The 72089-nt window shown below is 38.7% G+C and overlaps 1 long non-coding RNA gene across 1 annotated transcript; it reads right to left on the bottom strand.

The window, feature by feature from the left end:
* Window positions 1–47015: 47015 nt before the first annotated feature.
* LOC140650216 (uncharacterized) lies at window positions 47016–70902 on the bottom strand. Its single transcript, XR_012041891.1, has 3 exons — window positions 70829–70902; window positions 47217–47276; window positions 47016–47075 (listed from the first exon to the last, which is right to left on the bottom strand). It is a non-coding gene; the product is annotated as an uncharacterized lncRNA (long non-coding RNA).
* Between the last annotated feature and the right edge of the window lie 1187 nt (window positions 70903–72089).

Genomic DNA, 72089 nt, shown 5'->3' with positions numbered 1-72089 from the left:
TTTTGGTTTGTTTCCCGGTAAGTAGGGATTTGCAATTTCAGTCTAGCCCCTATGAAATGGCCTAATGCCTCCTCTGCTCCTTATTTTTCCGTGAAGCTTAACTGCTATTTATAAGGCTGCAGTCTCAGGAATGCCCATTGCTGTTGCACTGAGAACATCACTGGTTACTTCACCAAGCTCATGGGCATGTTAGTTCCTGAATCTTTTTTACTTTCTCTAAAGGTAGACCTGAACTGCGTGCTCTGAAGGCTGGCTGCAGTCTCAAAAGACATATCTAAGCTAGTTTTAAATGGATTGTCCTGTTTTAAATGGATTGTGTTGTTAGTTTTAAATGGATTGTGTTGGATTAAATGCCGACACCCCTCTGGGTGTTGGCACTCAGGTGGCAGCAGTGTAGTGCAGCAGCGTGATGTGGTGTGTGTGGGTTGACTTCTAAACTATTTATTTGGCTTTCCTGGTGGATTTTGCAGCCTCACTTGGGTACGTCGGGACCATCTGCAGTCACAGCAAAACCAGCAGTGTAAATATATCCCTAACCTGAAATTATCTCCCACAGCCACTAATGTCAGGGAGACAACAGGGTAACAATTCAAATACAAACAACAGGAGCTTTAACTCAGGTAACACTGCAAAAAATAAAGAAATATTCCTAGAGAGAAAAATTGTGTTTTCATCTATTTAGCATGTGGATAACACTGATATAAGACCCTCTCAGGAGCTGGGACAAAATGGAGATTCGTGGTGGTAGAGAGATGAGTCAGTCACTAATTGCAATAAAAAATTATTAAAAGAGAAAGAAAGGAAATGTTTGGGGTCATGGGCCTTTAACAATGAAAAATGAAGAAATTCAGATAAGCTTTACACATTATCTTTTGGTGAGCAGATCACTTCAGTTAAAAATGTCCGTCAACCAATTAAACACTAACAATTTCATAGCAAGGGCTTCCAGGACATATTTTTTATGAGTTTTTATGAGACATTGTGTAAGATAGTGTGCTCAGGAAAAGAAATTCAACTTAAAACAAATAGACATGTTAAAGTATTTTAGAGCAGCCGTATAGTCAAATATAGACAGTAATAAAGATTTAAAATGCCTTAATTGATGCTTTGAAGACGTCACTGCCTCCAGAAACAGGGAAATCTGCTTTGTCTTAAAATGTACAAAATTTTTGGAGGAAAATGAAATACACTGATAATAGATTTAAGCTGAAAATTACTGTGTTGAAATTATCATGTTGACTTACTTAGATGTAGTGTCATCTATTTTAATACTTTTTCAAACAGTAAGTTGTCAAATACCTACAGTTATAACAATTGCTCTGGGTTTGAAAGAGGAGGAGACATGAGATTCTCTTACATTGTTAAAATAGCACCCAGGTTAAATAGAAATTGCATATACCAAGTGAACGTATGTTATCTGTCAAGTTCTCTTTTAGTTTAAATCCTCTGTATGTACAATTTCTCCCCTGCCAATTGTATTATACAGTCCTGCTTAATATACCTATAACTGTCCTTAAAAAGTAAAAGCCATAAAAAGATGCTTTCTTCAGTAAAGTTCGGCTGGCAATAACCTTAAGAAGTGCAGAACTGTATGGTAGTTCAAAAAAAATAAACTAGACCTAGACTCAGTCATACCAATAAGTCTTATTGAACTTTTGTTTCATAAACAAAGGTACACAGAAAGTAAAAATTACTGAATTCCAACAGTAGGTGACCTCCACCGAAATTGTGGATTTCATGATGTTGGCACATAAACAAGAATATTTTAACAGCATGTAAAAGTGAACATTGTTTAGCTATGGACAATGTAATTTTATTTATTAGTCTTTTCTGCAGCTTTTAATCCACATGCTAATCCAGATACTAACCCAGCAACATGATACTACTTGAGCAAGATGATGCAATATTAGCCAAATCTTCTGACAGAGCACAGAGAAGCAATCGGTAATAGACAGACAAAACACTACTTAAGGAGACCTATAAACTTACCTCCTTGAGCATTTACATGAAACCTGTTGGACATGCAGGATGACAGTGCAAGCTGCAGTGCCAATGATTTTCAGATATATTTGTCATTTTTAGCGGTGTAACCACTACCACTAAAAAGATACCACAAAGCCTTAAAAAAATTATTTCCTCAAAGAGGAGCAGCTGTCTGAATCTTAAATTGTCCAGACTCACTTTTGAACTTATAATAAGGAAATTTTTATGCATGTTATGTTAGAAGCACTCACTTCCTACCTTCTAATACCACGCTCTTCACTGTGGTCAGTCATTAGACCAATTTTGTTATTTCTGGAACAGACATCTCATGGTTCTGCATCTCTGACTTGCTTGGAGATAACCTTAATCTGCCGCGTATTTCTTTCTGATCTCCAAATAGATATTCTGGACATATTCAAAACTTCCAAACAAGCAGTGAGGCTGTCCATGGGAGCCAATATCTGACACAGACTAAAATAAGAGCCCTTTTGCTCCTGCAGTCATCCCTCCTAATGCATACTGCTGCAGTTCTTACTCAGGCCTGTTAAACAGAACTTACCCACCATCACTTCTAAGCATGCCATACTGCTTGTAAAAATCTGGGATGTGGTGACAGGAGAGAGAACAAGTGTGCGATGTTATCTCCTTTGCCGCTGCTGTTGGGGTAACAGAGTCGACGCACGTAATGAAGGGAAGTGGCAAACTTGACAGCGCCTGTAATCAAAGTGATAGGCCCCTCACTATAGTTGCTAGAAAAGCCTAAAGCTGGGGAAGACATAGCAACAGTACATAACACTGACACCTTTAACGTGCTTGTTTTCAGTGCATGAAAGACATACACCAGATTGACGACATTTTAAGAGTCCGGAAAGGAACCAAAGGTCAGTAAGGCTGGAAAGGACTAACCATCTACCCTCACCTGCTCTGTGCAGAGGAGGACTGCAGCCCTCAGGAGCACCTGCCTGCAAGGCATTCCTGATGTAACCCTCTTCCCAGCACTGCTTTTTCTCCTTTCCCCCTTCCCCACAGCACAGGCAAGCTGTGCTGCCAGCCATCCTAACCAGGCTGTGGCAAAGGCTTCAGCAAACGTTCAGCAAACCTTCAGGGCTCCAGCAGATGTTCAGCAAACCTTCAGGGCTCCAGCAGATGTTCAGCAAACATTCAGGGCTTCAGCCGACAGGCAGGAGTCGCCATACTGAAAGCGGGAGAGACCGCCCCTGTGTTCTGCTCTTCGCAGTAAGCCTTCTCCTCTTTCTCATCAGCTACAGAGCTGACCCACTGGTGGTCCAAGGGTCAGACTCAATGCAGCAGGGCAATTTTATTTGGTAGTGAGTCAGCAAGCCGGTGACATTGAGGATACTGCTATATTTGTATGGCTAGGAGAGAAGTGCAGACCCAGGTCAAGTGTGACAGGATTTATTAGATTAAACACAGTAGGTATTGATCAGACCCATGAAAAATGAGTGGTCCTGAGAAGCTGACCATCTCTATATTTTATTTTCCTTGTTCTGGGAGCCAGAAAATAGATACTCCAAATGAGACAGGAATCTTTTGGGAGTGATATTACCTCTTCCTACAGCCACTGCGTGGATACAGTAGATCAGGATAAACTTTTTCAGGGCAAGGTCACCCTGCTGCAAACACCACATGCACTAACAGTAAAAATGGAGGCCTCAGAGCTGTAAGCATCTGACAAAATGTTCCTAGGATTAAAACATGTAGGCGCTTGGTTATGGCTATCACTCCCTCTTTTAACTATTACATCTACTTGTATGTTTGTCTCTCTGCTTAGAAGGCTGTGTACACCCACATGAATGTGTGTCTAGGTTAACATTCACCATATTCACTTATATAAGCTTTCAAATCCCTTTTCAGATTTTACTGCACATCCATACAGCCAGAATGATGGGTTCTTGCTTGAGGCATCTTCTTCTAGTAGTTGACTTTCCCCACACTCCAGCTCTGAAACCATTTGTTATGTTACATCTCAAAGATGATCTCAAAGCCCACTGTTGTAATTTCTTTCCCATTGGTATCCTGCCACCAGTTGGCCCTCAGAGCAAGATGGGTTTGACCACCAAACCAAATGAAACAAAAAGAAAACCCAAACATTGATGTCTGCAGCCTTGAGTATACATAAAAACAGTGCCTCCCAAACACTGCTCCCTGACTTCATCACCGTGGTTCTTTCACCACCGGAAGATCTCACATGATGACACTTTCATGTGCTGTGTCACACTGGGTACCATCAGTGTGCTTTTATGTTTTCTAATGGTAGCTGGGTTCTTAGTTATAGGCATAGCACTAGACTGGAAATAAAGTGGGAAGCATACACATAGAGGTCTCAACCTGTAGCTGTTTACATATCAAGCTTCAGGATGCTGTATAGCCCTACTAATAATCAATGTGATGTCCCATGGTAATAAGTTCAGTGTGTATATAAATTGCTGCTCAGCTGAGGGTTGTATCTGATTTAGACTGAAAGTTAATTGGACGTGGATTTTATATGCCTTTATATTTGTGAAATGGAGTGCGTATCTATGGGACTATCAGGTAGCATAAGAGTGATCTGTGCATGAAAAGAAGGTGTGGGTAAGTTTTGTACACACCAGGGTGTGTTTTTAATTTTATAAGTGTCTTTGTAGAATTTTGCATATCTCATCACCTCACCCCTGCTTTTATCTTCCTTCTCTTGTTCTTTTTGTTCTTCCCAATCCTTTCATTTTCCTGCTCCTTTTATCTGCTTTGCTTCCTTCTTTCTGTCCTGCTAGAATACCTTTTCTGCTTTCATCTGTCAGACCCTCTTCTCACTCACTCCGCAGTCTTCTCCCAAACAATATCTCCAAGCTAACTCTCTTTATAATCCGCAGTAATAATCTCACACCCTTACTTGTTTTGGCCTTTAATCCTATGTTTTGACATGCTAGTTTAAGGCTGTAGGTTCTTTGGGACAGGGAAAACACCTTACCTGTTAGTGCAGTACTGTACACAATTCCCTACAAATCCTTTGGAAAAACTACAATAAAGTGTAAACTGATTTTGCACAATTGTTTTTGTTTTAATCTGGTACTTGTCTGCTTTGTTTCATAACATCATCTACCCTGAACTCAGGCAATTATTTTTAAAACCAACTGTTACTCAAGAAACTACTCAGACGCTAGCTGCTGAGGTAGACAGCTTTTTTTAATATTTGACAAAAATACTGTATTTCTGTTAAAAATAATTATGATCTTGCTTCTTTCTTGCTTCTTTCTTCCTGAAATCATCTCCTAATGGCATCATTCATAAAGAAAAAAAGAGTGTGCCCATCACGAGCATAGTGTATCATTCTCACATGTGGGAGGTAATCAGAGACAGTTTATCCAGACTTTTGTGATTAGATTGTTCCTTGTATGGCAAGAGTGACACAAAAAAAATGGTTGGAAAAATATTATCTTTTCTTCATGTTGATTTGGCAGCCTCTGGGCTATAATCATCTTCCAAATGTAATAATAAGTGAACATTCAGAGTTACTTTTGACTTTTTAAATCCTTTTTAATATGCTTGACAAGTAAACCAGTTGACATATTTTAGCAACATTTCAGATAGGTTATGCCTATCAAGTTGCATATTAGTCAGAAATTACTTCAACTAATTTTCTGACTAGTTCTGAAAGCTAGGATCATTTTGCTGAACATGTATGCCTTACTGTCTTAACTTAGATGCTTTATATCCATCTCAGTTTAAAAATAGAGAAATAGAAGTTACAGAACTCCTCCAGAAGTCTAAATCTTTAGTTATATAGCAGAACATACAAAAAGATTTATACATGAAGATATTGCAAGTTGTGATCAATAATAACCCTCTGTCCTCCAAAAAAGAAAATAAAATCCTGACATTTACTGTAGACCTACTTGAAAGACTTGAGTTGAATTTTGAACATTTTTTTTTTCAAAAAAGCAATATTATCTGCAAGAATGTCAATATTTTGATGTTTTACTCAGAACATGAAAATATTTTCAGATCTTAACAGCTGAAATTTGGCTATTCTCACCTCTCCCTCCCCTCCAACTTCGGCTTTTAATCTTTCAGCAGAAGCAAATTCTTGAAACAAAAGTCTAACAAAATGTTTTTCCAATTTTTGCATAATTTTTTTAACATCAAATTTTTTTAAATTTCTGCTCAGCTGTGGTGAACAGAAACAGAGAAGGAAGAATGTTAGGAAAATCATGATACCATACAGACAGGTGACATAGTTGTGGATATAGTTGGTGTCAGCTCAATCTGATCGTGAAGTTTCTTTCCTGAACAGACATCCCTGCTATCTCTGAGACCAGACTCAGCTGGTAAATAACGCTTCCTTATCTCCTGTGCCAATGCAAAAATAAAACCAAATTCTCCTACTTTCTACTATATGATCTCTTTGACAGGTAATGTGTCCTTTCCTGGAAAAGACTGCAGTGGCACTAAACCTATATATCCTTTTAGACTACAAAGGGGTCCTTTTCAGTCGGTAGCCACACGCTGTTTTTGCATATTCTACCCAACTTCACTTACTCAAACAGGAAGAAGTTGCACCATAGGTTAGCCACCTCTCAATTCCCAGGTTTGAATGTGGAATTCATATCTTCTTTCTCACTTCTGGCCTCAAGTAGCAAGTCTCCAGAGACCACAGAAATCCTTAAAATGGCTGGAGAGTCCTCATCATCTGAGGAAAGCCTCAGGCAATTGGTGTATTTGAGGTAGGAATGCAAATGCAGAAGAAACCAAGCATGAGGAAAAAAATTGTTTCAACTTGCCATGTATTATAATGTAGTATGCCACAAAACTTTGGGCAGGCTCTACTACTTAATGAGAACTCATCTTTCATTTGTGCTGTATATACAATATTATTATATTCATTTAAGACAATTTAATGTAAATACTGGTGTTTTCTTAGCATACGTAGGAAGAACATGACATTATCTCTATTTCAGAGAAAGAAAAACAATTGGGAAGAATCTGCATGACACAAACAGATTCATTTGCCACCAGCCATCGGCTGCTGCTGAAAGAACAGACTCCTGCTAAAAACGAGAACTGAAAAATGATCCGCTAGCTCTGACTCCCGTTGGCCATTCATCTGAGGTTGTCTGATTCATACACTCCTACACTGCCCCTTCAAACAGCCATTTGTAGCAGCCTGAGCTTTATTAGGGCAGATTACACCTGTCACTTGCACAGTACCCTTAGGGATGAGAAGTCACCTGAAGATAGTGGAATATAAGGATAGTCAAAGCTATTACTTTCTTTCCCTTCGCCATGTTTTTACCTGATTCTTGAAGCCCCATATGGACCTGGTTCATACAGGATATGGAAATGCATGTGCAGCTGAGTTTCCTAGACATTTACCAACAGCATTAACTTTTTTTTTTTTTTTTACATGACAAATGTCTGGTTTAGATCTAGTGATATGAGCTACCCACTCTTAGCAGCCATTGTAGCTTTTAACAAGAAATGCCTTCTGTCCAGAAAACAAGCAATTGGAAAATCACACACATAACTCCATATTAGCCAATGGGTTATCAGAGGGTCAGGTTGTTCAGTTCTGCTCTTACTTGCAGTCTCAGAATGAGCAATAGATTTTGCTGATGTCCAGAATTGGTGTGAAGTAGCACAGATTAGCACCAAAGAATGTGCAAATGGAAAGAAATTACTAGGTCATCTTGTCACCTTCCACCACTGCTCCTTACAAGTGATTTTATCAGTTAAACCAGCATGGCTGATATTAGACATGCCAAGCAATGTAATTTTTCTGCTCCTCCATAATATTTTTCCATATTTATTTTTGGCTGGATCGTTTTGGCAGAATATCTAAATTTCCTCTTCCACTATTTTTTCCCCATTTTTCTAGGAAAGTTGAATACGTTTCTCCATTTTACTTCTGGATGTGCATGCAGTTCATCTGTGGACAGTGAGGCTGATGATGTCGTCCTTACATGCACCTGGCCTACATCTCCCAGGTGGTTCATGCGGATTGAAACTGGAGCACAGCACTGTGTGGAGGAGGGCAGAGAGACATTTTCACACAGTAACTGTGTAAAGACACAGCTGCTTGGCTAAGGTGCAGCTTCTCTTTGCCCTCAGTGCTGCCAGCATGTCAGCAGGGAAATAGGAAGCAAGAGCTTAGGAGACCTGGTCTCTTGGGAGATCTAACACCATACTGATAAATATGCTCTCTATTTATAACTTCTGAGTATTTTCAGGCTCTTACCTCCTTTACTCTTTCTCTATACCTTGTTTTTTCTCAGTAAAAGTAAGTCCCCTGCCATTTCTCTGAACTGTTTCTCACTAAGGAATCTCTTTCTCAAGAGGATGTGAACATCAGGTGGGCATAACGTTACCTTTGTCACCTCCATTGCAAACACAATTACTAGACTTCACTGATGCAGGCATCATTCTCTGACACTCCCAGTCCCCAGGAAGCTCAGATGGTGCTAACAGGACTATTCACGTGACCAACGCATTTGTGCAGGCTTCAACTGATTTACATGTGCAAATTTTACATGTCATCTGCAGCATAGCTGACTATTTACACAAAATGAAATGCTGGTGATGTTTCAAGGGCCTGTAGAAAGTTCCCATGTAAGTATGCTTCACTGTGGGGTTTTAAGTTTCTTTTGGCAAAAAATATTACTTTTTAGAAATCTAAGGAACCACTGGTAGACTGCTGCTTTGAACAAAGTCACAACAGGTATCTAAATAGCAAAGGAAAAGTATTTTTTTGTTCCTTTTTGTCCCTGTCTCTTCATTCACCTCTGTTTTATCTCTCCAGACTCATTTCCCAAGGGGGTTTCCCATTCTAGCAATGTCTATGGTGAAGGTTGTGTGACGTGTATGACACCAGAAAAGAGAGTTCCTTTGATACACACCTCATGGCTTTGAAGAAGACCTCTAATGAAATATGCATATAGCTATTATTAATACTTAAAAAAAAACCACCTTGACACTCAACTCTCCAAAAATTTGTAGGAACAGACACAAATACTTTATATCGCGATGCATCCAAGGCCAAAATCTGGTTCAAGTCATTAAAAAACATAAGACCTTAAGACTTTGTGTATGCTGATCAAAATAATGGCTTACAGTGGTTTACAATGGTTGGCAATGGCTTCTGAGAATCCCTCTGCACAGTCTTATGTCCATGGATACTTTGCCCACCCTCCCAAGATTACTTCAGTGAACACAAATAAAAAGCTGTAAGTTATCAATGCTCCTTCTGATCTTTAGCTGGCACAGAAATCTCCCCAAGAAGAGTGAAAGTGAAACTTTCCTTTTTGTTTCTCACTTAGGGGGTTTCAGTATCTAAAAATGTGTACCCTGTTCCTTACTATATGGGGCTTGTCTCCCACAGGTTAAAATTACACCATTCCCCTCCATGTGTATTCTGATACACAGCAAGCTGCATCAGGTGTTTAAAAAAGCATGTGTAAAGAGACATGGCCACACAGCTTAGGCATAGATTTGGCCATTTAACACTATTGTATTTTGGTGGTTTGGATTATAGATACCTAAAAAATCTATCCCTTATTAATTAACCAACACTTGTATAGAATATGTTTTATCTCTAATTGTAGAATATTTGGTTACCAGGTGGAGAATGTTAAGCAATACAATTGCAGCTGATTTTATTGCCAGATGCAAAGTTCAATGTGTGTGATTAGGCTGCCAGGACTCCTGGCACATTCCAAAGTTCCCATCAACACTGTTGTGTCCAGGCAGTGCTGGCAGGAAGGCAGGCTGACGTAAAGAGCTAGGTCATCACACCGCAGAGGAACCCAGAAGGGTTTTGATTGTCACGCATGTCTTTATATCAGCACCCCATCACTCCCTGGATAAACACCATGCTCTAAGTTTGAAGGAGCCACAGATAAGAGGGATGACAAGGAACAGAAAGAACAGTAAGGACAGCAACTTAAAGCAAGCACAGATACTTTGACAGCCAGAGCTGATAAAGGTATCAGATGTGAGGCAGGTCTTTCTTGGAGTAAAACATAAAAATATTCTTATGCATCTGACACACTGTGTCACACAGTTTTTTTCAAAGATCCTTTGTTATCTTTCTTCTCTTTTACTGCTCAGGAGAAATCTCTACATTAGAGCACCCTGTGCTTGTCAGTGGTCAGGCAGGGGGGGAGTAGATAAAAACTTATGGCATTTTGGCTTTCAGATGCAGCATTTGGCCCTCTGGATCCAGGAACATGAGCAAGATCTGTCTGCAGAGATGATGTATCCTATGGCACTCTGCCAGTTATTGCTATCAGGGTCTGTATGGAGACTTGTTATCGTGGGGTTCGTCTATGAACTATGGCTGCTGGATGTTTATCTGCATCTTCTGGGATATGGAGACCATGCATTGCATTTCTTCCAGCGCTTCCTCAACTTGGGAGCAGCTTCAGAGAGTCCCAGCACAGGGTGATAGGGTCAGTGTGTTTGCCTTTAGGTACTACATAGAATGTGCCGTGTCCTTGCTTTGAGGTTCAGAGAATCCCCTTGTTTGTAAAGCTTTGTTCACATTTAGATGAATAGGTCATTATGCTAGTTTACACATAAGGAAAGGAGTTAAATTTAGACATATTTCAAGCAAATGTAATAATTTACAAATCTATTTCCATAAATTTGTGTTTGAAATTACATTGGAATTGTTGGGAAGGGGACTGAAAAAGAAGAATGAATTGTTGTGCAAACGTCAGGTTGATTCTGAGGTGAATCACTTGAAATAATAACAATTTTAAGACTTGGCCTCTTCATTTTTAGGTTCCCTGAGTTTGCAATCCCCTCTAACTAATTAAAGGATTTTGGAACCAGGTTAGTTTTAAAGCTATCCTTAGCCAAAATTATATATTCACCACTGATATTCTTGATTTAGCTGACCGAACAGCAACAAAAGCAGATAGACGTTAGCACCAGAGTCAGCTCAGGAGAAGAGATAAAGGTTTAAGCAGTGGAGTATGCAATGGCGTGATACAAGAAGTACATAGGAGCAACAAGTGAAAAGACAGAAGCCCTAGCTTAAAAGCAGCCTTGTATTTCAGTCACTACTGTTGTCAATTAATCCCTCTTTATACCAGTATTAATAGCTTTCTGGAACACCCACAAAAAAAAAAAAAAAAAAAGAGGTAATCACGTGAAGAAGTTTATTTTTTCATTTAAGCTGTTGTGTCTTAGCTTACATATAAATATATTTGGAACCAACAGCTTATTGTCAGTCCTTACCAGAATTGCATAGGATTACACTGTGATCTGATTAGGTTGAAAGTCACGCAGTTATGCTGAGCAGATATGTCAGAAGATACCTGCTAAATTCTAGATTTATTAGTGAGCCACGCTTTTAATCATGGCTTGTAGCAAAGGGTTTCATTGTGTCACTGTATTGGGTTTGCATGGCAAGGTTTTGGTAGCGGGGAGCTGCAGGGGTGGCTTCTGTGAGAAGCTGCTAGAAGCTTCCCCCATGTCCGATAGAGCCAATGCCAACCGACTCCAAGACGGATCCGCTGCTGGCCAAGGCTGAGCCCATCAGCGATGGTGGTAATGCCTCTGGGATAATGTATTTAAGAAGGGGGGAAAAAAAACCTGCGGCAACAAACAGCAGCTGGAGAGAGGAGTGAGAATATGCGAGAGAAACAACTCTGCAGACACCCAGGTCAGTGAAGAAGGAGGGGGAGGAGGTGCTCCAGGTGCCAGAGCAGAGATTCCCCTGCAGCCCATGGTGAAGACCATGGTGAGGCAGGCTGTCCCTCTGCAGCCCATGGAGGTTAATGGTGGAGCAGATATCACCTGCAGCCCATGGAGGACCCCACACCAGAGCAGGTGGATGCCTGAAGGAGGCTGTGACCCCATGGGAAGCCCGTGGCTGGAGCAGGCTCCTGGCAGGACCTGTGAACCCGTGGAGAGAGGAGCCCACGCTGGAGCAGGTTGGCTGGCAGGACTTGTGACCCTGTGGGGGACCCACGCTGGAGCAGTCTGTTCCTGAAGGACTGCACCCCGTGGAAGGGACCCATGCTGGAGCAGTTCGTGAAGAACTGCAGCCCATGGGAAGGACTCACACTGGAGAAGTTCATGGAGGACTGTCTCCTGTGGGAGGGACCCCACGCTGGAGCAGGGGAAGAGTGCGAGGAGTCCTCCCCCTGAGGAGGAAGGAGCGGCAGAGACAACGTGTGATGAACTGACTGCAACCCCCATTCCCCATCCCCCTGCGCCGCTGGGAGGGAGGAGGTAGAGAAATTGGGAGTGAAGCTGAGCCCCAGAAGAAGGGAGGGGTGGAGGCAAGGTGTTTTAAGATTTGGTTTTTATTTCTCATTATCCTACTCTGATTTTGATTGATAATAAATTAATTTCCCTGAGTTGAGTCTGTTTTGCCTGTGACGGTAACTGGTGAATGATCTCTCCCTGTCCTTATCTCAACCCACGAGCCTTTCGTTATATTTTCTCTCCATTGTCCAGCTGAGGAGGGGAGTGATAGAGTGGCTCTGGTGGGCACCTGGTGTCTAGCCAAGGTCAACCCCTCACAGTCACAAAAAAACTGGAAGTGAACAGTTTGTGGATCGGCTGTGTCTGAGTCACCAGCTAGCAGATTTGAACCAGTAGAGTTCACCTTTGCTTATGCATGGCATCATGGGCTCTACCTTTGAAGAGGACTGCAACAGTGGGTTTTTGGAACTAGAAGCCTGAGCAGTAGGAAATTAGTACTAACAGAAATGCATGAATTCAAGCCTTTTTCTGCCAGCTACAGACTTCTGGAGGGATTCTTTCTGATAATGGTCCTCAGTGTTAGAAGCAGCTTTGGACTGCCTGAGAATGAAGCTCATTTCTGTCAAAAAAATTCCATGTTATCCTTGAAGCATCAGTTCAGACTGTCCATGAGGATTTTGCCATCCTTTTTTACATGTTGTATGTGTTGCTTCAATTAAAAAAAAATGACAACAACAAAATTGTTAGAAATGGTGTGTCCTCACAAACAATGCCAACATAGTTGAGCATTTATAGAAATGTATATTACCAACACTGCACCCACAATTATGTGGAGCAATCCCTAGTGTATTTTGTAACTGGATGTTACTGAACTCTGCCAACACAGTCAGTAAGCTTGTTTTTTACTGTGGTTTCAACAAAGAGTGTTGTTTTTCTGAAGCAGAGACCCAACAGCTGTACCAAGTGACATGAGAAGGGTACCCCTAAAATGTCACTAATGGAATGATTTGTTATTGTTTATTAGGAACATTAGGTTAATGTTAATTATGCATTTTTCTAATAGTAACTATTGGAAAACATTCATTTTCTTGAAAAATATTTACAGATACTAATTCATATTTTTAAGCTTATATTTTCACTTCAATTAGTCTGAAAGTGTGAAAACCCGTTCAAGAATACTGTACAAAACATGGATGTTGCATGCTATGAGTGAGTTGACTTCTAGTGTTATTGCCAGTACAAAATGTTCCCATATAAATAGTCACAGTCAGTGTCATAGGATCACAGGATAATTCAGGTGTGAAGGGACCTCAGAAGGTCTCTAGTCAAGCCTCCTGCTTGAACCAGGGTCAGCTGTGGGGTCAGAACAGGTTGCTCAGGGCTTTACCCAGACGGGTCTGAAAACCTCCAAGGAAGGAGACTGCACAGTCTCTGGGCAACCTGCTCTACTGCCGGGCTATCCTTATGGTGACAACGTTTCTCTTTATATCCACTCCAAACCTCCCATTTCAGCTTCCAATTTGCTCTCATCCTCCTGCGATACACCACTGTGAAGATCCTCACACTGTCTCCTCAGTAACCTCCCGTAGGTCTCCCCTGGAGCTGTGTCTTCTCAAGGCTGAACAAGCCCAGCTCCTTCAGCCTCTCCTCACAGGGCAAGTGCTCCAGCCCTGACCATCTTGGTGGCCTCTTCTGAAATCACTCCAGTTTATCAGTGTTTCTCTTTTTTAGGGGGGGGCACCATACTGGATGCCATGTTGTAGATGTGGTCTGATGTAGATGTGGCCATGTTGTGAGTGCTAAACAAAGGGGAATAAACCTTTCCCTGACCCACCGGCCATGCTTCTGTTAACACAGCCCCAGGTGCTGTTGGCCATCCCTTCTGCTAGGGCTTACTGCCGCCCCAGGCTCCTCTCGCTGCCCACCAGGACCCCCAGGACTCTTCAGCAGATCTGCCCCTCCAGCAGCCAGGCCCCAGCTGGATCACTGACACGGGTTGTTTGCCTTTGTCTGTCCTTGTTGAATTTCATCATTTGTCCTCAAGGTGTAAGTTAAAGGAATTATCAGTCATCCTCTGCAGTACTGTTCCAAGCCGTACACATGACTGTGAACCAGAAAAACTCACCCAGGAGACCAGGAACCATTCCCCTTTCTGATTTTGGTCATTTATCTCCCTTGGGCAAATCACGTCACCTCTCTCTGTTTTGATTTTGTCATCTGCAAAGGTATTTATTGGCATATTTATTTCCGTTTGCAGAGCACTCCTGGCCAGGTTTATCAGCAGTATTTGATTTCTTTGAATTTCTTGAAATGAAGAGGGTGAGGACAGTCAGGGATTGAACCCAGGTTTTCACCTGCAGAGTCATTTATGAACAGCTGTTCAACAAATAGATAAACTCAGGATATAAATATAAATATATAAATGTCGGGCAGTGAATAAAATTTAAAAAGAATTTTTCTTTAAACCTATTTCTCAAAATGTCTAAATGTGAACAATAACACAAGCTTAATTTTCGTCAGAAGCATCCCGGCAGATCTCTAAGTGTAGTTCTTACAGGCTAACTCTTGAGTGGCTAAAATAGGATTCTGTGTGACTTGTAATTAATTTTGTCTTTGCCATATTTTATGTTTATTGTTTTATCTTTTAGCTCATTTCTCCATCCTCTGCTGTAGATGGTCAGTCATCTGTTAATACTCTTCCCTTGATAGAGTGCTTAATAGGCACTTCATGATGTTGTGAAGTTTGTCTTGGGACTTACTAATTGGAAGAGTAACATCCCAAAGGCAATGTTTCCTGTTAAGCTGAACAAGAAAATGTCCTCCCTGGGTTGTTCCCAAGTAAAGTTTGCACATAATTTTTTCAACTACTGTGGGATATCTGCACTCTGCAAAAAAACAGGCCAAACTTTCCAACTGTGTTTCCGTCTCTGATTCATGCTGTAAACTCCATGCAACAGGGTGTGACTGTACATGTTGTGAACATGTCCATACAGATCCTCACTGAATACCTTTAAAACACAACACTTATTTCTGACAGAGGAATGAACTTGCTCAGTAAGTAAAAATGCTCCTCAGCTATCACAGTTTTCATGCTAAGGTTTTTGTTTGAAAAGGTCCAGCACTCACAGACGCGCACAGACAATACTTTTGGAGGTGTTCATTAAAGACCAGGTGTTGTTTTTATGAAAAATACAGCAGAAAGTATTGATTCCTTTCACCATTTCATCTGTCAGGCTGCTAGTAGTAAGAAGCTGCTACCCTCTAGAAATTGTTTAAAAGGTTATCTGAAGTAAGATAGTTCTTTGTCGTGATCTCTTGGCACTCTGTTATTCCTCCCACAAAACAGACCATGCCACAAGTAGCTCTACTATAACTTTTTGTCTGTAGACTTAGAAGACACAGTGTGTCTTCTTTATGTGATGTCCCCTTTTGAAATTAGTGGGATCTCATACCAAGACCACATTCCATCCTGAAAGCTGTATCAGCACTAGTGTCTGAGAAAGAGGAGTCAAATGGAGTAGTGAGGCCCAGATACCCGCCCAGGCTTTCCCTGTGGACAATAAAAGGCATCTAGATGCAAGCAGTTCCAACTCTATCTTATCTACAAATACCATAACTTCTTTCATATATATAAATATGTAAAGAAAGAAGGACTTGGAATCCTCCCACAAAATTCCTCTGGAGGAGTTGTACACAGCAGCTGGTTTGTAAATGTCATTAGCATGATAATTCTGATTTGAAAATAAAAGAGCTTTCAAACTCAGTGAAAACATACAGCACACATAAACCCTGGAAAAGAAGAGCTCTTAAAGGAAACATTGCTTGGCTGTATTTTTCTCTCCCACACTAAGATGTGCTGCACTGACATTTTATAAATGCTGTAGGTGTGGTCAGCAGTAAATTATGACTCCTCTGGGAAGTTCACTCCTCTGCACCTTCAGCTGTACTATGCCTCGAGGGTGGCTGTCTCACAGCGTACTCACGCGTAACTCAATACTTAGGTAAAGAATCTTCAAATTCATGTTACAACACGGAAAAAATATTTCTGTAACTGGTACTTTTCCAATTGAATTTTCTCATACCTGATGATCATCCTTATACATAAGGACTCTTGAAAAAAATGTCTTGGCTGTGTACACAACTAGAGCCTATAGGGTTTGGGCATTTCTCAGGAAAATGACATTTACCTTTTTGACAGAGTGACAAGCATTAAAAAACTGCTTCCTGCAGTATTACAGTTAAAGAAGGCAAGTTTAAAGGGAAAAAAAAATAATCAAAGCCAACATGACAACCCCCCTTTATCCATTATCACAGTTTGCAAGCTTGGAAGAAGAAGATATAAGACAGCAAATTGCCAAAATAAAAGCTGACAAGTTACGCATTTTGGTGTTTCAATTGACAGAAAGAAGTATTTGGGTACCTAATCTCAGTGGTATCTGTATGATACTATAGCTGTTCATTCTGACCCAGCAAAACATCTAGTCATTATTGAAGTGCAATTGTATGACTAACACAGCTGAAGTTGATTTCATTCTTTTTAATGTGCCTTGCTTTGTTAAAGATTAGTGTGCTTTTCTGATTGCCTTTTGTTCTTTGACTAGACTAACACATCAGGCAGCATTGAGCTTAGTTTTAGGAATATAGATTTGAAAGCTGGCTATATCGCATTGATACACACAGAAAGTCTCAGGAATTCAGCCAGTAATGAAAATGTAATAGGCCACAATGGCTATTCACCCAGAAACTGTAAAGAATAAAACTACATTAAATACTTGAGTTGAAGATAAAGTGCTTTGGTGCTTTTGACTATTAATCAACAGTTTTTAAAAGCTGGTTAACCCTTTTCCATCTGCTAATAACATTTTCTACTTTTACAATCAAAACCGCAAACCAAATGGAGCAGTATTGTTATACAAGCTTTTTTTGTTGTTGTCATACTATGCATATTGTAGTGTTTTAACAATTGCTTACAATTCTTTTTCACCAGCAAAGTGAGAATGAGTCAATTTTACAATCAAAACAATGTGTCAGTTAGAAGATCCATGATAAACCTCTTGTTTATACTGTTTAATCAAACCAAACCCGTTCCTTCATCCACTGAGTAAAGATTTAAAGATTTTGGTGTCATCAAGTCAATAAAATCTGACTAATTCAGGAGTTAATTTTTAATATTTAGGATGTTTTTAAGATACACAGTACAATGAATTTCCAAATTATTAGAAAAATATGAGATTAAGATATGATTATGATATTATTTTAATGTACAATTACCAGTAATGGAACAGGATATTTGTAATTTCTGTAATTTTTGGTTAAGGTCAGCCTGTATTGCATCAACCTCAAGTACATGGCTGTTTTTTATTATTCTCCTTCTGATCCTTTTTGTTTCAAGAAACAAACCAAAAAGGAGTGAGAACTCCTTGCTATACAAAATCTTGTGCTTGTTCCAGATCTAGGCTGAGGGTTTGGAAGTTGTGCAGGTTTCTGCAGAACTCTCCTGCGTCTGCTCATTTTCTTTTTGGCTTACACACCATGAAAGCTCCAAGAGCTTCACCAGCAGGCTAGTAAATCCTATAACCAAGCTCAAGTGTAATCCTACAGTTCTGTGACAAAAAAAAAAGAGAAAACTTGGAAAACTAACCTGTCAAAGTAATGTTTTCTCCCCTCCACTTTCTGTTTGCAGTGAGGTAGGGGAAAAAAGTGAGAGACATGCAACCTCCCAGGATTTGCCTTGATCTGATGAGAAAGAAAAATTACTTCAAAGTCAACTATGTAATATAAAATTTGAAAGTGCTCAAGACTTTACAAAATGGAAAGTATCCTTAAAAGGACCAGGATACTGACTTTGCAATATTTCTTATAGGCAATCCTTCACATCTGTCTGAATGAATTTGAAAAAAAAAAAAAAAAAGTGTTCTTGTGATGAGGCTGTGAGGAAAAAAGTCCGTTGTAGTAATTCTCCCGTAAAGTTATGCTTTTGCAGATGAGGGAATCTGTTTCTCAAATTTTTGCAGTACCTGGCTCAGTAGTATAATCATAATAGACCTTTTTTAGTACTGTTATGATGGAAATAGTAAATAATAGAATCCAAGAAAAACAGGGTATCCCTTTGTAGGTTTGGGGTTTTTTTTTAATTAATTTAAATTTTTGTGCCAGCAAAATGGGAATCAATATTTTGCATTTAATGTTGCAAATTATATCAATGTCTTAGTTTGCACAAGAATGAGATTTCACCTTAGGTCGGAACATTTTTATTCAGCCAGAGTCGTAGCACCCTGAATGTTCAACAAAGGTTAATACTCTGTCATCATTTTCAAGTTACATATGGATTAGTCCTAATGTGGTGGATACAACACCTAACGTAAATCATATTGACTCTTATTAGGACCCTGATAACTTCAGATTTCATGCACTATTCATAAGGAAACCAAGAATGGACCTCTTTTAGACTTCTAAAAGTTGTCTAAGATAATCACCATAAATTCTCTTTTCCACAGTTAATGGAAGAAAATTTACACTCCCCACAGGCTATACAGCTTATCCTAATGTAAGTGTTTAGGACAGGTGAAATGGACTGTTCTGTAGGAGCTCCCACTGACCAAAAGGAGAGCCAAGGATGACTGTCTTTCACTTAGATGAGTAACTCTTAAATGTATTGTATTGTATTGCATTGCATTACAAGAAATGGTAAACAATTATTTCCAGTCATCCTGTGTAGGCTACTCATGCCGGTTTTCTCAGAAGACATCTGTGCAGTAACCAACCTTATCATCACCGTTGGGAAATCCTGTTGGATCAGATGGACAGACATTTTTGTGTAATGTTTTTTTGACAAGAATACATGGCATCTTTTTTCTTCTCTCTGCATTTTGTGGTACCATCTAAGAATCTCAGTCGAGGTGTATAAAGTTAATATCTTCCTGGAAATGCATGACAAGGCATATGTAGCATTGTTCCAGGAGTTCCTCTGGCTGGTGCAGACCCAGCACATTTTGACATAGAGGGCAGAGGGAGAAAAGAGAGAGCATTGCCTTGCCCCCACTAGCACTACCTGATATGGGGAACTTCCCATTATATAGGTGCGGGAGGTTATGTTATCATGCAGCCCACTCCTTACTTTCATCATCAACCTCATTTCAGCTTCAGCTTCAATCTGCATTGGCAATGAATATTCTGAATCCCACTAAAGTCTCCAGGACCATTTCTCTTGACTGGAGTAAAACTCCAGATGGTTTTACTGGGCTCTGATTTGAATCTTTTGTGTTAGCAGGAGAAAAATTTAATAAATTGTCAGTAGGAGAATTAAGTATTTCAGCAATGGTGGGACTGCTTTGTTTTGTGTCTTGTTTTTTATTTTTTTCTGGAGAACTCTAAGAAAACAACAAAATATAGCTTAAATTTCTTGCATTTCTGTTTAAGCATATACCACTTGGAGCAAAAAGCTAAACTGTAGCACAGCAAAATAAACTGGTCTTACATTGTAGTGCTTCCTGTATTAAAAAGACTGTTCTATTGTTCCTTCAACCTTTAATAAGGGAAAAAACTCATATATTTCTGTTTGCTTTTCACTAGAAACATCAGTCTCTCTTTGATAAAGAGTTACAGGCAAATCACCATGCAATTCACCTGAGATATCATGTTGCAGCTGTCATCCCTCAATAAGATGGGTGTAAGGGAGGACAAAGGTGAAATAATACTGATTCTTATGCTGCAATTCTGGTATCCCAAATGTAAAAAAGAAATGGTAAAAAGGACAATGAATTTTATTGAAGTTTTTGGTTATTTTTTATCATTCACTATGAAGTAATAAACAGCAGGATAAAAAAATTGTTCTTGCTTTGCAGATAATCCTTCCAAATAGCCTTGGTTATTGGACATAGGGAGTGACTGACTGTCACTCCCCATAGAAATAGAAATTTTCCTTATTTTTCATAGAAATTTTCCTTATTTTTCATAGAAATTGAAGAGCAAAAACCAAATTATAAAAAGATACCTGTTTACATGTCTAAAATACCTTCCTCAAAACCCAAGTTCTATACATCCTGAAAGAGTTATACTGAAGACTAAGAGAAAGATAGTGTTGGAGGTAGGTAATAATTTAATTTAGGGAGAAAACACTATTTCAAAAATAGTGAAAGAGTCACTTAGTACTCTTCAGATCCTGATGGAGTGGCACAGTAAGTAACAAACAAGATCTCCATGGCACAGTGCCTTCTCTGGAAGAAGTCAAATAAAAATGAATGCAGTAAACTGAACTTCTGTGTTGTTCTGTACCTAAAGTCATCCTCACTGGAAAAAGAAAGCTGAGTTCTCTCAGTGATCTTCCTCTGTTACAGGTTGTAATCAGCCTGTAGGATCATCTGGGCAAGAGTGTTGTTTTCCTATCTGACCACAGTGTGTCTGGTGTATGCATGTGGCTCAGGCACAGGTCTAGTGAGAGCAAAAGGACTTTAACTTTCCCTGCTTTCAGCCAGCATCAGCCAGAGGGGCACTCTATGGTCACATAGCCCAGCTGTGGGCACGCAACTGCAAAGCCTTCCTGCCACATCCTTTCGCAGACAGACCCAGCAGGTCTGCCTGGGCAGGTATCTTTCTCACAGTGTATTCTGATTAACATTTCTAAAGACACATTTTGGGGTGTACTGTGGACTAAAGGGCTTCTTCCCAAAGCGTAGGAAGCTGTGTATTTCTTTTCTTCAGAAGTCCTATCTCACCTGGTTCATATCAGTCAAATTTTTGCTGGAGGTCTCAACTGAAGCAAGTCATGTCGTTAACTACCGCAGAAATGGATTATAATTTACTCCAATGAAATCTGAAAGCTCTGCAGAAGCTACAGCTTCTTATTGCTGTTCAGTGACCCAGCTGCTACCATGGATGGAAGAAACCAGGCTGTATCATAATTTGCTGTAAAGTGGCTACTTATGCAACACCAAATTCAATGCAATACCCTGAAATGCCTGTTTGCCTATATAGCCTTCCTGTTCAGCTTCTCCAGCTTGCTCCCTTACACTGGTGTCGTCCTGCACATATTGCATTTGATGGTGACACTGGAGTACACGAAAGCTTCGACAGTGATGGCGTGAAGGCAGAGTATTTTCAGCGAAGGGTTTCTCCCTGTGAAGCACGCTGCTGCCAGAGATAAGCTTGTCCTCAAATCTAAAGGAGCATTCAAAACCAGACCACTTTTTGCAGGTGCCTTACTAATGACAGAGTTGCTCCTGGGAGCATGCTGTGGGATACGCTGTGTTGTGGATTATTTCCTCTTGAGGAAGACATGAAAGCAAGCAAGTTCCTCTGTAATGAAGGATTTGCTGTTTGTACTTCATGCGGTGTTGCCTAGATACTGTAATGACTGATGTCTTTAAAACACAAATAATCTTACACACAAAAGAACACTATTAAGGTTGCAGAGTCAAGTACTCAAAAGATAGGAAATACCAGAATGAAGATCGCCCGGGAAACCTTAATTCAGCCCTCTTTTGCTGAATATACTATGACACTGTAATTACATAGGACCCCTGCTTCATTAAGCACAAAGAATAGACAGTACTCCAACAGTGAGCAGTTGTATATTATATTTGCCTCTCACTGTTCACTGTATACCCCATGGCCTTATTTGCCTCACATTATTCAAACACTGCTGTAAGGCAGAAGTATTAATTTCCTCTAGGGTGTTGGAGTGCTTCACAAACATTAATTCATTCAGTCTCACAAAACTCAAATTAACTGATTTTTTTCAGTAAGAAAGAAGTACAGTTGTTTAAAGTCAAAGGTTTCCAGCAGCTTGGGGCGTCAGTCTGGGTGATCTAAACCAGGAGCTTTCAGAGAACTTTGAACTACATGTTCAGGAACAGTATTTGTTGACAATAACTGCAACTTTTACTTTGTATGTAATAAAAGTTTGTCTCTAAATACATAGAGTTTGCATATACACCTAAATATAACATACCTAACTCTTGACATATAATAATGTGTATCTGGTCTATTGTGTTCTGAAAGGTATTTTGAGCTCATATTTTCTGAGGCAGTGCTCATCATGCGTATTTGTCGCTGGAGACCGCAGACTGGCATCATCGATGCCAGAGATGCCTTCAAAATGCCTTGAAGACTGTCTATGATGCAATATTCTGAAGGAGTGCATTTAACATAGGGATTTCTCATAAGATACTATCTTTGGATGCTAAGTTTAATTGTGGTTATCTATCTATTTATTTATTTATTTATAGGAATTAAGGTCTAAAGGTAAAAAGATTTTTTTTAATTGCTAGCCATCTTGACAAAAGTGTATGTTCCTCAAGTTGTCATGAGGAGACAATTCTGATAGTTACACATTTGTTAAATACAGGTTGTGCAAAGGAACCTGTGGAAGGGGCTTCCCTACCAGAAGACATTTTAACCCTTTAAAATTCCTTGAAAATCATGCTGTTGTTTTCCTCTTGCTGAATGCCTTCACCATGACATTTTTCATTATCCAAATGAAGTGGGTTTAACCTTTTCTGGACTCCATTTAAATTAAATGTTTCTTAAATGCATGTACAGCAATTGAATTGTTTCTATGGAAAAATATATTTTTGAGGTCTCTCTCTTATTTTAAGAAAATTGTATCCCCCATCTAAGCTGATAGAACACAAGCTTCTTTATTACCTGAAATCACCTACTTTACATATGAAGTTCTGCTCTAAATGTTAGGATGGGAGGAGTTTCCTGGCACTTATAAAACCCACTATAATATGTATCTGGCTGTTTCCCTGATAATCTTACATTTTGGGAGGTTTGGGCTCTGCTTTTTCCATAATATATTCCAGCATATCTGTGCCCATGTCAGAAATTTTTAAGAAAACAAAAGAGGAGAGTGCAAAGCCACCTTTACACAACTGCACAGGTCACAGTATCCTGCCATAAAAATATATTTGCCTTTCAAATGGCAAAAGGGCTTTAGATGCTTGCTGAGCAATACAACAGTCTAACCATAGTTGTGACAGGCCTACTGTTAAAAACAAAGGTGTTTTGCAACAAAGAGCTCTGAAGTATTCAAGCTAATAACAAAGTTTTATATTTGGATCAGACGCTAAACTGAGAGCTGGACAGTTGAGAAAGGACCCTAACAGGACTTTATTATATGTTGAAACTGTTTTGGGTTTTTTTGTGATGAATGACCTATTGGAATAACTGTGTGGAAATATCTCCAGGATGAAGTTGCTTCTTTAACAAGAAAGGAAAATGTAACTACAGCCCTTGGAGTCACATGAGAACATAAAAGCAAAGCTTAGTTCTTTCTGGTTTGCATATTGGCAATGTTAACTGAAAAAATTTTTACATGAAATACAGGAACCTAATTTGAATTCCTTTTTGATTTTAGTGGAAATTGGATCAGGCACTTTGTTAATAAATTTACCAGTTATGTATAAAGTAGTATAGAGCTTTATTTGCTGCGTATCAGTAAAAACTTTCTCTTGGTTTTTTTTTCCTCAGTTATGAAATCATGAATTTGAATACACCCATTAAGATGTATGTGGCTAGATTCAAAACTCCCTGATACCATCACCTTTTTGACTATGACTTAGCTCTCTGAAATACTTTTCTAATAATTTTTAATTTTATCAGTTACTACAACATCTTTTTCATAACTTCCAGATTTCATTTTGTTCATTTTAGATGGATTGTATCATTCGGAGTTAATTTCCTGCAACTTTTCTAGGCAAGCCACATAATCATGCTTTGTCTGATATAACCTTTGCATAACTACCCTTTGCTTGGTATGTCTATTCTGATTTATGCTCCTTTAACAGCCAGTTTTTGAAGTGGAAAATGTGTTCTTACTTCTACAACTCAGGTCAGTGCCAGGACCTGGCACTGTGAATCCAAGTCAACTGCAACTGTTGTGCACTTGGAGGAGTTTCTGCCTACTTAGAAGCTGCATAACAGTGGCCAACAAGTAATACATACAATGAAATCATCATGTTTTCATTTCCACTAGCAAGACCCCCTAGTCACTTCTGTGCTGATATGACTGCTGGGGTATTAAACTCCTCAGCAGGCGATTAAATAATATTTATTTGCTGTGAAGTCTTTGTGTCTGGAATTTTACTCCCGTACTGGGATGCAAGAGGGTGGCCCAAATTCTTTATGATCCTGATGATCTTCAAATAGCACCATCTTCACACTTGGTATTATTTCTGTTCAGCAGGTAAGAGACCTAGAGCAGCATAAGAGGATCCTAGGAGAACAGTTACAGGTGGTCTGCTAAAGACAAACATTTATCTGTTCTTTAAATCTGATTATTTAAATCTGCACCTAAGAACGAGGCTGTATCTTTCTTATCTTTGCAGGGATTTTGTTAGTGTCAACTGAGAGAGATGATTTAGCCACACTGGAGGTGTGAATTACTCCCATAGCATCGCCAGCACTTGGATTCACTCAGAATCAGAAAACTGTGAATGTCACATAAAGAGACTTGTTCCCTGTTCTCCTGAAGTAGCTACAGATTCAATACCACTTCGGTAATGTGGACATGTGAGGAGGGAAAGACAGAGGAGGTGGGAAGAGAAGAGGTAGTCAATGAAAAATAATGAATTAAGAGATGATTCCAGAATAAATATTTTCACCCTGCAGCTTCAGACTAAAACATTGCAGTTTCGTAGGACTGTCCACTGGTATATTCTCCAGGGCTACATCAAATATGTTTACTGCAAAAATATTTAATTGTCCTTGTACTGTATTTAACAAAAGAAATGAAATGAAATATCAGTCAAGGTCCTAGCTAGAGAAGTCTGAAAGGAAAATTGAAAGGGAGTTTTGCACCTCTGAGATTTAATTCCAAAGAATATTATCATGCTTGAGAAATACTTTTTCCTTGTGCTACTTGTTTTTATCTCTAGACAAAACTATCTTTAATATAAAGTGAAATACTTCATTGCTTAGTACAAGATTGGTTCATTCTTACATTCTGTCTTCATTGTATGCTTGTTTTGAAATAATTGACTATCATTTTACATCACTTTTAAAAGGTGCTGGATATTGTTTCCTTTTGCATATTCAGGTTTTGTTCTTTTTTCCCCCACAGTATTTGTAACCTCTCATCCAATTCTTTAAAAGTTATTTTTGAATACGTTGCCAGTGTTTATTTTTCCGAGTATTATATCCTCCAGTTATGTTTTAAGCTCTCAAGCTATATTGCTGTAAATAGTCTTCTTCTTTTTATCATGGATAATGCATTTTGTCAAAATATGCTTTCAAATAAATCCTACACTGTACAATGCCTAATTCGCTTTGTTAGAATAGGTACCAGATTTCAGTACACATCAGACAACTTGTCCTCACAAACTGGTGCTCAGAGGAGCTTATATTATTTAAATTTAAAGCTTTTAAAGTCCAGTACCCTTCTCTCAGGCTTTAGATTGAGTTGTATTTATAGATTTATAATGTGAGAACTGAACAAAAAAACCCACCAGGCCTTGACACTTGACACATTTCAGACTTGAGAAAATATAGCTATAAAAAGGACAACACCACCATCTAAGAAGAGGTCCACACAGCTGTCAGGTCTAAAATGAGCTGTGGAAAATCCACTTGAATTTAGTAATTTCTAAGGCAGGAGTTTTCAGCTAAGCTGAGAATATCTGCAGATATTTGATTGTGCTTTGAAGAATGTGGCTCTTTAGTGCCATCATTTTGTGGTTTTACTTAGCTTAAGTCACTCTTTATTGTCTAGTACAAGGATTTATTTTAAAAAAAAGGAAAGAAAGAAAAGGCACAATAAATTTTGCAACGCCCTTCAACTTCCTCCTAGTCTATTGACTGACACAGATTTAAATACAGAAACCTAAGTTAGTTCATTAATGATTGTTTCTGAAGCTCCATCCCCTCAAATAGTGCTCATGAAGTTTGTCAGGAGAATTAGATCTACTGAAGACTTCCATTGTCATCAGTGTGAATAAATTCACCAGGTTTTAATTTTGTGGTAGATGTGGTGGAATTTTGTGAGACAGTCATTTTCGAAACAAAAACAACTTTGAAAGACTGTATGGTTTGTAGGAACAAGGAGAGCAATTGTATCTACAAAAATCAGTATAAAACGAACAACTGCCATGCTTCACCTCTGCAGAGTTTCACATTCAATTTGTAACATCTTCAGTGGAGCTAGTATGGCAGAGGAAGATGACTGATTTTTCTCAGCATCTGCCAATGCTGATGGTAATGCAGAGATCTTTTGGGCTGTTTGGTTGGGCAAAAATTGCACAGAACCCTTAGATCATGGAAATGTTGTTTGAAAGTGATTTCTAGATGACATCTAGTCCAAACTCTTGCTCAGAGTAGGACTGTCACTAACACTACATTCATTCAGCTATGGTTTTGTCTGAGTTTTGAAAACCTCCAGGGGTGGGATAACCTGTTTCAGTGTTGCATTTTTTTCCTGGTGATTTTTTTTGTGTGTGTCCTGAATTCCAACCTGAACCTCTCAAGGTTCAGTGTCTCCTTTGGTCTTCTTTGTCATATTGATTGCCCCTACCAAGAAGACTTTGGCTCTGTCATCTTTGTAGCTATCCTTCAAGTAGCTCCCACCTGCTATGAGAACTTCTTTAGCTTTCACTCTGCTATGCTAAACAAGCTCAGCTGCCTCAGCTTCTTCAGTTAGGCAAGGGTTTGTAAAGTAACAAAGAATGTGGAAAAAGACTATTCATTTTAAAACACATACAGTAGCTGATGAACAACCAAGCCTGAAATGTCTGAGAAAACCATTAACTGAATTACTATAAATATACAGTAATCTAAAATAACTGATTATAACTAGTACTATAGTGTCTAAAAGATTCTATTAGCATCGGATACCTGTTGCTTTAAGCACTATGAAAACTCAAAGTATAAGAATTCCTGAAATAACGGTTTGTCAGTCAGACTATTTAACACAGCAGTTGTAGTGGTCATTTCCAAATAAAAATTTTACAGAAGTTATGGAAAAAGATGTCCAGTCTTGTCCTGTTCAGGCCTACAGAGACAACGGATTTCAGAGTTAAGAGGCTCAGAAAAGTAATGAAGCAAAGGGGCTAAACTTCTTTAATCCTTTGTTCATTTTGTTAATTCCTCTCCTTTGGTCCCTTTTCAACTGAGTAAAACTATAGCATGTTATATCAACAGTCCATAGCAGACACCATATTACTATAGGTTAAGATGTTATTCTGATGAAAAGCACATGTTAAAATCATCTTCCTATTTTTTTTTTCTGTTTCAGCTGAAATATTTCCAGGGAATTAGATGAAGTAGGAAAGGTGTTTTGCCCTGATAAAGGTAGTTCTAAGTGCATTTTCCACATGAAAAGATATGCAACTATAACAGAAAAGTGGCTTCTGTGACTAAGCTACCCTTTCAAAGTAATTTTACATTTGAGAAGTAGATGCCCCAGATTTTTTGTCTTTTAACTAAAGTAAGATAGGGTTTTGTCCAGTAAAACTTATCTCTTCAAAGCTGAAAGCTGATTAAATGCAAAGTTTTTAAATGTTAAGACATCTAATGTAATGAAAGTCTGTGTTACTGGAAGAAATGCTAAAACCTGAAACATACCTTAAAATGTGATAAATAAGATAAATAAATATCAGGGATAGGAATAGATGGTTAAAATAAAATTTTTCCTCATTTAAGATTGTTGAAAAAAACGAGGAAGAAACAGGATTATCCATTCCCATGAGACCTATTGTCAGCAGGTGCAAACACTACTGTCCTTCCTGAATATTTTTTTTTTCTAAGAGAGTAGAGCTGAGATTTATTTCTAGTAAGCGTAGCTGAAAAAAATGGAACGACAGGAATATCAGGACAAGCAATCATTCTGTGTTACAGCTGGAATAAAAAATACAAGCTCTGCATAATTACACTGGCAACCCTCACAATTCAGTGAGGGAGATAGGATAATAAATGAGCAGATAGCAATATGGCAGAGTAAGAAGGGAAAAATAAATGACTGGAGTAAGAATTGGGATAGGACTAAATGCATAGCCGAATGAAAGACTTATGTCCTGGTTTCAGCTGAGATAGAGTTAATTTTCTTTATAGTAGCTGGTATGGGGCTATGTTTTGGATTTGTGCTGAAAACAGTGTTGATTGATAATACAGAGATGTTTTAGTTGTTGCTGCACTAGTCAAGGACTTTTCAACTTCCCGTGCTCTGCCAGATGCAGAAGAAGTTGGGAGGGGACATGGCTGGGACAGCTGACCCCAGCTGACCAAAGGGCTATTCCATACCATATGGCGTCATGCTCAGTATATAAAGCTGGGGAAGAAGAAGGAAGGGGGGGACATTTGGAGTGATGGCGTTTGTCTTCCCAAGTAACCGTTACACGTGATGGAGCCCTGCTTTCCTGGAGATGGCTGAACACCTGCCTGCCCATGGGAAGGAGTGAATGAATTCCTTGTTTTGCTTTGGTTGCGTGTGCAGCTTCAGCTTTACTTATTAAACTGTCTTTATCTCAGCCCATGAGTTTTCTCACTTCTACCCTTCCGATTCTCTCCCCCATCTCACCGGGGGGGAGTGAGCAAGCGGCTGTGTGGGGCTTAGTTGCCGGCTGGGGCTAAACCATGACAAATTATTACCTCTATCAAGACGACTTAAAGTTCAGACTTGAAGAGTAAGTCAAATCTCTCAATTAGAAGTGCTGTAAGAACAGGGTGAACTGGTAGGCTTTTAAATGGAAATTTCCATTGAGCAGGTGGACATCATATTTAAACATACATGCTCTCAAACATATCTTGGAAAATTTGTGTAAAGAAGGGGAAATTGGGTGAGAACTATTTTCCGGAAAGACAAAGATGATGGATCATATGTGCCCTTTATGTTGTGTGTTATACATAAATTTATTTTGTATTGTATATCAGGTATTATGGCAACTTTGAGACAGAGTGCACAAGTTGCCATAAGATTTGGAGAAAAATACATCCCTTGAATAAATCATGCATTAGGCATGCTTTTTTGGTCTCATCACAAAGTCTTTCATCTCATCCAACGGCATCAATCTTGGACAAAGAAGGGAAACTGGTAAATACACACTGACTGACAGCTTTTGCAGTTTTCAACTTTGACTAGTGAAATTCACAGGATTCTTGAGTACACACAGCAGGCTTGCCAATTTTCTCACAAATAACCTAGCAAATTCTCTGCAGTGGGCTGGGAAAAGAGCCTGTGAGCAGCTGCATCCTCTGTCCTCAACAGAAGATGCTGCAAAAAGAGACAAACAGGTGAATAATGGAATGGTTGTTTCACAACCCATCACACTTGAGTATTTTTGTTATACATATAAAACTATGTCATAGGTAAATTGGTATGTGGCATTTTGGGATAATATAAAAGAACTGACTCAGCTGTCAGCAAACTTTTCTCTTTTTGACCAAAGGTTTCTTCATCAAGGGAACTAATTGGATTGTTATAAGCTGGACCTTGGGTGTGAACTAATACGTATGCTCTGTAAAATGATCATTTGACTTGGCCCTGGAGCAAACAAGAGAGCAAACCAACCTGGCAGTATAGCTGTATTCAAGAGCGACAAAAGGTCACTTATATTTTGTTAAAACTGATTTTTCCATCAACAGATGACCTATCACTATGTCTAGTAGTGAAAAATGGTTTCTATTTATTGAGCCTATGTTATAAAAACTATACTTCTCTGATATGCAACACTATAAACATAAAGTTCATGTCATGAGGACTATTTGTGGCAGTGAGGGCAGCAGCTATCCAGCTTAGGACACAGTGACAAATACATTTCTAACATAACTAATACATTTCTAATAAATATTAAAGTGTTCTCCTCTGCATGGCCCAACAGAGAGGGCACTGGTCTGGAAACCATTGGATGCAGGTTCTGTTCCTACTTTTGCCAATAGTCAGCTGTTGGAGACATAACTCAAATTCTATGGTTAAAGGTGATACATTTTGATAACAGAAGTCCTATTGCCGTAGGAAGATGACAAATTTTAGAAATTCATCCAGTTCATGCATCAACTCTGTAACTTTTGGTTGAAATGAAGCATACCTTTCTTCTGAAAATAAATAGAAAGGTTTTACTTTCTAACTTCGTATTAACAATCATATTTTATATTTATTTTCATAGCTACAGGATTATGGGTAGGCAAATCCAGTTCTCTCTGTCTTTTTCTCTCCTGAAACATCCAGTTGCAGAATGGATCATGTCCTAAGCAAGAGCCTGAAGCTAGGAGTTATGTCCTCTATGTATTTATTTGAGTACATTGTAAAATGTACTAGCAAAGGTTGAGGTCTGGTGACACAACATGCAATATGTCGCTGTTTGCAGAAAAGCAGATCAAACTGACCAAAATATATGGAGCACTGAATTAGTGGCTGGGAAGAGTCAGTGTGGTAATGCAAGTTAAGTAAGGCATGTGTTTGGCTGAAGGACAGAACAAGACAGGCTCCAATGATCCTAATTTAAACAGTTGATACTTGACAGGTTGGTGAAGCCCAGATCAGAATCAGTAGCACCAAAATCAAAGAAGCTATCCTGTTTTTCATGAGGGTCATCTCTGGGTTCTGAATTCTGAAGGAGATTACTCAGATGACTGTTAATAAAGTGATTGGCGTTTTCTCAGAGCATGAGCAATATCCTTCCTAAATGCATCTTCAGACCTGGTGACACAATCCTGAATCTGATTGCTCCATAAACATTATAATCAACATTATATTCACAAAATATTTGCTGTAAAAGCTATTACCACTATTATCATGACAATCTCCCCCCCACCCCCCTTCAAATCTGAAAACTCTAAATAGCATGAAACAGGAAATTTCACAATGCATTGTTCAGGTAGGTGAGATCTATTCAGGGAGGAGTCCACACTACGCTAATTTGTGGCTACCTTTACCATAACTCACAAGTATCTCAGTTGGTTTAATAAAATGTATTTCTTCATCCTTGCCTCATTTAAGAGCACAGCAATTCATCACAACTGTATAAGAAAACACAACATAGGACACAACAGCCAGTTAAAATTAGATCCATAGAACCTAATTACCTCTATTTGAGATGGCTGACAAGTATAGCAGAAGAGAAGCACTAAGTTAGGTAGTATAGCAGGATGACAACATTTAAATTTCATAAATTGGCCCCATTACTGTCATATTGCAGAGCTCCAGAAAAATATTTTTGTGAGCTAATAGTGAGCAGGATATTCAACAAAAACACAAAATAAAAATTTGTATTTCCATAATGAAAAGAAAGTTTGAGGTGTGAGGCCATAGTTACTGGAACATAGTAGGAAAAGGAAGAAGCCTTTCCAAACAGAAATTATGTTTGCAAATGAATAACATGATACAGCATAACTGTTGAAGCCATAGAGGCAAAATGGCAATTTATATCTAGTTGCCGTTTTGTTTTCTGAGTTGTTCTTTTTTTAAATGTCTCAAAAGTGGTAAACAGTCCGAGATTCAAACTAGTCCTGCCATTTCATTCCCACCTCTGTACAAAATGATAGCATGATCATATTGATTCAAGTGGGGAAAAATAGTGAGAAATCATCATTTTACTTACAGGGCTTTCTTAGTTTCATCTTAACAGAAGAGAAAAGAATAAGTGCATAAACATACCCTGTACCCAGTTCCTTCTAGCACAGGTCCTCTCCCCAGAAAGAATGCACCCCACTTTGTTCTTACGTGTACTACAAGGCTCATCTTAGCTAGCTAGCATGCCTTCCCCAGGAACTCCAGGCCCTCCTCCAGGAGGTCTCTTGGTCCTCCTCTGCCTTTGTGCCACAGCTTTTGCGTACTTTTATTTCTGTCCAGGCTCTGCTCAGGTCCTGCTGAATGGAAGTAGGAGACAGGAGGTGTGCATTCGGAATCCTTCACACAGAGGAGAGACCTGAGGCCGGACTTAGAATCATAGAATCATAGAACAATTTGGGTTGGAAGGGACCTTTAAAGATTATCTAGTCCAACCCCCCTGCAATGAGCAGGGACATCTTCAACTAGATCAGGTTGCTCAGAGCCCCATCCAACCTGACCTTGAATGTTTCCAGGGATGGGGCATCTACAACCTCTCTGGGCAACCTGTTCCAGTGTCTCACCACCCTCATGGTAAAAAATTCCTTCCTTCTATCTAGTCTGAATCTACCCTCTTTTAGTTTAAAACCATTACCCCTTGTCCTACTGCAACAGGCCCTGCTAAAAAGTCTGTCCCCATCTTTCTTATAAGCCCCCTTTAAGTACTGAAAAGCTGCAATAAGGTCTCCCTGAAGCCTTCTCTTCTCCAGGCTGAATAACGCCAACTCTCTCAGCCTTTCTTCATAGGAGAGGTGTTCCATCCCTCAGATCATTTTTGTGGCCCTCCTCTGGACCCGCTCCAACAGCTCCATGTCCTTCTTGTGCTGAGGGCTCCAGAGCTGGATGTAGTACTCCAGGTGAGGTCTCACCAGAACAGAGTAGAGGGGCAGAATCACCTCCCTCGACCTGCTGGCCACCCTTCTTTTGATGCAGCCCAGGATATGGTTGGGTCTGGATGAACTGGATGAGCAGTTCTGTTGCCCAGCATGCAGCAATGGACAACTCTGTGAGGAAGGACCAGCACAGTTAATCAACTGCAAGAGGGGGAAAGGTGCCGTGTCCTGAATGTAGTAAAGTGCCTTTCTGCAACCAAGGATTGGTTGCACCTCCAGGTCCTTGAGGAAGGTGAGAGTTACCCAGGTGTCTGTTTAATTTTGCTAAAGGGTACTCTGGAAAACTCTGGACTGGGCACTTTTTTCTGGTTATGAGCCTTGATAATTCTGCTGTCCCAGAGCCATCCTCTCTCTCTCCAGAGATCATTCCCTGGATCATTCTCTCTCAGGGATCATTCCCCCATTGCGGTTAGACACCACACATCAGTCCCAAACCTCTGTTCACCCTGTGTCGATGTGCAAAGGCTGGCACTGTGAGAGCTGTGGCTGGGATGTGTCCCCTCGCTATTGTCTCCTGGCTGCGGGCTGGAGGCAGCCAGAGAGCCTGCCCAACACTGCTAGCCCAGCAGCAAAGCGGTGTCAGCCCCGCATAAGCCACACTGGAACCACCCAAAACTGAGTATACACGGGCTTTTAATAAGCTTGTTGGTACTGCAATCAAGATGTTTGGCAAAAACTCAGAAATCTAGACTTTCCAGGCCAGACCCAGGCATCTAGTAAGGCTAGCGCTGGAGTGGTAGAAAGCACATATGCCTACCTCACTCCATCAAATTTGCAGCCTGACTTTCTAGCTTAAACTGCCAGTAGAGGTGGATATGAGCTAAAATATCAAATTTTTTTTGTGCTAACATTGACAGAAGCTTTGCACAGAGGGGTGAACACTGGGCTGTGGATTCCAGCAGACAGGAATGCACCACGGGCTTGGACACTGCCCAGCTCCTCTGCACATACCTTCCCCGTACACAAAGTGTTTGCGATGCAGGCTTTCACAGTCGTGCCATGTGAGCCAGGCAGAGCAAAAGTAACGGAATTTCCACCAGGCATCAGTAAAACCTAGCAAAAGTTGATGTCAGTAGTTGAAGTGTTTGCAAACTGAGGAGGAAAGGGAGAAAGTCCTGATAGGATAAAATGTGATCAGAATAACAACTCTCTGCTAAGCAGCTAAAACACAGACAATGACTCCTGGGAAGTGAGAGAGAAGATGAAAATACAGCAATTAAGACCTTTATTTAGCAGTTAACAAGCAAGTACACGCAATACCATGTGCCTTTGCACAATCAAGTTCTAACAAGTTAAGAGATGTCCTTCAAAAAAGCACTGCTATACATTACTCATTGGGATGCATGATAGGAACGTGTTGGCTGTTCCTGTTTTTGAATAAAGGCCAATGGAACTGGATCTGTGTAATGGGATATGGCATGAGAGAAAATAGCATTCAGTTGAAGGAATTTTTTATAGCGGCATCTAAAAAGCAGTCTCTTGCAAACACAGCATTGCTTTTCATTGTTTGGGTTTTTAAATTTAATCACTGGTATGGCTGCAGATGTTCATGAAAGTGAATCACAGAAGTTACACAAATGTTTAGTTTTTCTGGCTTAATCACTTCACACCTGTCAGAACAGAGGGAGGACTGAGTATTTGCCTGCAATGCTTTCCAGCAGCTATATTGCTGTTGCAGCACCCATCCTTTCAAAGGAGCAGTTTGGCCCATCCCATTGTCTCTGCCACTTTTCTTGTTTTAGGATCGCAAGGACAAGCAGAACTTAGAGGTTGCTGGCCCTGTCTTCTTTCGACACAATGGGAAGACATAATTGAAAGAATCTCAGCTAATTTCATCTCATGAAACTTTCTGGCTTTGCTAATCTCTTTCTATGACACAGGGAATGGAGAAACATTAGGGCCCTAAATTAAGTACTGGATGAGTTAAAAACTCCTCAATGTCAAAAGCAAACAAACAAAATGTAGCGACTATAAATGAAAGCAAGAAAAACAACAAAACTCTATAACAGCTGTTGATGTGGTTAGAAAAAACTATTATTCTATGAGAAACAATTAAATCAAACAATTAAGCAGGAGGTTGGCATAAGGAAGCTAGGTAAAGCCTAGGAGTATGGGAAAGCAAACAGGTTAAGCAGGTTTTGCTGCTGTCTCAATATCCCTGAGGTACCTATGGATAATACTAGGCTTGCTTTGCTCGAGTTTCATTGGAGTTACATCAGAGATGCCAAAAACTGGTGTTCTATGTAAGCGACCCCCCACACACACCTTCTGTTATTGATGATTACAAAGACAGGGAAGCCTTTAATAAATGTTTTCTTGCTCAGATTACATAAATGAGCAAATGCCAAAGAGAATTCAGTGGGAAGGCTGATCTGAGGTTCCCCTCCTGCATCTGGGAGAGAATACTGACAGCTAGCTAATGTCTATTCACTTACTCATTTGGTTCAAGATTTTCATCACCGCTACAATGATTGTTACTTCCTATTTTTCAGAGGGCAAGGTAACCATACCTAGGTCAAAACTATTCTTCCAGAGTGTAATTTGGATTAGCTAACTTTGTTTAATATATATGCATTTATGAAACAAAAGCAACAATTCTTGTGCTCATTTTAAAAGAGAAAAGGCCAATCAAGAAGTTTTAAATAACTATAGATAGATATCTAATAAGAGGAATAAAAGCAACAGGATAGTTTCAAAGTATTATTTTCATACTGAAGCTGTATAGAGATGAAAAATATTGACTGTGTACAGGGGAAAATACACCTTCCTATTAACTCTACAAAGTGTTAGATAACCTAAGCATCCACCTCCATTCCTCATTATATGAGAGCAAATTCTTGATTTATTTTATATTTAAAAACCCTCCTTGACTCCAGCATGATGTAGGATAAAACATGTAATGTTTTTATGGGATCGTCTATTCCATCCCAGTCAATATTTTCCTAATTATTTTAAATATTTCTGTTATAATGTTATGGGCCTCATTCAGTGTTAATTCATATAAACTAGAGAGTTACTTTACATTTACTTCTCATCACCATTTAAAAAAAACAGAGCTGTAACGGCAAAATAGGGAAAAATATCCAAAATATGGAATGGGGTAAAATGAACACAAAATATACAAGTTCTAACTAGCATCCATGTCCTGTAATTTGCCTACAGCTTTCCTGTCGTAAAATTAGTTGTTTATGCCGTTTTATTAGGGTTCCATTCATGAACAGAAGGTGCATAAGGCAAAATTTTTGATCACAATGTCTTTGCAATACCATGGAAGACAATCCCTGCTACAGGTGTAGATTACTGATCCAATGGTTTTGCTTCATACAGTCATTAATGGTAGACATGCAGGGTCTGGAAAGGCTTAGCAAGGCAGGACTTGGGACAGAGTCCCCAGGTAAGCTCCCTGTGTGAACTGGCGGGCATTTCAGCTCTTTCCTTCATCTAACTGTCACTTTCCTGGTGTTTGGTAACCTGCTTTTATATTAACCAGCTGGTTTTCACTGTTTGAACTGCCTGGGTGAAAACAGCCAGGTGACCATCCAATCTGAATACAATCAGCATCCAAGAGCCAGCTGGAGATAGAAAAGATAACTGCAATGTCCCTTTCCTGAAAATAGCATCCCTACCCTCCACTGTTTCTCCAGGTTAGAAGTGTTCATATAAGGTGATGCTACCCTTTAAATCTCATTTTAAAATTAAGATCTTATGAAACAGAATAAGGAGGATGATGTAATTCTAGGTTGAAATGTAAATGGCACATCAGAGTCCATATACATAACTTTTAGTTATAACCCGCTGATTGTGTGCTCTTCGTCTCCAGGTTGCTTCAGACTGTATTGCTGGGTATATAGGGCCCCCTCGATACAAACTTCATGCTCCACCAATAACCCATTTTGCCTTTAAACATGCATGTATTTTGCACTCAACAACCCCTTTACACTAAAAGTTGTAGGAAGAGACAAATAAAACCTCTTTCTGAGATGTATTTTTTGAGACTCTCCTTGCTCCCTAATAGGATGGGGAAAATTTCTTCTGCTTCAGGGACACAAGGGCTCTATTAACAGCTCAACCATAACTTCCTCCATAGTTTTGGTGTTCTAGCTGTGCTGTACACCAATTTCCCCATGTTTACAGTTGAGGTAATATTTGCTACAAGGCAGTGTTATAAAGTTAATAAATTAATGCTTATAAAGCATGAAAATTTCCCAGAAGGATTACACATAGCAAGCACTTGAGATATGCCAAGTTTCTTGTGACATTGTAATTAGTTGGACAATGTATTTCAGAATGAATTATATTTTTCTGTCAAAGTAATAATGAATTTTAAGATAATGTTTTCTGTGATTTAAATTCCCAGGATGAAGCTTTGTAGATTTTTCAAGTTTCAAATGTCTTCTTAAGAAAAAAACAAACAACAAAAAAAAAAACCACTTCAGCAAAATATTTTAAATATTTCTTTGATCTTTTGAGAATGAACAGCCTAATTTCAATTTACACTCCTCACATATTATACTTCAACTTGTAGTTCAAGGTACATTTCTTGATGCCATTAGCCCAAAGTTGCTTATACTTAAAAAAAAAAAATTCATTAAAAAGTAGAATTGCACGGGCCCTAAACACATTATCTGACACACACCTTTGTTCTGAGACTAGGCCTATAGCTGCCTAGACTATTCCTGACAAGTTCTTGCCTAGTCTTTTCTTAAAACTTTCCATTTCGGTTCACTTACTTTTCAAAACTGTCAGAAATTATCATCCCACATTTGGAAAACTTATTTAAATAATTTAAGTTGATAATTTAAAAGAATGGCCTAGGGGTTTGGAGGTGTGTGTGGGGAAAATCCAAGCAAATAAAATATATTAGAAAGTTGATAAGAAAGTTGATAATATTTTAGATCTGAAAATCAGCCCATTTAAAAACTGACTTATCAGAAATCCTAGAAATTGCAGCATATAATAACAAAATCCTGTTACATAAACCTTTAACAAACACAGAAAAAGAAATATCATTTACGTATTATTCTGAAAATGTTATAGAATTTAAAAATTTGTTTGAATCTTAATTTATGTTTTAAGTAATCTCTTAAATGTAGTGCAATAATTATTAGATATGAGTTTTTATAAAACAGTTATATTTTTCTATTAAGTTCTTTATTTTAGAAAGAAAACTTTAATTTGAGGTCAGAATTGGAGGATACGGATGAACTTTAAGTAAGGAATGCTCTTTCCTTCTTGCATTAACCCTCCATTCTATTTTTACTAACCCAGAAATGATATTATGGTAGACCCCAGGAAAAGCTGAAATACTGGAATGATTTTTCTGAAAATATGGATTGTTGTATCATTTGCTAAAGGTTTGTGCAGAAATTCTAAGTGAGAGATAATTCACACTTACAAATTATATAGTATACTCTCAACAACTGTTAATCTGAGATGAAGCTCGCTGGTAGGGGTGGAATGTGCAAGCTGTAATGTCTCTCCCAGCATCAAGTATGTAGGAGGTGTTTAAGAAAGAGCCAGCTCGAGCAATGTTGGCACAGGGTGCCTTGTTCTGTCTAGTTTTCCTTAATGATACTCTTCAAACTACTTGGAAGTTCATCCCACACATGATTAACTAGCACGTTCAGAACAATTAGATGAAGAGTAGGCTGCATTACCGTGCCTTACCCAAAACTGTATTTCCACATTATAACACTTTCCTCCTGAGCAGGACCTTGACCTGCAAGATATATCTACACTGTCCTCAACATACTGTAAACTTATGCCATGAATATTAATGTGTGAAAAGCATGTTGCTCGCCTACTAGTCTCTCATGCCACTCAAGGTGTGTCTTGCTAGTTCTAGCTTGCAGAAGGAAAGAGTTTTCATTGATATGCTACAAGGTGTTCAACCAGTTCTCACTATATCTGCAAATAAACAAGCATGAGCACAGGTACAGATACATATTTTATCCAAGTGGAAGCCAGCATATGAGAATGCTAATCCTCAGAAGTGACAGCCACAGCTTCCTGTATGCTTTGTTTTTAGAAGGATATCCATGTATTTCTTTGTGTATAGTATAGGAACATCAGCTTTCATTTCACAATTGAAATGTGACGTAGCACCCTTCCAAACCTTTGCAGCAACAGAAAATATGGACACTGAGAATTAGTAACTACTTAGTGAAAATTCCAACTCATTAATGCCTCAGGAAAGTTATGATTAACTCTATTCTCTTTCATATTCTGGCCAACACAGTAACATTGTAGAGAAGTATACAAATGCACGAGTGACAATCTGAGCCCAAATCTGAGATGAACCATGGTCCTAAATTCTCTTTCTAAGTCAGTCAACAGAGTTGCATTAACTTCCAAAAAGGTTCACAAAGCTTGTGCTCTCTAGGAATGCTGAGAGGGAAAATGTTGTTTGCTGTGGATTCCTAGAGTTCCGCTATGATACAGAGTTAAAGACCAGAGGGGATCACTACAATGAGGTAAGTTTGCCTGTGTAATGCAAGCCATTGAACTTCCATGGATCCTCTTCTGCTCAAGGTCCAACACCTATAAACAAAAATACAGCTTCAGAATCAATATCAAAAATTATGTAGATATGTTCCTTTGTATAAAACTCCTCCAATTCCCTTCTACTCTCCATTGAGAGATTCTCAGTTCCCTTGATAGGTCCTCAAATTCTTTCTTATTTTGATTCACTACCTTTTCATGGAGTTATGACTTCATAACACCTTGACACTTATTTAATCCAGTATTGGTCTCTCTATTTTCCCAATGGTATCATAATTATAGCTTTCCCATTTTGCACAAAGGCATGCATTTAAGTCTTTAGACCTTCTGTGACAAGAACTTTTCCTATTAAGCAATGACATTTAAGTGTACATAGTCATCACTCAGTTATTAGGGGTAATGGAGGCTTGGGAAAAACTGGATAAAACAAAAATAAAGATAATAGCAAGCACATGAATTACCCTGTGAGAGTACATTTAGTACATTCTCTTCTCAAAGCTTAAAAACTCCTGTTTATCCAGTTTTCACTCAAGAGAGGGGTACTTTTACATAGCAACAGGCAGAGTTCGACCTGTTAGTATCAAACCCTCTTTCTTATGCATTCTATGGACAGTTCTGTATGTGATATGTGCATGGGAGAGGAAGGAATGGGGGAAGGTGTGGTTAATATACAATTTAGATAATCCACTCGGAAGAATCAAGTTGCCTGAAACCTCTGGTCCCTGTATCTCTTCCTTTAGTACTGGTCCTGCTATTTCTGATATAACAGGCATGTACGTATGCCCAGTTCAAAACTAATACACACCACTTGATTTCAAGGCAACTGTTTTCTTCTTTGCTTGCAACTACCTCTCCCATGAGGAATTCCTGGGAGCCAGCAGTGCTGTCATCCTCTTTGACCATGAGGCACATGCTCCCAGGGTGCTTCAGATATCTCCCCACCTGATGCACGTGGTTGTAGTGGGCACATTTGGATGATGTTTTGGACAGAACATGGTGCTCTAGCTCTTCACAGGGAACTCAGATTTTGAGTTATTCATTACTTTCAACCTGCTTCTGACTGCAGTAGTTTTGCCTCTCAGTGTTGGTCTTCTGTCAAAGAGCAAGCTTCAGTCAAGACTGGGCGATTTTCTTTCTCAGCACATTCTAACTCCTTGCCTAAGTGTTAACTCTGGGTTTCCTCAACATATCTATGAGCTTTGGCCTGTATCCCAGTCATGATTTAGTCTGTTATCACAGACTCCATTAATCTCAAAAACTTGTAAGACTGGATCTGTTGCCTTAGAGTACAGATGAACTGCTTTATGGGTACATTTTTTTGGGTCTTGTCTTTTTCAGAAAAATCTCTGTATTTTACACAGAATATTGTACTCCCTGAACATTTCTGATTTCCAGTTTCATCAGTAACTCAGGTATAAGTGACCAAGTATGCCTTATTAAGAGCAAGGCCATCTGTTGCCAGAAATAAGACCGTCTTCTGACTAGCTAGCCCTCATCATTTACAGTTATGACATGGATTGCCATTTAGGTGTCCACCAGTCCTACATCCTTCCAGAAAGTGTCAATAGTACTTTTAACTGATCCACTAAAGGTGATTTTTATCTGCCTTTAATTGCATTAATGTGCTTTGCTTAGTCAACATCCAGAGCCAAGAGCATTAGCTAGATCTGAATGTGAGCTCAAGCACTGGTGTGCGATCGTCCATACTGCTCAATTGCTAGTGTATTCCCTGCCAAAAGCACAAACTGGCTGTGCTTGAGGAAGAGTGCTTAGATGTAGGGACACGAGCCGTGATGTGCCAATTGCTCACCGGACCACAGAACAACTTCTTGCATATTATATTTAGCAGCACATACATAGCCAAAGAGTCTGACAGTGAGCTGCTTCCTTCAGCCATTAAGTTTAACTGATCCCTAACACAAGCTGCTGAAGAAGACAGCTGGTTCCAACCAATGTGGTCTGTGGCAGTTCAGTTCCCAACATCCACAGCCTATTCCCTTAAAATTAAAAGTGCTTAGTTTATTTTTTGTCCACAAAATAGTGCCAGTGCTAGGGGAGGAGAGGGAGAGAAGAGCTCGTAAGGAGGTTGAAGACCAACACAGGGGCTACCAGGGAAGCCCCAGTGGCCAGGACTGATCTCTGTCTCTGATCTCCTTGCAGTTTGCACTTGCAGGCGGGGGAATTCAGGCTCCTCTTCCCCCCGCACTCTCCCTGGCTCCCAAGTGACATGTTCTCTTTATTACTTAATAAAAATTAGGTCACACACTAGTTATTACAGTTTAGTAGTTAAACAATACTAAAAGACTGCATCTGATAAAGGTACATTGAATAAAAGATACTGCCCATGAGTCTGGTTACACAGAGACAATGAACTGACAGTGTTCACACTCAGGTTGCTGGTAAAAATATTCACTAATCTTTAGCCAAGAAATTATTCTTGGAATAGCCTGCAGAAACATAATGAAGATTTTTTCCCTTAAAATTACAATTTAAACATACAAAGTATCTAATCAACACATATCCTGTCAGCTTCAAATTGGTTTAGCCTATTCATCAAAAAGTTGTGCAATGACATTAAATTTTTTGTGTAAGAAGTCCAAGTAAACTAAACCAGCCCTATTGCACTAACATCAAGTTGTTTGACAAGACATGCTTTCAATAGATGGGTCTTTAGTATTAGGTGATTAGTATTAACTATATTATCATCTTCTAGCTTTCTATTAGTAAAGCTTCAGATCAGCTTGTATGTCATTTTACTCACAATTAATAACTAATTTTCAGGTCTGTCATTCTCTGGTGGCATAATTCAGTCTTTCAAATACTGTAGAGCATTATTTTTCTTTGATTTCTATGCTCCTTTGATCAATATCTAAAGATCTAGTTTGATATAAAAAAGCAGTCAATAAAAACCCTTGTTCTCATGCTACATTTTCACCTACTGAAGATTATGACATAAAATAAAAGCTTCATCATCTAAATAACCACTCAATAAACATTTATTTTTACTTGTGTGATTACCAAAACCTTGCCATGCAAAACCAATACAATAATTGTGATAAAAATACACCATTTTTGCTATCCAGCCAGCAGTGAGCAATATCAGCGGAGATTTGCTAGTGAGAACTCCTTGGTTTATTTTTCTCTTCCTCTTAACAGTGTGTAAGAGGTTAGTTGCAAATCAGACTTCATTTGCACAGAAGTTTTTTTTTTCAGTAAAAGCTATGTGAACAAGAGGTGAACAATCATCCAGTTTTCTGTTTTAGGTGGGGCTTCATCCCACAAGTTCTGATTAAAATAAATGCTGCAGAAATATGAGTTGTGCTGTGTATTTTGAAAGTGTGTACACAGCAGGAGCCTGAACATGAACTGCTCAAATATCAAGAAATCACCTAGTAAGAGTACAATGGCAAATGAAGTTTGAGGTTTGGTTTTGTTATTTTCATCCATTGTTTCTGATATTTCCATGACGTCAGAAATATGTGAAGTCATTTCAGAGAACTATGCTCTGAAAGTTATGGTAAATTCAATCTGCCTGGTATTTTTGTGTCATTTCTGCAACTAGGCTACGGCTCTCAAAGATGCTAGATGCTAGATTCATCTGTTTCTGAAGGTGGGAATAAGGTATTTCTAACTTATTACCTGCTTTCATAATAGAAAAAAACATAGTATTTTACTTGTCTGACAGAACCAGAGGATTTAGCTCTTCTCTCTCACAGAGCAAAGTCCCAGCCCATTGAAGGGAGCAGGAGTTATGTCACCAACTTCATAGTAATCTATCCTAAGCTGCAAGAACACCATCAGAGTGAGACCACAGTTCAAGCCTTTATGCTTAGTTACTTTTTTTCAGAGGCCAAGATAATTAAATTAATTTTAGAAAGGTTTTTTTATTTTATTCTTTCAACAGAAAAGGGACTGTTTAAATTAAATATGCAATATTTTCTATTTGTATTTACTCTGGTTTTGTCACTTAACAACTCATTGGTTTCTATTCATCCTAACATACCTTGCAGAGCTTCAAACATGCTTTTCTGCTGCTCTTGCAAAAACTCAGTTGTAAAATCCATACAGTGATTTCAGATCGTTTTGCATTTCGGGCTTGCTTTTAAGTGCTCAGTGACCTGAATTTTGCAAAGGACTCAGGGCTGTAAGGTAGGATGCTGTGCCATCTGAAGGAAGACTCATTGGCCAGGTGGCTCCCAAAGTTTTCACAACTTTGTTACAGAATAGGTTATGTAATTGCAGTTTACACAGTAACCTGGTGTTAAAAAGTCAGATTTTTATTGATCAGTAGACAAGTAAAACAGAAAATAACTCAAGTGATAAATAAACAGCACTATATGCAAAAAGACAGCAAGACTACCATTAGCTGAACATGGTCACATACATCAACGGACTAGCATGATCCACCTTCCTTTCACAAGTAAAGCTAATAAAGCTGCACAAATAGATTATATTAATTTGACTAACAGGACTCCGTGTCATTATTAGAGTTGAAAGTCGGCAAGTTTTCCATCTGGAAAGATGTACCAAATATAACATATTTCATACAACCAGCCTAACTGTTTTTACGTAGTAAGTTTCAGAGAGTGGTTATTTTCCATTTCCATAGAAACTGTTGCCTCATTTAACAAGTGCCTTTCCCCACTCCTGGGGATCCTTCAGGAATGCACGGTTAATTAGAGAGGGCTCCATGGGGGCTTTTACCACATTTTGTGATTTCCCCTGTTCATTTTGCACCTCACAAGGCAGAATTCCATAGGTAACTTTAAAAATCAATGGGTTCTGAGTCTTTTAGGAAAAAAATGCCTGTTTTATAAAATGCCAAAGAGAAGGAAACAGAGATGAAAGAAAAAAATAACTACAGCCCACTGATGCATGCTATTATTCTTTTTACAACTGCATCACATAGGAAATTCAATTAGAATTAGTTTAAACTGACTTTGAGGTTCATTACTGGTTCAACACAAAAAAATAATATAACACTAAGGTTTTCACCATAAGAGTGTTTCTTTGCACTTATTTCTCAATTAATATCATACTTTTGTCCTCTTTTTTAGTCACTTTACATTTTTATGAGGCTTTTTCTGAATGGAGTACAAAATAATAAGCCTATACCAGGATTTATAAAAAAAAACAGACTTAAATACCATTTAAAAATTGTTTGTAAATCATATGAAGGATGGTTAAAGTTAAGTGTTGCATATATATCCTACAAAGTGATTTCCTAGTTTGAAAATGCCTAAATCTACAATTGTTATTAATTTGTTTTGAGATGATAACAGGACTGGAAGAAGGAGGGGCATGGGAAGGAGTATATTTGTATGTGAGTGGGCAAAGAGAGGACTGAGAGAGGTAGAGGATGTTTTGAGCAGTTTTGGGTCAGGAGGGGGAGAACTGGCAGGGCAGATGGCTCTCTTAAAAGCAAGATGGCAGAGGAGACCTGTGTGGGATGCTGAGCAAGAAGCAGGAGTCAGAAGGGTCCAGGCATCCCCAGAGATCTGGGTAGGAGAGAGGAGTCTGGATAGTTTCAGAGAGAGATTTCTGTAGCAGGTTATGGATGTGTTTGGGGGAGAGATGAAAGCAAGGGATACTCTTTCTTCCCTCCTTTACTCATCGACTTCCTCCTTTTGTGCTCTTGCAGGGTGTAAGAACAGTGCTCCCCATTCTTCTCCTAGCAGTCCTTTCTCACCAGGAACAAGCTTAAACCATCTTCTTGGGCCTTTGGCACCTCTTGGCCAGGCTGTTTCCTTTGGGAGGAAAGCAGCAGGATGCTGCAAGGGTGGTTCTGCTGCCGCGAGTGCGTCAGGGTGAGCGTGCAGCAGGGCCAGAGGAGCTGGGCTGGACCAGGGGCAGGGCATCTTCTCAGGCAGGGCTGCAGCAGACGCCTTCCCTGCACTCTGAGCCACTGCTGCCCTCACCTCTCCTCAAGCGCATGCTAAGCTTGTTCTCCAGCAAAAATGGCTGGAACACAAATATCCTGCCTGTAAACTGACTCCCTGCCTTCCTGATTCTTTCTGTAGTGCTAGCCCTTCCCCATGGATCCTGGGTCCATGCAGAGAGAAGTGGCAGGGCTTCAGCAGCAAGCTCTGTCCCCTGCAACTGACTGCTCTCCCCACAGCAACAGCTGTAACTGGAAAGTGGAAAATGTGGGCTTGGATACTTTTGGGCCAAAGAGAGAAATCTTCTCACTTCTGGATGATGGTTTTAAATACTAGGCCACTTATATATTACTAGGGAAGAGGGTAACTCTTTCTGATATATTTTGGAAAATAAAAAACCAAAACAACAAGTTTTAGATTTTTATGAAAGAGAAGATATTTTCAGCACTATAAATCCAGAGTGCAGAAGGCACCTTCTATCAGCAGGTAACTGGTCAATAAATGTTCCAGACAGACTGTCTTTGAAATTTCCTGTCTTGGCTAATTCCAGTCTTCTCCGTATGCCATCTTCTGAACTCTTCTCCTGCGACAGGCTGGAGGCATACAGGGATGGCTTTTGATCCTGCTGTAGCAACCAGATAAATAAGTCCCTTTGGGGAACTTGGGCTGAGGCAAAGTGGAAATTAGTATAATTTAATCTTTCCATTAGGACATATCTTAAAAAGTTTTTAGAAAAGTGATTCCTTCATTTTATCTACATAGTTTCATTGCCTATGAAAATTAAATTTTATTAAAGGAAATACAATGCACCTGTCTCAGTATCACTTAGGTACTGAGAAATCAACTGCATGCTGTGAACTTCATCCAGTGGAAGCTGTTACCAATGTAGATGGCAGTTAGCCAAAAAAAGATAGAGCAATAGAGGCCCAGCCTAGCAAAAAAACCCCACATGAATCCCAAGTTACTCCAGTCTCCCAGTCACAAATGCTTCCAAGCAAGCTAAGGCCAATTTCCAGCAGACAGCTATCGTCGAGGAACACGAAATGGGAGCAGTTGATTTGAAGAGGTAGTCTAGCAGAAGGGGCTCTACTTAACTATGACTCTTAGAGCTACTGCTGCTCACAGCTCCCCAATTTCTTTGTGTTCCTCTTCCTTCTTAAAAACCATGGGCAGGACAACAGTGCTTTGCTCATTATCCCTTTTTGCAGCAGGACCTGTTTGTACTGGGAAAGGTAAAGTGACCTCTATTAACTCATGACTCAAATGAGCAGTTACTTCATCTGAGTTTTGAAATGACTGGCATTAGAAAAGCCTTTGCATCTCTCAAGGGGCTCTGTTATGTGAGCAGAGAAAGCCTGAGGTAGACCCTTCAAAAGCTCTCAACCTGCCTGGCTCAGAGTATGAGTTGACCACTTATCACTTGGAATAAGTACATCTTCATCTTTATTACGATATGGACACAAATGATGTTTCTGACAACTTCGGCATGACCTAGATTATATCCTTTTAGTTTGTCCAAAACAAACTCCCTATCTTTCTAACAATACAGGGTGTAAGTCTTGGAATTTAAAAACAAAGTTTTAATATAGTCAGATCAGGTTTGATGAAGCATCAGCATGTTTGGGTTTACCTGCAATATCTGTCTTTATAATTTAGTTCTTTCAAGCCTGGTCTCATCTGAACCACTACAGTATGTACATCAAGCTATACTGGCATGCTGTACCTGCAGAAGATTGTGAATACAGCATTCTGCTCACAGGAGTGCTGAAAGTTAAGGAACTGAGCTGCAACCATTTAAATTCATCACAAATTCATAATTATCTGTTGTGCCACATAGCATATACACCTCAACAGAGTTTATTAAAATGAAGAAAATATACAGGTAGGTTTAAGAATAATTGTTATTAAAATATATCCTACTAAATATAATGCAAAGGGTAATTTCTCTCCGTTGGATATTGTATAGTTCTTCGTAACCATGGAAGAGGAAAAGAAAACCACCCAAAATACTTGCTTGAGGCATTTCTTTCTTCTAAATCCATTGTGAAATCTTTTCAGCTCTTGGCAGGAAGTCTGACATTTGCATACAAAGCCAAAGAAAATAGTTACAATTTTATACATTAAAATAAGAAAGAAAGAGATGAGAGTTATTAAAAAAAAGGGGGGAAATTTAACACATACTAGGTTTTGGTCTATAATATGTGATGGACTTACATTACAGGAAAACAGATGCTGTTCAGTTTCAAAATTATTTGAATGGTCCACTTGAGAATTCTAAAAGATATCAAAGAAATCAAATAATTAAACCACCTCAAACAATGCTCAAATGTTATTTCCCAGAATTGTGAAACCTAGGGAGTGAAATCTGAATTTTGTTGTTAACTAAGTAGAGTCCTTCAGGACATGCTGTGACTATTTCTCAAAGTACTACAATAAATGCAACCCCATCTTGAAGCACCAAAAAATATCATCCTCAGCTTTCAGCTGGGAGAAGCATCTGAGCAAGTGATGACTAAAGATCCCAGTAGAACTGAAAAAAAAGAAAACAAAGCAGAACATCGTTTCATAACTCCCATGTACAAAAATGCAGAATAGAAATAATCAGAAACTGATTGTATACTAGAGGTCAAGCGGAGGAAGGGAAAATCCTCACTAAATATCAAAAACAGGTAAGCTGATTTTTAGAAATATTAAGAACTGAGGACAAAACAGAAATTTCATTATTTTCTACCAGTTTGTGATGGTTCACGCACATCTTAAAGATTCAGTACAATCCTGACCATCTATATCAACAAAATAAATCAAAAGGGTAACAATAATGTCTGAAGATGTGAGAGAGCTTGAAGAGTTACTAAAAAAGATAAAACTTATTGGCTAAAGGTAACGAGAAGATTATGATAAAGATCCGGAAAATCACAAACAGCAGAGATTTGGTGGAAGTGAGTAGGGATGGATAGTTCACTATTTCTCACAATATCTTGGGGACAACTAATGAGATTATCAGCTAGCAGATTTATAGCTAAAACTAATTACTTTTTTCCTGCACAGTGTGTAATAAAACATAGAACTCATTGACAGGACATATTAGAGAGGACAGATTATAATGAAATTCAAGCAAGGAAATAAATGGAAGATAGGTCCATTGCTGAGCATTAAAACCATAGTTATTTCCAACATAAAAGATCCTTGAATAACCAGAAGCTGGAAGGATTTTCTAGGAAAAAAGATCCCTTTATCCATGCATAGTACTTCAACACTCTTTCTCTAATCATGCACCTCTGACCAAGGGATTGAAGAACACTGGGAAATAAAAAATCTCTTGGTTTGTGAGGAACAACAGGACTAAACTAAATGACTTATGAGACAACAAATAATAAGAAGAAAAAGAGAAAATCAGAGATTTAAAATAGTAAAATCAGAGATGCATCTGCTCTGGACATATCCTTTCACAAAGGCATTGAAGCAGCTAATATTATGGGCCAGCCTGGAGGCAAAACAGAGCAAAGGACATGCAGAAGGCCCAAAGGCATGTGCAAATTGCTAAAATAACAGGGCCAGGACACCAGCTTAGCACTGTTCCTATCATCCATACCATTTCATTCCTAGCAGGCTTCCAGGCACGTCAGGGCTAGTTTTAGGGCTGTAGCAACTATCAGACATCGCCCAGGAAAGGTCTGAGGAGCAGCATGAGCCAGGGATTATTTCCAGTATGCAATCTGGACAGAGCTGGGCTGTTTGGATCAGGGAAGGGAGTTCAGCTATGGCAAGCTATATTACACCACTTGCCCTCGGGGCCACATAACAGGCTCTGTTTTCTGGTATGGATATATGTGATCACAGGATTCCCGTTAGGCTTTTTGGTAGAGTGGATGGGCTGCTTGCTCTTCACCCACTGGGAAGAGAGTGGACAAGGAATCCCAAGACTACAAAATCATTAAGGATATAAGATGAAAATCTGAGAAGAATATAGCCAGGATTTCAGTATAACATTATAATGGGGCTGAAAAAGAGATTGCACTATAACATGCTTCCTTGTAGCCCTGTGCAAGTGTCTTCTTGTCACCACAGAAAACAGAACTAGAGGATAGAGGGGTTCATTTGTATTGTTTGAGGCTCAGTGGAAATAAAACCCACACCACTCTTCTTGGGGCAGGAGCAAGGAAGATGGGCATGAATAGAAAAAACATGTTTTCATGGCTGACTGTAACTGGCAAGTGGGTTATTCTGTCTCTTCAAAAAACAGCTTTGGGGGGTTTGGGGTTTTTTTTCTATCTTAGGCTGAACTGGGTCCTGCAGGTGTCCTAAACATTCCCCTAGGAGAGGAAGTAAGTAGAACGCCTGGGCTGCTTCCACACTTTCTTCCCTCCTCTTTAAGACCATGCAAAGACATAATTCTTACTAGAGACTATACAGAGCATGTGCCTATTTACCTCATTTATCTCAGCATTACCTTTACGCTGGCTGAATATCAGGCAGTTGTCCCACCTCCAGCCATAATATCTATAAATATTTCTTAAATTCAAGGTGCAGCCAAGATGATGGATCTTTTAGAGAATATATACATTCCTCTATATGTATGGAAAAGGTTCATATAGTCATTTCTGCGTCAATGTTGCATTCCTATTTAAAATTCACAGCAATAAGCAAGGGAAATACAAGCCTCTCCTTGAGCCTCCACCCACAAATTGATGACTCTATACAGATCAACAGAAGAAAATCCTGTTTATAATGAATGTATAACAGTGGTGTAGCAACTTTGACACAGATCTTGGTGTAAAGAATGAAATATTTCTACGCAGCCTGACAACCACCCAGGCTTGTCCTTGCCTCCTTTATCTTTGCAGCTTGGGCCAAAACTACATACTTGACAACCAGGCCACTGCAAAGAGGGTCTACTGGGCCTATGGGCTCTGCTTTTCATTTAATTTATTTTTGAAGAGGTGTTGTGATTTAACCCCAGCCAGCAACTAAGCCCCACACAGCCGCTTGCTCACTCCCCCTCAGTGGGATGGAGGAGAGAATCAGAAGAGTAAAAGTGAGAAAACTCATGGGCTGAGATAAAGACAGTTTAATAGGTAAAGCTAAAGCTGCACACACAAGCAAAGCAAAACAAGGAATTCATTCACTCCTTCCCACGGGCAGGCAGGTGTTCAGCCATCTCCAGGGAAGCAGGGCTCCAGCACGTGTAACGGTTACTTGGGAAGACAAACGCCATCACTCCAAATGTCCCCCGCTTCCTTCTTCTTCCCCCAGCTTTATATGCTGAGCATGATGCCATATGGTATGGAATAGCCCTTTGGTCAGTTGGGGTCAGCTGTCCCAGCCGTGTCCCCTCCCAGCTTCTTGTGCACCCCCAGCCTACTGGCTGGTGGGGTGGGGTGAGCAGCAGAAAAGGCCTTGACTCTGTGCAAGCACTGCTCAGCAACAACTGAAACATCCCTGTGTTATCAATACTGTTTTCAGTGCAAATCCAAAACATAGCCCCATACTAGCTACTATGGATAAAATTATCTCTATCCCAGCCAAAACCAGCACAAGAGGAAAAGCAGTAGTATCTCCCAAGCATATTCCATTTTTGACATCAGGATAAGGTCCCTAAGTCAATTATGTGAATCCGTGACATGGTTTCTCCTCCCTAGTTCAAAGGGCAAAAATATTTAACTACTGTCAACTTTTAAATAGTCAACACTACTCACCAACAGGAATGGGTTGATGTGAAGCACCAGAGCTGTTGCACAGTGTGCATGCCAGGGATGTCTCTGCATCCCCATGCTCAGTTAAGAACAGAATTCTGTTGTCATCAGAATGGCTGCAGCTGAATAAAGCAGAATTAAAGCTGAGGTTGTGGAAAATCAAGCAGCAGCATCAGAGCTACATATATGGCCAGCAGGCATTCAACCAGCCATTTCCAGCAGAGATGAGCACAATGAGAAAAGATGCCATTTACGTATGTAACTGAGAGGATTTTTAAACTAAAAGATATCTATTGCCCTCCTTGTGGGTATGATGGTAGAAATGGACAGTAACAATTTCAATGGCTAACCTGGTCACAACCTTGCAATATTATCAGAGAGAGTAATCTAAACTTATGAAGAGCTCCTTTGACCTACTCATTCAGCTTTCTTAGTTCCAAGATCTGTATAAAGGGGGAAAGTAAGTTGCATTTTCAATTACATGTACTTGAAGTGGATGAATATTGATGGATTTTTATTGAATTTATTAGGGATTTGGGAGACATGCAGGAAGTCAGATTGTGCACCCCAAGGCTGGAGGACCTCTTTCTCATAGGACCACTAATTTCAGTAGGTTTTCTTTCTGAAAAAGGACCTACCATCCTGAGAAATAACTGCCTGAACTAGCTCAAATTGCATCATTTTGACTGCTTTGGACAGCTAAAAAAAAAGGAAAAGGAAGCTACTTTTCAATATGTTTAATGTTAATTTCTACCAATAGGTGTGGGAGAAGCCATCCTCTGAGTACTTTTTATTCTGTGGTGACACAAAATAGCAAGTGCCAAATAACAAGCATACAAACCTGCTAATGAAAGAAGTCAGCAGAGTCCCATTTTATTGAAGGAGAGGAGGTGTTAATTACAGACCTCGTGGTAACCGAGATGCCAAGAACTAATAAGTATAATATTCAAATTCAAATGGTGCATTATTTCCTGATTCTTACATGTTCAGATATTTAGATTAAGGTCAAGATGGACAATATTTTTCTTTTTACTTTAAAAAATGTTTTCCTACACTTCATGTTAAAGTCTGTTTTATCTGCAAATACAGGGGAGAATATAAGGCAGTGAAAAAGGCAATTCAATCTTATCAGAATTAAAACTCTTAAAATATCCATAGACCTAAAGACAAAAGCAAGCTTGAAGCAGACATGCCACATCAAGATAAACCAATGCAGCTCCAATCAGTAGTGTCAATTTTTCATGAGTGTGGAGCAGCAAGCCCAGCTCTGGTTCAGGTGGAAAGTGCTGGTGCCAGTGGCCAGCTGTTGCCCCAGGGATCTAAAGCCCAGGTTAGGTGTCTGTTCTGCGTCAGCAGGATTTAGGTGTCAGCCTTCCTTCACTGGTTTGCAGAAATGCCACTTCATTGCCACAGCAGTTGCAGGTGCCTAAGTTCCTCTCGAATGATGTGTTCGGGTCCCTCAGCACTGCTATCGAGTACATTCAGGCGTGCTTCCCTGTTGGCTGCACTTTGCCACAGGTAAAGGCTTACTCTATCCAAGTCTATTTGGTATTCAGGTGAGGCACCCCTGTGCCCAAGTCTCTTTGAGACCTCAGTCTGGCCTTCAAACATCTTTGATGCTAATTATGATATAACAACCACGTGAAATGTGGTCTATATTTTAGTAGACTAAATCTATATTTGAGTAGATTAAGACTAAGACAAAGCCTTGTCACTGAAACCCCTTGGGATCTCCTGTACACAGCCTAGTTAGTGAGTGTGGGATTCATTTCAACTCATTGCAGCCATCTAAAAGTTAAACTGCCAATCTAAGCTACATCGCCTCAAAGAAACCTCCAGAAGATGATTCATTTCACATACCATGAACACCTCTCAGATGCTCTTTTCTCTCTGTTGATCACAGAAGGAGTTGAGGTGCCTCACTTAGACTATGGTCAAGTAAAAAAAGGAAGAATTTAATATTAGGCCTATTTGATCTTACACTTTGGTTTCTTGTAATTTATTGTGTTTTATGTATAAATTAGGTTCTACATGGGAAGTGTTGGTTGTTTTGTTACCAGTGGTCATTAATATACTTGGACAAGTAATATGCTGTCATAACCTCAATACTAAAAAAAGCACCTTCACATATGGAAACTTAAACCTGTAGTGCCTTATTGGTGCTGGTTTCAAATATTACAGCTGGCTAGAAGTAGACTATTTTAAAGCACAATTTTTAAAAAGAGCAGAGGAAAGCAGCAGGTCAAACCACATGAGAGTACAGTGAGTGGGAAGGATGCAGCTTTATGTTGATGATAATTTTATTCTTTCAAGCTCAAGCTTGCATTATCCTTTCTGCAGCTAAAATTCCATTGTGTTTATGTTAGTTAATAAAAAAATACAAGTCAGTTATTTTCCCCATAGGCAAAGGATTTTTCATGAAGGCATTTAAGCTGCATACCAAAATTTAAATGCGTTAAGTTAGCTGTTGATTTCCCTTGAATATCTAAGCACATACACAAATTAGCTCAGACCTTTTCTATTAGACAGTGGTCACATAAAGTAATTAAAAATTAGTTATCAGAGCTTCATTTTGTCAGTAATTTATTCTGTAATTCTTAGTAAGAATACAGTGGAAGAAGTTTATTAGTACATTAAACTTATTAAATAAATATTGCATATGTCATGTAACTGAAGTTTGAGCTTAGTTCAGATTTGCAGAGGTACTTCAATTCTATTTTTGCTACCATGTCTTCTGTGCTTATGCTGTTCTTCAGAGTAAAGTTTTAACATACTATTATGGACACACAAAAAAAGGAAGATTCAAAATATGCAGATAGAAAGAAGGAGCATGATTCCCACTGATTTTTGATAAATTTGATACCTAACTGCTATTTATGTCTTTAAAGTGTTTCCTGAAGTGATTTAAATCAAAGAGAAAACAGAATGTTCAAACTCTAGTGAGTACAAGCAAACTTTGTGCATGCAGATGAGGATTTTAAACTTGCATGCTATTTTGGTAATTACACAGCCTGCTTATGCATCATACCCAAGCATTTAACAATAGATATGCCTGTCTGTCCTCATGACAGAAAATATCACGGGTTAGTTATTTTTGGTTTTCCTGCCCCAAATGCAAAGTGCATGGGAAAACTCATGCTGAGTTTTTGGTTATCCTTATTTCACAGCTAGTACTTAGCACCAGTGAGGGCTGTGCTCTACTGCCTTGTAAAACTACTGTTCAAGACTTCCCCTGTTGAGCGAGGGCTGGGTGTTGAACATGACCATGGTGACAACCAGCAGTGGAGATTCACAGGCAGCCAGGACCAGTTTCTGTGGCAAGTTTGACACTAGACTGCATTCAGGAGAAATAAAACTAGTGCTAACTGCCACATCTTACCCAGTGCTTTGGCAAGGTCAGTAAGCCGCTGCTTTTTTCTAACTGGAGCAGAGACTGTATCGCACTGTCACAATATCAGAAGCATTGCTGTAGTCCAGTTTGACCTCACACGTACCTAAATCTCTCTGGTTAGATTTATGCTGTCAGATGTGAGTTTTGGGGTTGCATGGATGTAATGTATTACAGAGGAGAGCTCAAGAACATCAGGGCTGCAGGCTAACAAAATGCAGAGTCAGGTGCCATTGTTTGGGGAATATGAGAGCAAAAAGGTTCACACCTTGTTATTTTTTTGTTACTAGTACCTCCTTCAATCTAGCTGACATAGGGCTTAAGGTATCTATTCTTTCTCCAGATGTCATCCCATGCTGATGTGTCGTGAGAGTTTGGTGGTTATGATTTAAGTGCGCTTACTATCAGAGGTCCACTTCTGTCCTGCTAAATCTGGATAAATCACACCTGAACTCCCAGAAATCTTCTGAGAGAGCTCAAATAATATGGGAGATATAACTTATTTTTGTAGTACTTTGTGGGAGAGGTTTTGGAAACCAGAGTGACTTCAGCCCCTAACAGCCTCAATTTTATCCTGAAAGAAAGTACTTCAGAGAGCTCCCGTTTGTCTCAGCAGTCAGAAAGAGTACTGGTTATTAGCAGTCATTAGTCAACAGAATATGTCCATTTTCTCCCTCCTAGTCTTTTCTGTGGTGCCACATTTCAGACAGAAGAGTCTAGCAGAAGATGCTAGCAGTTCCAGACAGAAGATGCTAGCAGCTGGTAGAGGCAAAAGATTTTTTTGTGGAAATATGTATATACTAATACATTGATTATTTGTATTCTTTAGGATTCATTGTAGATTTTGCCATCCAAATGGAAGTTGATAGATCTGAACTAGCAATATCTCTTGTTTCCTGCACCTTATATTTTACTAACTAGTAAAACCTAGTAAAACCTAGTTGGTGTTAGCATACTGGTAATTTTAAGTGTAAGACCAACTCTCTCTGTGGTCAAGACATCTGAAATGGCATGAGAAAAGGAAGGAAAAAAGGGTGTGATGAAGAACAATGGGTTTTTACAGCCTTCAGCTCCCATGGTAACAAAGGGATTTGTACCAAAAGTTCACAGAGTAGGTTTCAGGAGACAATATGGAACATCATACAACATTTCAAAGAAAGTTTGAGATGTTAGAAGAGCATTATCAGAATGCTCAAAGCAGCATTATCAGAAGAAACATGATAAGGGTTAATCAACAGATCATTTTTCTTTCTGATGGTCTTGATCTGATTTGAGACATTTCTAACAGAAAGTGAGAAATTTTATTCTGTATAACCACATTTCCCTAGCAACAGTTTTAGACTGGCCCATGCCCAAGTGGGGATTCAGAGCCCTCCTCTGCTTTAGACCTGAGTCTTTGTTGAGTTTCCCCCTGTGATATGTAACAAATTCTTTATTTCTTTGTTATCTGTCTTGCAGATACTGCTTTCTCACTAGCTATTTAGCATGAACTAGTTTCCTGTTTTATGTGATTAACTTTATGAAAATTATTTATTTCCTATTAAATCTTTTCTACCAAAAAACTTTAGTCAATCATCATACCATTAATTTTATCCAAAGCCTGTGGTTTTGATTATAGTGTTTAATCAAATAAAGAGTGATATTTCATAAGTAGCGTTACTTGAAATTAGTCTGATGAGCAGAGCAACTGGAGGAGCCAGAGAACAGAGCAGTAAACAGGAAAGGGCATTGTGACAAGTAATGCAAGAAAGTAAAGGCTATGATGGAAACTGAGGCAGCAGTGGAAGCAACCCAAAAATTTAAAGATGTGTGTTATCTTTGAGTAGACGTAAGCTAGTCATACAAAATAATTATCACCTGCCATGTCTTCAATTTCCACATGTTCCGAAAAATAGGGATAGAGCTGAAGAAGAATGGGTATTTGAAGGAACAGCAGAGAAGAGATGAAGTTTCAGGCACAACTGAGCCCTTGCAGATACCTGCTGAAAAACAATCCCTGGAAAACAGATATGTGTTCAAGAACAAAAGATTTATGAGCAAGGCCAAGGACTGTGGTGGCTGGTGAAGAGAACAAAGAGAGCGGTTGGGTGTCAGATTAGATAAAAGGATTAATTCATGTCATTTCTGCTTTGACACAATCACAATGAGTCACAGAAAACCACCAAGTTCAGCAGCAATCAAGATGGTATTAATGTTTTAATGCCAAAAATAAGCATTCTGAAACACAATAATCTTTGTTCTAGGTACCTAAGAGGATGGATAGAGAAGGAAACATACTGCATGAATAAGCATGAAACTGTCCCTTAAGCATACTCTTATTTTATTTTATGTGCATTTAACACTCCTATGTGTATATCCCCAATACATTTGAGGCACTTTATTTTTCTGGCTAAACTACATTTATTGCCTTTAAATCCGTTGTATATTTGTAACAACAGTAGGAGTTCTGTGTTCCTTGTAAAAATTACCTAGACATCACAAAGTATCTTGTCAAAATACTTGGCATCAAGGCATTCCTGTCTCATAAGTATTTTGTAATACCAGAATTACCTTTTAAACAGCTTTCAGTTCAAGAAACCAAAAACACCAAGTTAAGCCTGTTAACACAAGATAGATGTCTTGTGTCAAAACCAAGTAATTTATTTCCATTTTAATTTCTTTCCATTAACTATCCACTAAACTTCCACTAAACAGTTACATCTATCAAGAGATCAGTTTCTTTTTTTTTTATTTCCAAAGCAACCAACAGCACAAAAGAGAAGAGAAGATAGTAGAGAAAGTCAGAGGGTAGCATAGGTTTCAGACCAGAAGCAAAGGTGCTTCACTGGAAGGTCTGCAGGGAAAAAGCTAGCTTGAAGGGGGAGAATAATTTTTGCACAATAATATGGCCTCTGAAACCAATATGAGTCAACAGAATTCAACACGAGCTTCAAAGGCTGATTTCAGCGATGACCCACTGTCCTGTGAAATAATAATATATATAGTCACCTTGCTAGCTTTGCAGGAGCTATTAGTGGAATTCTTCTTGAAAGAAACTAGGACTTTTCAGTCAAAATGTATTTACTGGTTACTGACTCACTGACTGATGACAAAGAAGTGAAGCACACACCAAACCCGTCAACAGACAATTTGGTTTCCTTATGAAACAGAAACATAAATAGCAGAGAAATAATAGAGAAGTTAGAGAAGTTTACTACTTTCTCCTACAATGAAAGAAAGGAAGTAAACGTTTTTTCTGAATACAATTGTGTTGGCTCTGGTGTTCAAGAAATAAGAGCTTTCCACATGCACTGTTGAACTCCACTGCCTAAAAGCCTTGGAGGAGATCTAAGTTAGCCAGGTAAAAGTGTTGGTAATATGTAACGTTTTTACACAAACATTCATGTTTTAATTTGCAATAAAACTGCAGATACTTAAATGACTTTAAAAGTTCACTTAATAGCCCATTTTTTGGCTATGACCATGAACCTGCTATGAATTTCTTCCACTGGACCTTTTTTGCATAATACATTAGGTTTGAATGTGGCCTTATTATCCTTAAGTGCCATGCCTTATCTACTTAGAACATCACCATGGACTTTGCTTGAACTTTCCCCTTCCCTCTTTGTACAAGCTTCTACCACCTCCTACATATCCTTAGATGCTTTCTTTGTTTATATAGATGCTTTCTTTGTTTATATATGGATTTCGGTTCATTATCTGTCAAAAACCAATGGATTTCTTTGTCTTAAACTGTCTCCTCTGCTATGAGGAAAGGAGTGTTTTTCTGTCAGTGTTTTTAAAATAACACCCCTACCTCTATTTGAAACAATGCCCATAATGCTTAATATTGGCAAATTTCCAGTTGACTGCTGCATTCCCAGAGGTATTCTGTGCAGTTTTCAACTGAAAGAAAGAGTCTCAATTTCAGGAATATGCAGCATAGGAACAAAATATCAAACTAAGGTGGTCTCAAAGGTGCAGCTGCAATGCCAGCTTGATTTCTTCAAAAGAAGCAAGATATTTGTGTTTCCATTGCTGTTGTGTTCAAAGCCTTATCGTTCTAAAAAGGGTTGTTACAATTAAGTTTGGAGAGACAGATGACATATGGATTTTTTTACATGTTAACATTAAAACTTTGTGCATACTACAATGTAGGCTTTGGCTTCCGTGAGGAATTTTGCCCAGCTGAGAGTTAGAATTCCATTTCTTTAGCCCAAGTTTCCTAATTATTTCCTCTATTTCCAGTTTTCAAAGTTCTTCTGCATCTGTCCCTGGCTAATACTAATTAGGGTGCTCTCTTTAAACTCTCATCTGCTCCACCAAGTGTTTTAAAGGGTGCCAAGCACACCATCCAAATTTTGTGTGCTGCTTCTGCCATCTCCTGTATATCTGTTTAATCTCTGACAGGTTTGCAAAAAGCTGGAGAGGAGGAATAATTTAATATTTATCAGCAAAAGTAGTTTGAGAACAGCAACAATACAACCTGCTGATTCTTCCTTCAGGAAAAGAAAAACAAACACAAAACTCCTGCTGATCATAAACTAATTGTATAGATTAGATATTTAGATGAAGAAAAAGCTTTTCATCTTACACCATGACATTTTTACAGGTGTGAAGTATTTAACAAAAAACTCAAGATGGGGAATATTTGAAGAATATCCTGGTTTGGGAAGGATATTCTTCCCAAGAAAAATTGCATTAAAAGGAAAGGGAGGAGGAGGAATTTGCAGATACATGGAAGACCAAGTGAACAAGTGTGAAACTGCAGTCTCTGCTGCTGCTGCTGCTTCCTGAGGACAGACCACATTGATTGGCGCTAGACCACAGATTGTCCTGCTGTTCAGAGAAAAACAGGGAATAACACTAAGCATCTAAACAGTAATTCAAGAAAAAATGGTCAATTGAAGATACCACTATTTTTAGATAATAAAAAGACCATCTCAAATGGTTCTGAAGGGCTATATGATTACTGATGTTGTACATGCTCCAAGGATACCAGAGGAAATCAAATTTTTCTACACGAGACCCAAAATCTGCAGGAAGTTCACCTTTGCAAAACATCTTTTTCAAAAGAGCTGTATAGAGAACTGTGACTCACCACCACCTAAGTAGTTTAAGAGAAGTTTAAAGAAAAAAAGTAAATAAACAAACCCAAGCCTAGTGTCTTGCTCTCTCTCCACCCACCTATCTGCCTTTCTTCCCTTCTTCCCAGGAAAGATTCAGAAGAGTTTATAATGATGAAGAAGCATAGCCCTATAAAACTTTAAAGATGCTAACAGAAAAAGCTGCTTTGAATGTCTGCGTAGCCCCCTTAAGGTCTTAATTGCTAGTGACGATAAAAGCTCTCTGTAGAGACTCGAATTGAAATGAAGTGTAGGAGAAGTGAAATCTAGCCTTATTTAAGTCAGTGGCAGTCTTATCAACACTGACAGCAGCAGAATTTCACACAGGATATTTACTGTTGCCGTCCTGGTAAATAGCTCAGCACCTTTTTTAACACTCAGCTGGAAACTTTCTAGCAGCACAGTGCAACCAAATTTTACAGCCTGATCCTTGCTGTGTCATGTAGTCACAGTAAAAGTGAGCAAATCTATATAGACAGAGATGACGATAGTTATGCGTTTGTAAGATTGCTTGGACTTTTACAAATGGGAAGTGGTAAGTGACTCGTATGAGCATTATCACGTAGTGCCTTGCATATAGATGACCCCTAAATTCTTTGCAGACTTCAGTTCTATGAGAATTTAAAATTATGTTTTGCGCTGTTCATTTTTTACAGCCATCATCCTTGTGACTATGGAAGGATCCCTTTCAAGTTTGAAACACAGTGGAGATGGTAGTTTTGCACTTATTTGGCTGCTTGTTTATATCCACTTACTGTAATTCCTATGCAAATAATATTGACATAAAATGAACAGCCTAACTGAATTGTCAGTTTAAATGTTTGCAGCTTTCAAAAAACCAAAAAGCTGTAAACAACTAAGATTCAAGAGCACAAGGAAATTGTGACAAAACATTTTGATCAGAAAGCAGATACTGTGAGTTATTAAAATTAGACACCAAATAGAAAATATGCTATATCTGAACAAAAATACACTACTTTCTTTTCCTATACAGCTATGCATGAATGTGCTTTAATGTCTTACCCCCAAAACAAGACTGAGAAGGAGCAGTTATGGTATCAGAACCAGTGTTCAATGGAAGCACAGAAATACTGGAGAACTTAAGCAGCACAAGGCTATTATTCAGATATATTTTTGTGCCTTTTAAAATGCACAAAAGCTGGAACACGGACAGCAATTTCATGGTTTTGATTAAGATCATTCCTTTTTTTATTGCCATAACCCATACTTTTTATTCACTAAACTGAAGTTCTGTCAATACTTACCTTTTAGCCCAGCTAGTGATTTTTTCCTAGAGTGACTCCAGAAGGGCATTCTTGCAACAGGAATGTACTCTGTATTTGATACAGAAAAACAAAGAGCAAGCCAGGCATGAGGGATTGCTCTGTCTTCATCTGTTCTGAAGACTGTATTTTTTCCCCTCTTTCTCTCTCTCTTTCTCTTCCTACTCTTTTTCTCCTTTTTCCTTCATTCTCCTTTCCAGATCCCTACCAAATCTTTATTGACCACAAGATGAACTATACCGTCTAGATTCTCACCCCTTGGCAACGGCAGAGACATCCTTGCCCATCTAAGGTTAGTAACTAAAAGGCATCAGTTCATTTCAGAATGAGTCATGATTCAATATATTAATTCAATCTATTAAAATGGCAGTGTATTTGACTAAGGGATTTATAGTTTTGTTTTTCTTTCTCAGTTATGATAAATATTTTCACATTTTGTTGCATTATCTTCTTTAACAATATTTGTTAAAACATATGTAAATCTAAGTGACATTTTCTTCAAAACGGAACCTAACTGGTTTCTCACTATTGACCATACCAAGTGTTAGGAATTAGGTTCTTTGAATCTCAGTTTCTCAATTGCCTTAAAAGCAGATATTGCTGATATACTTAAAGGTATTTTATTTGCTGTCAAAACAGACCCTGACATTTTCAGAAAAACAAACAACAGATGGGTTAATCTATTTTTATTTATTAAATGATAAGTCTAACAGGTTTAAGAAACAAAGGAGTCTGACTTGTGTGTATGGAGGACACCAAATTGTGTTTTATCATGGTTAGTACTGTTTGAACAAACAACTCTGTAGTGTTCACCCAGGGTGAATTCATTTAGTCTGTTGGGCTCAGTATTCGTCTACAGAATAAAAAAGAAATCCTGTATAAAATAAAACTTAAAAGAAAATGGTATTTCACTTTAATTAAAGTTCTTCCTGTGCAGGCTAGAAAAGTATTTACTATATAGAATCCAGCACTTTATTGTGGCAAGGCTTCTGTAAATGAGGATAAAAGAAATAAACATCAGTTTCCTGAAAGGCAGTTTACAAATAAATATAAAATTTCTTAATGGACATTATATTAATGTATCTTCATATATATAACCCATGGTCATATGTTACCCACTTATTTATTGCTCTAAGGTAACAACTATTATAAACTAGAATGCAGGCCTGGGTAACTAATATTTAGCCAGTTGTTTAGATTATAGTAAGATCCAAAACATGCTTCAGGGTACAATGGTGGTACCCTGAAAGGGACCATCACTAAGATGGACAAGGAGTGGACAAGGAGACTCTAGAACAGTCATTACCTTTGAAAAATCTGGGTTTGTGGCAAATTGCTACAACAGATCACCAGGAGGAGATAATTCTGCAAGCAATTTTTGTGTTGTATAATTACGTAGGCTCAGCTTGTCCCATTGTATTTCTATTCCATAATACAATATAAAATCAGATGCTCCTTGAAATCATCTCACTTTGATTTGGGAATTGATACAAAATAGTCTAGCTTCAATTCAATTTTCTTAATTTTATGGGACAACAGAAATGTGAATACAGACATCATCTTCCAATGAGTCTCTATATGACTGGGTGAAAGCAATGAAGGGAAGCAAATTTAGATACTACCCCACTCCCTTATTGACAAACGTTAAAACACAATGCATGCCAGATTGAGCTGTCTTGCTACATTAAAATCAACATATAAGTAAGAAAAATGGAGAGTAGTTTAGTTAAATAAAACAGAACCACAGGAAGCAAGGAATTTTATCATAGTAATAGTCAGCAAAGCTAATAATATGCAAATGACAACCTTTCGAACTACATATGAGGGAGTTAGACTGCTGAAATGTTAAAAGTTTCTCTTATTTTTAAAACCCAGCATTGATTTGGAACTTCCAGAATTCTGTACACCTCATGGAAGTCCACACCCCCCCCTTCACCCATACCATTCCCTTCAAACAGAAAAACTTCTTGGGAAAAGTGAAGACCTCTAAGTAACTCTATGCACTTGCCAGAGGAAACCATAAAAGGTAGCAATTACTATTATATTAATTTTTAAATCTGGCAGTTAACCTATTAGTTGATAATTTACTATAGTTACCTGTAATTAGATTTATTCATAAAACCTATACTTTCTGACTAATTTGCTTTTTCTGTGTCTATAGCACATTTTAACATTGGTCTTGAGACCAAATCCACAGTGTATTATGTATTCAACAGATATGATGGGTGCTAGAGCAGAAGAGACAGAGAGATGCAAAATATGGAAAGTCTTTCTAGCTGAATATCATATATAAGTTTTATCAATTCTATATACGTACAAGAGAAAAGGAATTTCAGTCTGATTGGCTGCAGTATTGCAGAAGGATCTCCTTATTGATTCCTGTAGGAATAAACAGACAAGTTTCCAGGTACTGTTGATGGAGAACTGGCCACTTAGAGATAGAAAAGCAGCAAGAGCTACAGATCTGTCTTCCTGAAGTCACAAGAAGTCAAGGTTAGTGAAGGAAAAAGAATAAAGAAGGAAAAGGAGAATCCATCTTTTAAAGGCTTACCTGAATCCCAGCTCAGAAGCTGTTAAGTCACCTAACTCTGTTTTTCTTACCTGTATTTTCTCCCTTTGAGAGATTAGAGCTGTCAAAAGATAATGCAGCAGATGGACGATCTTTCTAAAGCACAGCAGAAAAGCTGATAGTCATTATAGCAAGCAAAGGGACATCACTGAAAACCATCACTTGCAACACAAGCACCCACTTTACTAGTCAACAAATGACATGATTGTGCCTGCTGGGCCAAAGTATTTCTCTGCTGCTCTTTCTGTCGTGATTGACCACAAGTGCTGTTCTAATTCAGGAAGTTGTCAAGGGATACAAACTGTTATTTATACACACACTAGTGCTGCTGGAACAAAGCAGGCATCAAGGAGAAATGAGTCGAGCTAGTACAACTCAGTTGCAAAACCTTTTTAAATGTCACCCAAGGAAGACTGCTGTTGGACACCAGCTGCATGTGTGTGCACATAACCTCCTTTCTGTTTCAGTCACGTGCGTGAAGGGAGTTTGGAAAGTGAAATGTGAAAACTGGGAGCTCAGTAAAGAAACTGCCACACTTGTTTTTGGCAAAGCACAAGGTACTCTGTGGGTTTCTTTGCAGAAGATTAAGCACAGATGTGTTTAGTCCCCATGACTTCTCACATGAAAACAACTTTGAAACAAGGAAGGCAACTTTGCTTTGTGCTGGTTCCTATCCTTGTTAAAAACAGAGTTAGAGAGTTGGGCACTGTCTCTCCTATGGCTTCCTCACTTGTATTTTGTGTACGAGCAGGTGGCCTCATATCCCAGTTCGACTCTTACAGGAAACCGTAGCATGGACTGGTGGGCATAGCAGGGTACCAGTCATAGTTTTATATTCTTTTGCAAAGGAACAGCTGCTTCCGCTGCCCCTGCCTTAAAGCCCTTTAACCATTAATATAAATATATACGTATATATATGTATATATGTGAGTGTGTGTGTATATATGCATATATGTATATATGTGTATATGCATATATATGCATATATGTGTGTGTATATATATACACATTCTATCCTATCCTATTTTATTCTATTCTGAAGGACAGACCTCTATACAGATAGTCCCAGGGGTTGCACAGAAGGCAGGGAAAGGAGGTTGAAAGAGAAAGGTGTGGTGGCTTCAGGTGTGGGTCTCCCAGCCCCAGTGCCAGGAGTGCCTGGGGAGACTGGAGCCAGCGCAGGAGCCAGGGAGGCCCTGGGAACTGGAGGGGAGCACCAGGAGGAACACCATGCCTGGGAAGAGGGCATGCAAGAGCAGGAAGGCAGCAATTCATCACCCAGCTGTGGGAGCAGTGCAGCACAAGGCTGAGCATGGGGCCAGTAGAGACAAAGATGAAAACTCTGTAGTTTCCAGAGAGGAGTGTAGGGCCATGAGGTGCTGCAGGCATGATGGGTCTGGCCACAGTGCCCTGGCAGAGCCTAAGCTGCTCAATGACATGACGGGAAAAAGCAACACCAGCAGAGAGAGGCAGGCCCAAAATCTACCTAAGGTGAGCCATTGGGCTGCACGCCTGTTCTCATGTGAACGAGATGCACTGAAACCCTAACAATACACACACAGTCCTATCCCATTTTATCCTTTTCTTCAGGTCCTTTCCATCTGCCGTGCAGAGCTGTGAGATCTGTGTTTGACAAGGAACTTGCCTTTGCAAAACCTCTGCAGAGATTGTTCACACAAGGTCTGCTGCATTAACCATGGGCAAGGTCCATGCAGGTTCCCTCAGCTTTCTCCTCCCCTGAAAATACAGCAGATATACCCAAAGACTTTGGAGATGAGGCATGGATCTGAAGATTTTCCCTGAAGGGGTTGCTACTGATCAGTAATCATATTGCTATCAAGCCCCCCAAAAAGGAGTTGTTCTTTAACCAGCAGTTCCAACCAAAACATTATTATCAATTCAAGTATGTTTTCTTCCTTATTCCCTTCTATTTCTATTAAAAGGGGGTGGGGGGGACGGACACGAAGTCCAGCTGAGTTAGGTTCCACAAACTGTCTTAAGGAGTTTTCACATATTAATGAGATAAATGTAGTACTAATCTTCATACTACTATTAAAGCTTAAGCTCCTGCCAATATCGATTCTTCTGTTCACTCTATCATATATGTTGAAAGGAATGTTATCCATCATGTTAGAGGAATGCAAAATGGTGATACATTTGGGAAAAAAAACAGTTATACCATGTCTAATGAGCTGAAAATAAACAAGGAGAAGCTTTATTAATACATAATTTAGTTCAAATCCTCAGAGCCTGTGATTATTTTTTTTTCCAACAGTAGCTAGGGCAAAATTTCGTCAAGGTACTTACTTTGCAGTGGCATAAGCCATTATCAATACCTAACATGGTTTCAATATTCTCCCTCCAAAAGCTTAAAACAAAGTTGCTCAAGATGTCCTGTGGCCACATCTCATGGAGTACCAATAGTTACCTGAGTTCAGTTCACATATTCTCCTGCCAACTGATTCACTTATCTGATCCACAGTATTGGTAATAGACTTCAGTCAAACACAAGCAAACTCTGTTACTGTTTTCCTAGACATTACCTGCCTTCCATCTGTACCAAGCAAAGGCAGAACTAATACTATAGCCAAATTATTTTAAATATATATATAGCTATGTATATATAAAATATACCCATGAGATACTATCTAAGAAATAGTAACTACCTATATAAAACCTCAGGCCAGGCAGGTGTCCTGGGGAGATCAAAAGGTGAGTTTTCACTGCTGCACTGGAGGTATGAACCTGAGCATAAAGCCTGGCCTAATACTGTGAATTATTTGTGTTGATGCTCTGTTTTTTTCCATCACAGTCTTCTTTCACAGTATAAAATACAGTCCACACCAGGCACTCCTGAAGCTCAGAAGTCTCTCACTTACCAGCTTCTCTTTGAACCCTGACATGAATGCTTGAACAGTTATTTGTAGCTGCACAAGCTTTTCAAATGTCTCCCCTTAGATCCTGTTTTGTGAACAGTAATACTTATCTACAAATCCGTTCTCAGGATTGCAGTCAGTTGGTAGTATTTGATAACGTGGAATTATTCACAGAGCCAGTTTCCCTTGTTGCATGCCTACCTGATGGGTTTGTAAAATATTGTCATACTTTACTTAGGTTGCTGCTAGTAGCTGATATTAGATGTGATGCATAGTGATTAAAAGCTTTTAAGATGCATATTTTCTAATGAGATTTATTTAGCTTACCATATTTAAGTTAGCTTCTAACCTAAGGTTAGCTTCTAACCTTAAATGATCTCACACTTTTTTCCTCTCTCTCTTTATACATTCACATAATGGAAATTAAGTAACTGAGTGGTAATACTAGTGTTTTTCTCAAAAATTACATGAGATTTCCAAAGCAATTTGATTATAAGTAATTACACCCTGGAGTTTTCTTGTTATCATTACTTGGATTCTTCACAAGTCTTTAACTGTGTAGTATAGATCAGTGCTTCTTAGATTTTGGAGGACTCATCAATTCTTTTTTTATTATTATTTGCTTGTCCTTCTGTTGACGCTTATTTGCTGTTTGAGCAGATGAACAAGTTTAATGGCCACTTAACAAGTTTAAAACATTAGGTCATTATTTTTAAGTACTCTTCTTTTCTAATAGTTTACATCATTACATATAGGATAACAGAGCCCATTTATTTAGAAAGTAGAAGGCTAGGAAGGTAGAACGAGCAATGGAGAGTGAGTAACAGTAATGAGAACAATTTAAGCCAAAGGACAATGCTAGAACAAGAATAGATAAATATAAATTGCCCATGAATAAGATTAAACTAAATATTAAAAAGTTTATAATCTCTTAATTGCTGTCTATTATAATCCCCACTGGACCCCTTAGCTTCTGCAGATGGTTGTTAGTTTGTACCCATAAGAAAGCTGGGATCTGACAGCACCAGCTTTCACACTCACATTTTTTTGGCAGTTATTTCTTATCTCTCTTGGCATTTAACAAGGTTAATAGTAAAACAGGGAATTGTTTACTTTAGGTAACTCTTTTAACAGCAACATGTGCAAGGAAAATATTAAAATTAAGAAATATGAGATAAAATTTTAGCCCACAGGAATCCTTCCTGGCTGCTTTGGTAACTCTCTCCTAGATATCCTTTGATGTCTCCAAGCATCTACTGGAGGTGCAGGGCTCCTGGAGACATTCTGCTTCCCCAGCAGCTCCCCATTTCTGCTTACTCCTAACCTGCTTTCCTTTAGGGTTAGATTTTGGACACCAATAAAAGCTTTCTTGACTGGAAGTACCTTACACAGATGCTTAAGTGTGGTTTCTCAAAACTGACTAGCAAGCAGAGACGTGAATTCTATAAATACCATTGGATAGTTGTTCCTGGAATGGGGAATTTCAGATACTTAAGGACTTTTCCATATGCTTCTGATTACCTCCCAGTTATCCCCACCCAATCTGAACTATTCATTTATCCCACAGGCATACTTGGCATGAGTAATATAATAAACTTTACAGATATTAAATCTATAAATGTTCAGTTAGTCTTATAATCTCTAGTTCCAACACAAGCTTTCTATAGAGTGTCATCCTATGTCCCTGTCCAGTAATCAATAGCTAAAATAAAACTATGTAGTGCTGTCAGGCACATAAAAAGAAAAAACAATCAGCGCTTTGCATATTTTCTAATCAGGAGAGCTAAGCCTTCTGTTCAGCATCTGTTAAAGCCATCATCTGCATCACTACGATTGTTCGTATAATAATTGTATATGCACAATTAGTCTGAGTCATTCAGTGCATTCTGTTGGTGAAAGAGTAGTTCTCCTCTGTATTCCAGCAGAACTAACAAAGTTGCTTCACATAGAGTTCAAGAATGCAGCTTCAAAGTCCTTATACAACTATTTTTACAGTTTAAGATTTCTATAACATGGAACAAAGAAAAACATGTTCATTATTAAGGATTACAATTATGTTAAGGAGTAAGCAGTAATTCTGTGAGACTATGCTGTTCTCATAGACTGGGTTTAAAAAAACCTGAACCTATTGAGATTGGTGATATTGGTACACACATCTGAAGTTTTTTAAGCAAGAGTTCTTACTTACATCTGAACAAAGCCTAGTGCAGCACATACAGTGTTCATTCCCCTTGTATTTGCAATTCTTTGTAAATTGAACTAATAAATTTTTTACATAAAATTTAACTTTGGCTCACTTTTGTATTTAAAAAACAAATTCTGAATACCTTTGAAAGCAAGAAACTGATACTTCAGTTGTAATTTTAAGATTCTTCTGAAAGCAATAAAAAAAGAAAAACACAGAAAATGAGTTGAAAGGAAAGAAAGAAAAAAAAAAAGAAGAGGTTTTGCAGACCTGGATTATAATTAATTCACAGTTCTAAAATGCCTATCAAGCTAAGCTTCTGGGCTGCTGTAGTCAAGAATAACGGTCCCCGAAAAGGAAAACATACAGGCAAGAAAATCTGGTAAAACAAAATGGTGCTGGCAAAATGATGGGAAAAAATGTTCAAGCCGGTGTTATACTTTACACAAAATTGTGAATCTATGTAACCCATGCTTATATAAGTGAAACAAACCTAGATCAATAGTATTTTAAGTTCCCACATGAACAAAATTAACTGAATCTTCTATGATATCACTTAGCAATTTCAGAATGACTGAAATTGCATTCTTTGGAAAACATAATACTTGCCACAATAATGACTACTGCTCCATGTGAGGGTCATGCAGGCAGGAATGGATGCAATAGAGCTGTTCTCCTAAATAAAAAAGCAATTTTGTCATAGATTTGCAGATTGCTTGCTTGCTTCTGATAAATTTTAACCTCTGGCTTTCTTCATATTTGAAGACAATGACTATGCTTTTGTGTATGTTTCTGCTTCTGCTCCCCATGGACATTTTGACTTTTCAGATATGACTGTCACAAAATTAATGATCCAGTTGACTTACTCTTCTAGGAGGTTAGCCACCAGGGCCACCTGTTTGTGTGGTATGTGCTTGTCTTTTCTCAGGATCGTGGTCATCTTTCGGCTTTCTAGTGATTTACCAAAAGTATTTCCCACAAGTACTTTCCACATTGTTACATTATGTAGCAAGGTGTAGAAAACACTGTGGTGACTCGGACACTGCTGCTGCCCATTCCCAATGACCTCAACTTCCTGACCGTAGACATCAGCCACTCTGTCACATACAGCCAGGAAAACCTTGCTATCCTGTCAAATCACAACTTTTTCTCGTAGAAAAAATTCAAATGAGGCTAGTATCTTAGCCACTTTCTTCACCCTCCCTTTATTGCCACCTACTGTCCATCCTTCCTTGTTCACTCATATGCCTATTTAACCTTTTCTCATACAGGACTTTCTGATTTTATTACATTAGTTTCCAACTACTCATTTTTAAGACTAAATCATTCATACGGCAGCCTGAATGATAGTTTGTGTTGTTTGCCTGCCTTCCTCTCCTGCTGTATATGTACAGTTTTTGCATTTGTTTTGACCTGAAGAAACACATATCTTTGTGAAGCTACAGCTCTCATGTCTTGTCTTCCCTCCTCTCCTCCTCAGTGTAAGTCAGTCAGCTAGGTAGAACTGTTTTTTAGTACACCAGCCCTTTCTATTCCCCAGACTTTCCCTTGGAGCATAACGATTATCTGCCATTACTTTTAACATTTTGCCTTGTACCATTCCTTCTATTCCTCTACTGTAAAGGTCAATGTAAGAATTAATGTTACTTCTAAAAGTTGTTTGGTTTAGGGGTTGGGTTTTTTTTTCTTTTTGCATCAAAAAGCATAAAGTTGTTGAAGTTTGAGGTAGCATATGCAATAAGCTTTTTGGACTTTTTTGGGTTTTCCTTCTTTGGCATTAAATATCCTTTTTGATTAATGCATGTTCTATGAGGAAGTATGCAGTATCTTACTAAAGAGGAATGAAATTTAACAATGGCATTGTTCATTTATATGCTACAGAAGAGTAAGCATGAATTTCGTTCTTTTTAGTATGATGGGTTGACTCAATCACTAAAATCTAAGATTATTTCTGGACTATCAAGACCACTTGTATTCAATACACTAGAAGTTTATTTTCATGTTTTAAAGAAATAGCCAGTCTGTGTTTGCCCACTAGCAGCTTACAGAGAAACAACTGTGGGACATCAGCAAAAGATGAAGCATCCACAAGCTTAAGCAGCCACTCAGGGAAGACACTCTGAACTGTAGTTTTGGTACTAAAATGGATGAGTATGTTTACACTCCCTCTTATTCCTTTCAGCTCTGGACTTAATTGACCACAAAAGTAATACCATAAAACACACATTAAGAAATAGCTACCTCCAGTTTTGTTATTAAAGAAAAGTGATAGGAGTCAATGAAACAGAAACAATTGGATGGAGATTCAGATACTTCACATGGTTGCTAATACAGCACAAGCAGCATTGAGACCTGACACAGTGTCTGAGTCCTGCAGCTGAGTTCATGAGAGTCTCACTTGTTTAAGGAATATGGAAGTACAACCTAAGGCTGTAACATCTATGCTTACAATCTAGGGGTTTTTTTGCATAATTCAGTTAACTTCATGATACCTGAGGTCATCATGTTCGTGGCATGACGCAAACTGCATGAGCTTTATGGGAAGAGTGGGATGACAGCTGAGGGTCTGCCATCAAAAGTGTTTTTACAAGGCAGGTTTCATTAACATCAACGGTATGAATCATTATATGACAGCTTGCAAATTGAATGAATACAAAGAGCTAATTGCTTTCATTTAAATGCAAGACTGTGACAGGCTCCCAGCTAACACAAAACTGTTGGTAGTACCTTATGAGATGATCACGATGACTATGAGAATTGATACAGACGTTGATTCTGTTATGATGTTTACTAAAATCCCATTTCATTTAGTACTGAGATGCTCCACCTAGAACATAAATCAGACATCAGATGCTTCAGAGGTAAAGATGATAATGAGGCAGATGCAACAGGACCATTTCTGTTGTGTCTCTTTGAATGCATATTGTTTCACCTGCCCACCCACTTCAGTCCAAGGATTATCTATCATCAGCAGGTAAAAGCAGGAAAAAAATAATAAAATAAATCCTCTGAAAAGTTTGTGAAGTCATTCTGTACTGAGAAAATCTGGCTGCATTCTTTTTGAATCATAACCTCCAGGAAAGCTTTATTCTGGTAATTTCCTATCATAATGCAGTGAGAATTAGTGAGTCAGTAAAAGTTCCTAGTGCTTAGTGCATTTCTCAGAAAGCTCATGTGTCTTGTAGTACAAATATCACCAATTTTCAGCTCACAACCATAGATGAGCATGAACACAATCATTGCTCTGCATACATTTTGGTAGAGATATAAATTTTAAAACTCATTGCTGCCTTTAAAAGTACAAATGCCTGTCAACTTAAAAAGACAGAACAATAAAAAAATCTAAATACATAAATGGGATAGAATAATTTATCTCATCTTTTATGAAGCCCTTTCTTTTAATTCTCCAAATCCTTTTTGAAAAGGTTAATTAATCAGCTATGACTGTCAGTTTTCAGCTGAAAGGACTTTGCAAACCTGCCTCTGCATCCCCTTTCTATTTTCTTTTCTTCTTCGACTGAATTTCTTTTCACAGGCATTGCTACGAGGTGAAGAGGCAGGGTGTCATTGGTTCTATCCACTTGCTGCATTGCGGGTTGTGAGTGATTTGAAGAAAGGTATGATGCAAATAACACTGTGTGGAGAAAGGCATGGCTGTCTACATTTCATATCTTTGTACTGTATTGCTTCCAGCTGCTCTCAATTTCAGAAGTGTTTTCTCTAGGCTGTAATTGTCAAGGTCAGCTTCTACCTTGTTTTGGAGAGAGACACAAGAGATTTTGTCTTGAAAAAAATCTTCTAAATTATGTCAGGTGGATTTTAGCTTTTGATTTAATGTTCTTGTAAGGTCACCTTTAAGGTAATTTTGTGCAAGGCAGTATGTTCACTGAGCCATGCCAGGAAGAATGAGAGAGGTGAAAAATCTACAGGAAGTTTTTTATTCCACATTGCAAAATCAAGACAATCCATGACATTTCATGTTAATTGA

This window comes from Ciconia boyciana, chromosome 3 (genome assembly GCF_034638445.1).
Source record: "Ciconia boyciana chromosome 3, ASM3463844v1, whole genome shotgun sequence".
NCBI classification, from domain to species: Eukaryota; Metazoa; Chordata; class Aves; order Ciconiiformes; family Ciconiidae; genus Ciconia; species Ciconia boyciana.
This window is presented reverse-complemented; position numbering and strand designations above follow the sequence as displayed.